General features: G+C 35.1%; 1 protein-coding gene across 1 annotated transcript; it reads right to left on the reverse strand.

Moving 5' to 3' along the window:
- Positions 1–27,748: 27,748 nt before the first annotated feature.
- On the reverse strand, positions 27,749–40,316 carry LOC131155645 (uncharacterized). The gene is made up of 2 exons (XM_058108907.1): positions 40,061–40,316; positions 27,749–28,068 (listed from the first exon to the last, which is right to left on the reverse strand). The coding sequence occupies exons 1-2, from the start codon at positions 40,097–40,099 to the stop codon at positions 27,778–27,780; spliced, it is 330 nt and encodes a 109-aa protein (XP_057964890.1). The 5' UTR covers positions 40,100–40,316; the 3' UTR covers positions 27,749–27,777.
- Positions 40,317–72,089: the final 31,773 nt, after the last annotated feature.

Genomic DNA, 72,089 nt, shown 5'->3' on the forward strand with positions numbered 1-72,089 from the left:
TGGTCGTAGCCTTAACTTCCCAAATAGGAGGCAAGCCTCTAAGGATCTTCCTAATCATCTCATATGTTGGATAGGTCTTACCTAATGCATGTAGTGAGTTTATAATATATGTGAATCTAGTGTACATGCTTTAAATGGACTCACCTACATTCATCCTAAAGGCCTCAAATTCACTAGTCAGCATATCTATCCTACAATCTTTAACATCCCTAGTACCTTCATATGTGACTTCTAATTTATCACAGAATTTTTTTGCAGCAGCACATGCCATTACTTTATTAAACTCATTCACATCAAGACCACAATACAAATTATTCATAGCAGTGGCATTCAAACTAACAGCTTTCATATCATCATCATCATCATTATATTCTTCCTTAGTTTTAGGAACTCTGGTCTCACCCTCTATTTTCATGGGAACATAATTTCCTTTAGAAACAATCCTCCACACCTTCTAATCTATATTTTGAAGGTAGATGTGCATCCTCTATTTCCAGAAGGTGTAATTAACACCACTGAAAATCGGAGGTTGTGTAGAAGATGGTTCCTTAAGGAAAGAGGTCACGGTGCTATGAGCCATCTAAGATCTTTTTCAAAATAACTATTGAGTCTATGCTACGTGGCTCCGATACCAATTGTTAGCTTTAGCGTGATCCTAAGAGGGGGGTGAATTGGTATTTTAAAAAATTTATATCCTAGGTCAATCCTCTAACAGTAGTATTACACCACCTTAAGGTCAATCTAGTGCAAATAAATTAACTCAATTTAAATGTACAACGGAATTTAAATAGCACAATCAAATTAACCAATCATGCATGAGAAAGCTGTAAATAAAGATGACACCCAGAAATATTATCGAGGTTCGTCAAACTGCCTACGTCCTCGCCTTGGCTAACAAACATAAGGATTACCGCTATAATGCTCACTTAAGTGGGTGGAGCGACACCTAAACAATCAAGTTAATTAGCACAGGGCTGACATCAACCTTTGCAGACAATCCTTACCGGACTGAATTACCACCCCCTTAGGCTACGCCTAGAATGCAATAGTATGTTCACAAGAAGACTGGTATAGTGATTATGCTTTCATGCAAAGTAGATAGTTGTGCAAACAACACTCAATAGGGTATGCTTAATGGAATGTTTAAGAGTGTTCAATACAAGCTATATCTTTGAAATTAGGTAAACAAATTTTAATAGCAAGTCAAGAATCCAAAGATATCAATCAGATATTCAAACTAGCTCAAGAAATTTTTATTCAATGAGATAAGCACACTACTAGTTTGAAAAATATTTTTCCTTTTTGAAAATATTTTTGCACAAAAAAAATCAAAGCTATGGAAGTCTTGAAAAAACTATGCAAAGACCCCTAAGCTTGCTAGTTTATCCCAACAAAAGATTTATAATATGTGTTGGCCTTACAAGGCTTAAAATCTTGTTATTTGTTTTGATGTTAACAAACAAGTGAAATTTAATGTATTTGTGAGAGTGATGATATTTCAGAGCTCATATATGAGAAATTAAGGTCAAAGTGCTCACAAGGATCAAGTGAAGCTTAAAAGAGTTAAAACATGGATTTAAAGATCAAAGCATGGATTTAAAGATGATATATTAAAACTTGAAGAATACGAGGACATGAATGATTTGTTGAAAGTCAAGGAATGTTAAAGTCAAAAGAGCCAAATAAAAGTAAAGTGAGGAGTCTCAAAGAATATGAAAGCTTGAAGAAAATATGGACTCAATCCAAGGATAAAGTATGAAGACTCAAGAATCTAAAATATTAAAATCTTAGAAGTTTTCATGTAAGTACCTTAATGTTTAAAATATTGTTTGAAAAATTTTGAAGCTCTTAAGTTAACTTCTTAGACCTAGATACCTTTTAAAATACTAGGAAAATATTTTTATAACGTCAAAAATTATTTTTAAAAAGGTTAGAATCATTTTTGGAATGAAAAGCACCAAAAAGAGTCTTTCCAAATGCTGTCAGTTTTTATACAGCCGCATTGAGGTGAATTTTTCTCTATCAAGATCTCATTATTTTAAAATATGTTCAACATTAAAGTTGTAGGATTTTATCTTAGATTTCTTTTGAAACCAAGACAACCTAATTTGGTACTACACAAAAAAAGTTATGACCAAAACACTAAAGTAGAGTCACTACTGTCAAACATCTGAACATTGTTCACGGGAGGGACTTCAGATGACTGAACAGATGACCTCAAATGTCTGAAGATTAAGTTCAGACGTTTGAAGATTTTCTAGATAGAATATAAAGAATGTAGTAGTAGTTCAGATGTCTAAACTAGCGACTTCAGACGTCTGAACACTATTCAACGGGCAAAAATTTTACAACCCTTATTTTTAAATTATAGCCGTTTGGACTCCTAACTTTCTAAAAATTTAGGAAACTCTCAAAGGAAACTTTTGCAACATGGAAACAAGTTTGAAAGCCTATAAATACATCATTTTTCAAATCAAAATACATCTAAGAATTGAAAAATCTACTTGTAAAGCTGAAAGCACTCTTATTCTTCCAAAGCTCTCTTGTTCACTCATTGCAAAACTCTTTTGCTGAGATCATCTGAAGTGCTAATCCTTCCTCTTCCTAATTTCTACTTCTAATCTTCATCTGAGAAGGATATTGGTGGATTCTGCACTTGAGCTTCATTCTATTTTTTATTGATATTTTACATTGAAGTATATAGTGCTGAATTTGTACTAACTTGCTATTTTTGAGAGTATACTTGTACGCAGATTATATCTTATTTTTTCTTGTAGTTCTTTGACGTTCCAAGGATTTTTTGGATCATCGTCTAAGCAAGGGGATATTGCTTAGAGAGGCAGGCTCTAGCCTAAAGGAGTGACTGAACAAGGGGACATCGTTTGGAGAGGCGGGCTCTAGCCTAAGTAAAGGAGTGTTTGAGCGTGGGGTATCGCTTGTAATCAGGTTTTGTTCCACTGGTCGATGGAACAGGTTTAGTGAATCCTTTTGTGGTTTGCCAAGGGCGAGGACGTAGGCTGGGTATAAGTCGAACCTCATAAAAATCCTCGTCTCACTCTCTCTTTCCCTATTCTTTAATTTCAGTGCATATTTAAATTGTGTGGATTGTTTAAATTTGAAAATCATATAAACTACGTATATTTGGAAATCAAACAAACTTAAGGTTTAATTTTGATTTGGCTTGTGGAAACTAAAAGGGAGTACGTTGGTTACACCATATCTTGCGGAAACCATACGGGAGTACGTTACTTGATTAACATCCCAAAGATAAATTTACAAAGAGTTTATTTGAGTTCTAAATATTTGGAAAGAGTGATTGGATTCATCTATACAAGGCTTTACATTAGCAAACATAAATTCTCATTCAACTACAGGGCTTACAAATTCATAATCACAGGGCTTATATAAACAAACAAACTATCTCAAGATCTTATATTACCAAAATGCTGAATACTTTATATCTTGGTTTGGTTGTTTGTTGTTTGACTCGTACTTGGCAAATAAATTGATTGTTTAGTTTGAAGATTGTGTTTAATTGATTAGTGAAATTAAACAAACAAGTTAAAGAATTGGTTAAGTGTTTGAAGAAGTTAAGGATTCTTAAAAGAAGTTAAAAGAAAGTTTTAAAAGCCAATTCACCCCCCTCTTGGGAAGCTATTCCTAATTTCAATATGAAATCAATGGGATAAAACTTAGCCAAACTCCCCAAAAATAATATCAATAATCAATCAAGCAAATGGGAGTTTTAGCACTATATAACAATTACAAGCACACTCACTAAGCTCTTAGAATACCAAGATGTATCAAATGAATGAGTATTTGAGGGTATTTGAGCAAAATATGATTTTAGAGTAGAGAGGATTCTTGGCTAATGATTTTTGCTAATTGCTATCTAATCCTCACAAATGAGCCTATATTTATAGACAAGGTAAAAAATATAACAGTTTGGGACCTTCAGGGTATTATTAGAAAAGTTCTAAAATTCTTAGGAAATATTAATCCCAAATTAACCCATGCTTACTTCGGGTAAAATAATTTTAACCCGAGAAGGTTTGGGTGGCTGAACTGAGGTTCAATCGCCCGGACAGACTCATTTTTAAAAACTCTTTAAAATAGTTCGGCAGCTCAAGTCTTGGTATGGTAGCCCAAACAAAAGGCTATAACATTTGTTCGTAGGTTCGGGTGCTCGGTCAATGAGTCGGTAGCCCGAACTCATAGGTTCGGTTGCTCGGGCCGATTTTTGAATAGTTTTCCTCAGTAGCCCGAGTTGGTGAGGTGTCCCTTTGAGAGGTTCGAGTGCCCAGGGAAGATATGTTCAAAATGTATTTGTTTGCCTAAAGCATGGTCAAACTGTTGACTTCTCAACAGTTCGAGCGCCTAAGGTGTTTTGAACTCCTGGGGTTTGGTCGCTCGAGGTCTCTCAAATTTCCCTAAGATGTTCAATTCATTTAATATTTAACACTCCTGAATTCAATATGATATATGTGCATGAGTGTTGGGACTTAGAGTCATACTAGGGTCTTACTCAGCTTACCATGTATCCAGTATTCATGACAAGCAGGTGATTATCACAGTCCATATACCTAGTTACTATTACAGACTCATATTACATTAATTGAATTTACAATGTGAAAGAAAATCGTCAGGGTCTTTATTTCTTACTTCAAGTGCCGTTCCTTGAAATGCTTATATAAACTTGCACATACACTTGAAAACCATCAAATACCTAAGTATTTGTCATTATCAAAACTAGGTGTGACCTATAAAGCCAACATCTAATTATTGTCTAATCCAAGCAAATGAACCCCTATACATAGAATAGGCTAAAATTATAATTGTTGGGGGTATATAGGGTATTATAAAATTTGTTTTAAAAAATGTTTAGAAATATTAACCCTATTTAACCCTTCTCAACCGCGATAAGAATTAAAACAACCTGAGAGTTTCGGGGGCCTAACCTATGGTTCGGTCTCCCGAATAGAAACAATAGAAAAAGTTGAATTTTGAAGTTCGGGTGCCTGATTGTGGGTTCGGTTTGCTGATTGAAGGTGATTTCTATTATGTCCAAGGTTTGGTCACCTGGTCCAGAATTCGGTAGCCCGAGGCATTTTTGAACGTGAAGTTCGGGCTGCCGAGTTGGTGGGAAAAGTCAGAATTGTGGATCGATTGACTGAGGACATTACGTTCCTTTTGGTCTAGTAGCCTGAAACTAAGTCAACACTCTGACTTCTTAATGGTTTGGACACCCGAAGTGTTTTGAACACAACTATTCAGTCACCCAAAGCCTCACTGATTTTACCCTATAAGTCCAGTTTTACTTCAATTGATTCCCCTGATAATATATGTCTTTTTGGGGACATCTTATGTGTATGTGTAAGGACCTAAGGTCTTTCTAAGGTATTTTGAGCTTATTGCATCTACATGCATGATATGTAGTGATTATTACAGACATTTTCCTATATTACTATTACAGACCCGAATGAGCATAAAATAAATTACAACAAGAATAAATCTTCTGGATCTTTAGACTTTAAGTCTCCTCATGCCATCAAGTGATCTTGCAAATATGAATCTGCACACAAACTTGATAAACATTAAATACCTGAATATTTGTCATTATCAAAATTGAGTATGACCAATAAGGTCAACATTCTCCCCCTTTTTGATGATGAAAAATACATCATGCAAAATTAGGTATAGCCTTGAAAGGCTCCCACTGACAATATGCACAATTGAGAATTTTTAAAGATTTAAAAGTGCAAATATTTCTCAAAAATATACCCAATTTGAAAATATACTCAATTTTGTCTCTTCTCCCCCTTTTGGCAACAACAAAAAGGGCTATAGGAAACATAAAGCACATAGGCATAGGCATTGAGCATGAATCATTTGAATACAAGATATGTTTGGGAAAGTTTCTAGAAATTTCGGCAGCATGCTGTTTCAAAATAGAGCATTTTCCCCCCAAAAAAAAAATACCTGTATAGAAATGACCCGATTGAGTTTTAAATTAACAGTTTATCCACAACTACTAACTCACCATGACTACCAACATAAACAGATATGATACAATATGATCAAGATATAAATATAACTATCAACATGCAAGAGATATGATACTCATGCATTTCAAACTACAAACAGATTAATAAAGTATAAATCAATGATATATTTAACGTGATACCAATTGTTAGAAAGCTCCCCCTAAGTTTGTGCACTTAATAAAAATCTAGGAGGCATCTCTACTTTGCATTAGACCTGACTCACGTCTAATTTGTATGAATCTATCTTCCGGAAGTGATTTGGTGAAAATTTCAACCCACTGCTCATTTGTGCACATAAATTCAAGTGCCACATCCCCTTTCTGCATATGATCACGAAGGAAATGATGTTTAATCTCAATATGTTTGGTTCATGAATGTGAGATAGGATTTCTAGAAATATTAATTGCACTAGTATTATCATATTTAATGGGAACCATATCTTAGTGCAATCCAAAATCCATAAGTTGTTGTTTCATGTAGAGCATTTGAGCATAACAACTTCCAGCTGCAATATATTCTGCTTCGACTGTGGATAAGGCAACTGAGTCCTGTTTCTTGGAGAACCAAGAATCTAGAGATTGTCCTAAATAGTGACAAGTGCCACTAGTACTCTTCCTATCAACCTTACTACCGGTAAAGTCAGCATCAGTATAACTAATAATCTCAAATGTCGTATGCTTAGGGTACCATAAGCCTAATTCTACAATTCCAACTAGGTACCTAAGAATATGCTTGACTGCCAATAGATGAGACTCCTTCGGAGCGGCTTGAAACCTAGCACACATGCACACACTAAACATGATATCAGGTCTACTAACTGTGAGGTATAGGAGACTACCAATCATGCCATGATATAATTTCACATCTACATGGACTTCTTGCTCATTTTTATCAAGTTTGATAGAAGAACTCATATGAGTGCCAAGAATTTAACCATCTTCCATATTAAATCTCTTTAGCAAGTCTCTAACATATTTAGATTGGCTAATGAAAATCCCATATTTAGCCTATTTAATTTGTAGTCCTAAGAAGAAACTCAGTTCACCCATCATGCTCATTTTGAATGCACTTTGCATACATTTGGCAAACTCATTACACAAATCATCATTAGTTGCTCCAAAAATAATATCATCAACATAAATTTTAGTAATGAGTATATCATCATTTTTAGATTTGATGAAAAGTGTAGCGTCAATTTTGTCACAGGTAAACCCATTTTCTAATAGAAAACTGCTAAACCTCTCATACCAAGCTCTAGGAGTTTGTTTCAATCCGCACAAGGCTTTGGACAAACGGTATACATGATCAGGATATTTAAAATTTTTAAAATAGGGTGGTTGTTCTGCATACACTTCTTCATTAATGTTAGCTATTAAGAAATGCGCTTTTAACATCCGTTTGATACAATTTATAGTTCTTAAAAGCAGCATAAGCAAGCAACATATGAATGACTTCCATTCTAGCTACAGGAGCAAAGGTTTCATCAAAATATATCCCCTCTTCCTGATTATATCCCTGGGCAACTAGTCTAACTTAACTTCTAGTTACTACCCCATTCTCATCCTTCTTATTTCTATATACCCACTTAGTTCCAATAATTGTATGATCATTAGGCCTAGGAACTAGGGTCTAGACTTTGCTTCTTTCAAATTGGTTAAGCTCTTCCTACATATACATCACCCAAGACTTATCTTCTATGGCTTCCTTAATATTTTTGGGTTCTTCTTGAGATAAGAAAACAAGATGGCTAACTAGGTTTCTTAAGGAAGACCGTGTGGCTACACCACATGAAGGTTTACATATAATTTGATCTAATGGATGGTTCCTAATGTATTTCAAATCCCTAGGTAGTTCTTGAGCCTCACTTTCAACTTTTTCATTTTCAATTGATTTATCATTTGCTTCTGAATTGATGTCCACATTATTTTTAATAGATAGCTTATATACCTTTTCTAATATCAATATCATCTTCATCATCTCTTTTAGAAAATGGATTATATTCATCAAACACAACATGAATGGATTCAATAATAGTTAGTGTTCATTTATTGAAAACTCTATATGCTTTACTATTAAGTGAATAGCCTAGGAAAATACCTTCATCAAATCTTGAGTCAAATTTCCCTATATGTTCATTATCTCTAAGTACAAAGTATTTACAACTAAAAACATGAAAATACGAAATATTAGGTATATGGTTGTTCCACAATTTATATGGAGTCTTATTAAGTGAAGGCCTTATTAATACTCTATTCATGACATAACATGCAGTGCTTACAGCCTCAGCCCAGAAATATTTGGGTAATTTATGTTCATTCAACATAGTCCTGCTATTTCCTGCAGTGACCTATTCTTTCTTTCTACAATACCATTTTGTTGTGGGGTCCTAGGTGCAGAAAAATTATGTGAAATGCCCTCTAGGTCACAATAGTTTTCTATCCCATCATTTTTGAATTTAGTTCTCCTATCACTTTTTACGTGTGTGATTTTGTAACCTCTTTCATTCTGATTTTTTCTACATAATTTAGTGAATTGTTCATATGATTCATCTTTATGAGAAAGAAATAGCACCCATGTGAACCTAGAAAAATCATCCACAATAACAAAGGCATACAATTTTCCACCTAGACTTTGAACTTGATTAGGACCAAATAAATCTAAATGTAGCATTTCAAGCGGTCTAGTGGTAGATATGAATTTCCTTTTTTTTTTAAACTTGATTTTGTTAGCTTACTCATTTGACATGCATTACAAGTTTTATCTTTTACAAAAAGTGTTTTAGGTAAGCCTTTAACCAAATCTTTTTTCACAAGTTTTGATAACAAATCCATACTAGCATGTCCTAAACGTCTATGCTATAACCAGCTAGCTTCATTTATTGTAGAAAAACATGTGACCTATTGAGATGCTAAGTTATCAAAGCTAGTTGTATACACATTTTCATGACGTTCAGCGATAAAAAGTACTTTGTTATTAGATTTACTCTCAACAATGCATTTATCATTTTCAAAAGACACTTTATACCCTTTATCACATAATTGGCTAATACTCAACAAATTATGTTTCAAACCATCAACAAGTAGTACATTATCAATAACCAGGGAAGATTCCTTACCAGCCTTACCTACGCCAATGATTCACCACTTTGCACTATTGTTGAATGTCACATATCCTCCATCCTTGGGAGTGATGGATGTGAACTTAGCCTTGTCGCTGGTCATATGTCGTGAGTACCCGCTATTGAGGTACCACTTGTCCTTGGAGGAGGACGATCTCAAGCACACCTGTAAGAAAAACTAAGTAACTGGCGCTAGTCCCCAAATTCTGTTGGGTTGACAAGGGTTAGTGCCTGGATCACCTTTGACTCTCCACACCCTTTTAATTCTTACATGCTTATTTCTAAGTAGATAGTCAAACTGGATATGACCACTTTGTTTACATTTGAAGCATATCATTCGACACTGAGGATCTTTAGGTGGAATTTGGGATTTTGATTCTCATGTAAAATGTCCCAAATAAAGATTAGGTCGTCTCACATTTTCAATACCATTAAATCCAAGACCTTCTTTGCTAAGAGAGTTTCTTTGGGCCCCAAGGAGTTTTTCAAAATTTCATTGGCCCTTAGTAAATTTAAAAACAATTTTGGAGCTACCCTCCAATTTTCTTTCAAGTTCTTTAATTTTCAAATCTTTTTCTTTAAGAATCGATACATGAGAATTCTTTACAATTTCAAATAGTTTTGACCAATTTTCACACTTCTTTTTCAAGACATCATTTTCCTTGGTCATTTTGTTCAACAATTTAGATGCACAAATATATTCATATTGCAATTTTTTAAAAGTAGGTATGCTATCTGAATCACAATCATCATCAGAATAATATGTGGATAAGGAACAAGAAGATAATACCTCATCATCTCGTGCCATCAAGTACAAGTTTGCAATCTCAGAGTCGCTACAATCTAAATCTGAATCACTGCTGTTTTGTTTATCCCACGAGGTACCTACTTTCATAGCTTTCTTTTTTTTCCTAGATTCATTTTTCAGCAATGGGCAATCAAGTTTGATATGCCTGACTTTGTTGCACATATAGCACGTGGGAGCATTCGATTTTTTTTCCTTCTACTAGGCTCTTGCTTCTCAGATATAGAATCCCTAGACTTTTAGTATGGCCTACTATTCTTCTTGAAGAACCTACTGAATTTCCTAGTAAGCATAGCCATGTCATCTCCAGATTCAGGTTCATTGCACTCACTAGAAGTATTAGTAGATGTTTTTAAAGCAGTCACTTTTTTCATCCTATTTTTCTCATTCAGTCTCTCATTAATAGCTAACTTATAGGTGATAAGTGAACCTATCAATTCATCTAATGACATAGCCTTGAGGTCCCTACCCTCAGATATGGTCGTAGCCTTTGGTTCCCAAAAAGGAGGCAAACCCTTAAGGACTTTCCTAATCATCTCATACGTTGGACAGGTCTTACCTAATGCATGTAGTGAATTAATGATGTGTATGAATCTAGTGTACATGCTCTGAATGGACTCACCAGTGTTCATCCTAAATGCTTCATGCTCACTGGTCAACATATCAATCCTACTATCTTTTACATCTCTAGTACCCTCATATGTGACCTCTAACTTATCTCATATCTCCTTAGAAGATGAGCATGCCACAACTCTATTAAATTCATTAACATCAAGACCACAGTACAGATTATTCATGCCACAACTCTATTAAAATTCATTAACATCATCAGTATATGCCACTTCAGACTTATGAACTCTAGTTGTACCTTTAATTTTCATAGGAACATAGTTTCCCTTAGACACAATGCTCCACACCTTTGAGTCAATATTCTAAATACAAATATGCATCCTCTGTTTCCAAAAGGTGTAATTGACACCACTAAAAATCGGAGGGCGTGTGGAAGAGGGTCCCTTGGGGAAAGGGGTTACAGTATTATGAGCCATCTAAATCTTTTGCAAAATAACTATTAAGTCTAAGCTACTAGGCTCTGATACCAACTGTTAGCTATACTGTAATCCTAAGAGGGGTGTGAATTGGTATTTTAAAAATTAATCCCCTAGGTCAAACCACTATGTTAGAATTGGTGTATTCCCAAGAGGGGGGGGGGGTGAATTGGAATTTTAAAATTTATCTCCTACGTCAAACGAGATAGTCGTATAACACAACCTAAGGTCTTTCTAATCATATACCAATTGCGCAGATAATGATATGCGAAAATTAAATCATGCGCATCATTCACAATATAACATGCATGTGCGGTAAATATAAAGTTTGGAAATATAAATAGACACAGGATATGTTATCAGGGTTTGGCCAATACTACTCATGTCCTCGTCTCTAGCTTGCAAGCTCGAGGATTCCACTCATGCTCACTTAACGGGTGGAGCGGTATCGGTTACAACCAAGTCAATTCACGAGGTTGACCTCAACTTACACCTTACCAGGATGGTGCACCTAACTTTCTTAACTGAGTCTACGCCAATCCGGGACTATTCAAGAGGGCTAGTCTCCTTCTTCAGGCCCGTGCTTGGAATACAACCAATGATATAAAATTTACATACAAACAAATGCTTCTTACACAAGCTGATATGTACCACTACACACAATATAATTAGTGTACCTCAATGATGTATGAACTATAAGCTCGGTGCTCTACGTGTGCAATCAATACTCAAAGTTATCTCTATAAACAATCTAGCACAAGAGTGTTCTAACAAGCTATTTCTTTGAAACTAGATATAAAAAATCTCAATTCTTGATTAGGGTTTCAAAGATGCTGATCAAATATTCAAACTAACTCAATATTTTCCTTAAATGAAATAAGCATAAGAGTAGTTTGAAGTATATAGCATGTAAAAATATTTTGCATACAAAATATTATTGCTATATGAATCTTTGCAATGACAATGGAAAGATCCTTAAGCTAATGAGTTTTTCCCAAGACTTGATTTATCAAATAAAAATTTGTGGGAAAACGCTTGCTTGACTCCTAAAAACAATAACAACCAATCAAGAAAAACAATGGGAGTATAAGCAATCTATTCTAATTAATAACCCAATATAGAACTCTCACAAAGTTAAGATATATCAAGGGAATGAAGATTTGAGAGTGTTTTCAAGTAAAATGGGCAATATGAACTTTTGGAAATAGAGAGGATTTTTTATAATGATTTTTGCTAATCTCTAGCTAATCCTCACAAATGAACTCATATTTATAGACCAAGGCCAAATTATGACCGTTTAGGACATGTAGGGTATTATTAGGAAAGTTTTAAAACAATTTAGCAAAGTTAACCCCATTTAAAAACTTTTAACCTCAGTAAAAAATTTCCAACCCGAGAGCACCGTTCGATCGGGCTTGAGGTTCAGTTGACCAAGTGAGAATGTTCAGTTGACTGAGAGAATTTTGAGCTGAAAGTTCGATCGACCAGGCTAAGGGTCCCAAGGGCGATTTTTTCATTTCCACACGGTTCGGTCGACCAAGTGATTTTGAACTATAAAGTTTGGTCGTCCGAGAAATTGGATTCTCCCACGTGGGGGTTCGATCGGCCAAGACGTTGCCCATATATTTTTGGTCGATCGATCGAGGAGTCAAACGTTGACTCGGTGGGAGTTCGGTTGACCAAGTTATATGAACCTGGCACAATACGGTCGATCGAGCTATGGTTGAACTATTGACCGCTGACCTGTTCGGTCGACAAAAAAATTTACACTTGTGAAAGTACGATCGACCAAACAAGCATTTTTAATACATTTCGGTTCTAATCCCTTTTTATATAAACCTTATTCATATGATGATTAAATTTAAGAAGATAGGGCATATTTTTATAAATTATAGGAAGTCTTAAGGTCAGTCTAGGTCATCTTTAGGACACTGAAAAAATTTGGCGTGTAGGGACCTAGAGTCATTCTAAGGCCTTTAAGCTTTGTTGTTCCTACATGCATGATATGCATTAAATATTGCAGACCTTTTTCTCCTAATTACTATTACAAAACCAAATTCACTAATAATGAAATATAATAAAAATGATCTTCAGGGTCTTCATGCTTTACTCCATTTGCCATCAGTGTATTTGCTAATATAAACCTGCACATGAACTATATAGCCATTAAATACTTGAGCATTTGTCATTATCAAAACCAAGATATGACCCATAGGGTCAACACACTAGCAGCAGTATTACACAAGCCAAAGGTCAATTTAGTGTAGATAAAATAAATCAATATATATTTAGTGAAAATTAAACTTCACGCGTAATCTAATTAAGCGTGCAAGGGAAAGTGGTAAAGCGAGACAACACCATAAATGTTATCGAGATTCGGCAAACTGCCTACGTCCCCCCCTTGGCTTACCAGTAGAAGGATTACACTATAGGCTCACTTAACGAGTGGAGCGGCACCTAAATACAACCAAGTCAATCAGCACAAAACTGATCTCAACCTTTACAACCAATCCTTCCGGGTTAGATTACTGCCCCCTCAAGCTATGCCTAGAATACAAAAGTATTTCAATACAAGATGCGTACAAATATAATGCTTCTTAATCAAGTGGATTTGTACCAGTAATAATCAAAACGCACCGATCATGTAAGAACAATAAGCTCAAAGGTGTATACGTGCAATCAACACTCAGAATAATGATTATCTCAAATCAAGCACAAGAGTGTATGTACAAGCAAATCTTTGAAACGAAGTAATGATAAAATCTCTTTCTCAGTTTAGGGTTTCACAGATTCAAAACAATGGAAATTTAGAATATCTCAAAAATAGTTTTCTCAATATCAAAGCACAAGGAGATATTCAGATCTAAGCTTGTAAAAATATTTTTGCACACAAAAAATACAAGCCCTAATAAGTCTTGCAATAATAATGTAAAGACCCACAAAGCTATAAGATTTTTCCCAACCAAAGATTTATTAAATAAAATCAAGGGAAAAAATCAAGCTGAACCCTCAATCCAAAAATCAAGTGAACACTACACAAATGAGCGTTTCTAGTAATATAGAACAATGAATAAAACACTCACAAAGCTAGATTTCTCAAGGGAATGGAAGTATATGAGTGTACGGACTTAGTATGAGAGAATGGGGTTTGGAAATTTTCAGAGAGTTTTTTGCTAATCAATTTGCTAATTATTGTCTAATCCTAGCAAATGAACCCCTATATATATATATATAATAAGCTAAAATTATAGCTGTTGGGGTTATGTAGTGTAGAGACCCAAAGAATTATAGTATTAGCTAATAAAAGAAAAACGAAATTTTAAAAGGGGGAAAAGTAGGGTTCATCGATGAACCCATCAGCTTCGTCGACGAAATCCCTTTTGGATTCGTCGCATGCCATGTGACCCGTCGACGAAAGATTACCAAGAAGGGTAATTTTAGGGCCTAAAATTCATTGACGAAGGTTATGAGTTCGTCGATGAACTTCTTTCTTGACTTTGTCGACGAAGTGAGGTGTCTCGTCGATGAAGGCAAGTGTATAAGTATGCCAAACTCAGATTTTCGCAAAAAATTTGCATGCAGCCCTCTCTCTCTCTCTCTCTCTCTCTCTAACTTCATCCTCATCTTCCTTCTCTCTAACTTTATGGCCTGGCTTTTTGTTGGTTTGACGATTGTAAGCCGCCACGTTACTCCTGGGAAGATTTTTTTCAAATCTGCTAGAGTAATTAGTTGGTTAGGCCAACTTGGGCACCATCCCAATTTTAGGGTAAGTAGATTATTTGGGTATTTTTAGTATTAGAAGGCTTATTTGAGTTGAGATTTTGTATTATATGAGAATATATTGGAGTTTTTTGAAGTAAAATCAGGGTATTATATTTTCAAGAATAAGGTTTTTTGGGACCCTGCAAGCAAGGATTGAGGACCCCAGTGGGTGGTATTTCAGGAGTCCAGGTAAAATGATATATGGATTATAGTTTAGGAATTGTGCATATGTGCATTTGGGGAAATATGTATGCAATAATTATTTAGGTGAATTCAGTTGTTTGATTGGAAAATTATATGTATATTGTCTCAGGATGTTGAAATTATAAATGCCGCACGTGTGCGACTATAAATAGCAACTAGTGTTCAAATAGTCAGGTAAGGAAAATATGCTATGCTAGGAGAATTTAGTATGATTTTCAGTATAAAATATACGTTTTACCATATTATTATTTAGATTATAAAATATTAGTATAATAGAAAATACAGATTTCAGAGCATGTGAATCCTATTTATTTAATTGTGTGGCATGAGCTAGTAACAGAGTAGCACAATAATTATACAGTATAATAGCAGCAAACATCATGGGATATACATGTTTTATAGAACGATCACTTTTCAGTATACATATAGATAGAAATTATACAGTATATTCGGAAACATGATTTATAATATTTCGAAAATATCATGATTTACAATACATGTACAGAAACATATATTTTCATCAATTTTAGAATATCATGATTTCATAACCATAACACCCAGATACTCAAAAATTTAGATAGACATTTAGTTATTCAGATATTAAATATTCAGTCAGCTATTCTGATTTTTCAAATTATTCAGATCAGTTTTATAGTTTTATGGTTATTTCAAAATCATGGTAAAACAGTAATATAGAAATATCAGTTATATATATAGTATCAGACCCTGATGGACCAGATTCAGTCAGCAGAGCATGGTACCGTAGCTATTTTCAATTCAAAGTGCAACCACATAACTTAGATAGTATGTGGATATCAGCAGTTGATTGTGCTTATGTTGTGGACAAGCTCCCCGTTAGTTAGGGTTGAGGAGGCCAATCTGACTTTCGGAGTTCAGTTGACTTATCTTGGTCAGCCAGCCAGTGATAGGCCTCACCTTCAGGTAGCACAACCCTGTCATGAGGGGTTAAATCATGATTTTTAGTTATCCATCCAGGGAATTTTCTTAATTATATATATATATATTCAGATTCATAGAAATCGTAGACATACATATGAATATTAGAAGTATTATGAATAGAAAATTTAGAAAAAAAAATAGTTTATGCTAAATAACATAGATATGAGCTATACTGCACATTATTTAAACGTGTTTTCTTAGATTCAGTTATTTATAGTATTTCTAAATCAAATTTTACAAATATGTAAACTCACCTGCCACACACTAGTAAGAGCATATTTCATCTTACTGAGTGTTGTCTCATCTTAGTGATTTAACATTTTTCAAGTGATCCGTCCAGGCGAGCAAATTAGACTCGCAGATAGAGGGGACTACAATACTGCCCTCTCTGTAGGGTGAGTATTTTGGGTGGTCATTTTTGAGTATTCCCTAGGTTCAGATGAGGGTATTTTGGAAATAATTATTTTTGGGAAGAATTTTGACACTCTGGTATTGTATATATTGATGTGGTTATATGTATTTCACTTTCCGTTGCATAGGTAATTTATGGTTATATAGGTTCCACAGTCCTTACCTTGTCCGTGATGATGGTTTGATTTAAATTAGAAGGTATCAAAGCAGTGAAAATTTACAGTGTATTTATGTGGGAAAAAATAGCATGTAAAATCAGGTTGTTACATGTAGGGTATTATTAAATTTGTTTTAAAAATGTTTAGAAAAATTAACCTTGTTTAACCCTTCGTAATCGCGGTAAAAATTAAAACAACTTGAGAGTTTTGGGCGCCTGACCTATGGTTCGGTTGCTCAAATAGACACAATATAAAAAATTGATTTTTGAAGTTCGAGTGCCTAATTGTGGGTTCGATTTGCTGACCGAAGGCGATTTCTATTATGTCTGAGGTTTGTTGCCTGGTCTAGAGTTCGATTTACCGAACTCATATGTTTGGTAGCCCGAGACATTTTTGAACGTGAAATTTAGGCTGCCGAGTTGGTGGGAAAAGTCAAAATTATGGTTCAATTGACCGGGGATGTTACGTTCCTTTTGGTTCGGTCGCTCGAAGTGTTTTGAACACAACTATTTGGTCACCCGAAGCGTCACTGATTTTACCCCATAAGTCCAGTTTTACTTTAATTAATTCTCCTAATAATATATGTGTTTTTGGGGACATCTTATGTGTATGTGTAAGGACTTAAGGTCTTTCTAAGGTCTTTTGAGCTTATTGCATCTACATGCATGATATGTAGTGATTATTACAGACCTTTTCCTATATTACTATTACATACCCGAATGAGCATAAAATAAATTACAACAAAAATAAATCTTCTAGGTCTTAAGACTTTAAGTCTTCTCATGTCATCAAATAATCTTACAGATATGAACTTGCACACAAACTTGATAGACATTAAATACCTTAGTATTTGTCATAATCAAAACTGAGTATGACCAATAAGGTCAACACTTTCTTTCTCTAGTTCTAACAAGCTTAAATATGTCTTTTTCCTTTCTTTTTTTCGGTATTTAATCTAGCATATAAATTACTAAATAATTCGTGTTTAACTTCACTAGCAGTCTTTCTTCCATATTTCTTGTCTCTTTATCTTTTTCGAAAATTTCCACATTTCTATAGTTTTTTCATATTTTTATACTAATTTTTTTTCTTGTCTTTACAACCTTTTGGACATATTGATTCCACCACCAAGTTTCTTTGGTATTTGGATTTTTTCCTCTTGATTCACCTAAAATCTTTTTTTAATCTTTTTAATAGAGCCAATTGTCCAACTCCAAAGAAAGTTTGCGTCTACACGGTCCTATATTGTCCAATCATCATTTTTTTATCATTTTATCTTTAAATTTTTTTAAATTTTCTCCCCTTAACTTCCACCACCAAGTTCTCGTGCACTAATTTATTTTATCCTCTCTATTTTATTTTTAATGCATAAATCTAACACAAAAAACTCTATGTAGTGTTGGTTAAACTTTCACCTAAGATAACTTTACATTTCATTTCACGATAAACGATATACTCGATCTCCTAGTTAAAGAAAATATATATTTGACTTTTGTTTTGTCCACTTTTGAAAGTTATTAAGTATCATTCTCTCTTCTCAAAGTAAGTATTCATTGTAATAAATCATATGACACTATGAAATATAAGATCATCTCCCCAGAGTCGTTGTTGTTTCCATATCCATATTCTCCATGTATTCTCTCATAAACTTTTTTATCCCTTCCAATGTGTCCATTTAGATATGCTCCTATGAATATTTTCTAAATCCTTGATATTTCTTATATAAAACTATACATACCCTCCCCAAATTGTCTATTAAGGTTTTCTATTAAGCTTGAGGAGTATAAATGCTAATGTTGTTTATTATCTCTTGACCGGTGTTAGGCTATCTAAATTTTTATAATTCTATCTAACCTTTACTCTTTTGACATCTACAATACTATCTTTTAAATTTTTATCTACAAAAATCCTACCCTTTTTATGTTTTTTTTTTTTTTCCAATGTACCGAAGTTTGAATCTTGATTTTTCAATTTCTCTACATCTTTCTCCCTTAACCACTTAGTTTCTTGAAAGCATATTAGATCAATTTTTCTTCTAATTATTGTGTCCACAATTTCCACGCTTTTACTTGTAAGTGTCTCTATATTCCAAGTTGTTAATCTAATCTTAGTCTTTTGAACTAGCTTCTTTACTTGTCTATGCCCATAATGATGTGGGAACCCTTGTATATTTGACACCATAATAGGGAGCCAACACAACTTGTCACTTCGGAGCGATAACCTAACCCACTCTCGCCCACTTTTCACTACATCGGGGTGTTATAAGTGCAACACATCGCTCGTAGGGGACGCTACAATGAGTAATTGGTAAGGATTCATATCATAGTGATTTGGCATGTTTTACGCTAACTGGCAAACTTTGTGTGAAAGATTAGTACATTGAGTGCATCATAGGTGAAGTTTATATTTTTATAGGCATTACAAAAAAAATAGTTTTTAGTGACGAAAGTATTAGTGATAAATTCAATTTTGTCACTAATGGTACCGTATTTGTGATGGTTTAAGAACCGTTACTAATAGTGTAAGCATTAGTGATGGTTGTAGCAACTGTCACTAATACTGTCGCATTAGTGACAAAATTGAATTCGTCACTAATAATTTCATCACTAAAAATAGATTTTCCCACTTAATCTATTGCGGGAAACCATTTTTTGCGTATAAATTATCCCGGAAAAATATTAGTGACGACTCTTAGGGCATTAATGACGAATTATATTCGTCACTAGAAGTCAATTATTAGTCACGATTAAGTAACCGTTACTACTATTATTGTATTAATAGATAAAAATAATTTATTTAATACTATTAGTGACGGTTTAGAGGATTCGTGACTAATAGCCAATTATTAGTGACAGTTTTAGGAAGTGTCACTAAAAGTTCTCTTATTTAAACAATATAAAAATAATTTATTTAACACTATTAGTGATGGTTCATAGGAGTCGTTACTAATAGCCAATTATTAGTAACGGTTTTAAGAACCGTCACTAATAGTTTTTTTATTTAAAAAATATATAAATAATTAACACTATTAGTGATGGTGTAGAGGATTCGTCATTAATAGCCTATTATTAGTGATGTTTTTTTTTTTTTAATATCGTCACTAATTGTTTTTATTTAAAAAATATGAAAATAATTTATTTAATTATATTAGTGATGGTTCCCAAGATTCGTTACTATTAGTCTATTATTAGTGACGGTTTATGAAACTTTTACTAATATTGTTTTGATTTTAAAAATATAAAAAATAATTTAGTTAATAATATTAGTGACGATTTAGAGCATTTGTTAGAGGATTCTTCACTAATAATCTAGTATTAGTGACGATTTTGTAAATCGTCACTAATACCCTAGCCTATTAAATTTACCTTCTCCATGCGATTTCCCAATCTGTCTCCATTTTCCCTCGCATTTCTCCCTCCTTTCCCAATCTCCCATTTTCCCCAATCTCCCGGGTCAAACCCCCCCTGCGCACGTGCAACCATTTCCGCCCCTGCCATTGTTTCCCACCGCCGTTGCTTCCCGCCGCTCGCCTGAGGTCATTCCGTTAGGTTCTTCTTCTTCTTCTTCTTCTTCTTCTTCTTCTTCTTGTCATTGCTGAAATTTTTTCGGCAATTCCTTTAGAGAAGTTTTTCATTCCCTGTTATGGATTTCGTTACTTTTTTGGGGTTCTTATGTTTCACTTACCATGATCTCTATTTGTCCTTCACAAAACCAAGAAAATATTGAATTAGTGAATTTAATTGAATGGTCTTGTCCTCCCTTTGTTGGAGGTTTTAGTTGAAGTAGAGAGGTGGAAAGGATGGAGATGATGAAGCACTTGAAGTCATTTACTATTATTTTTTTAATTATTGTCACAGAATTGTGGTATTCAGCAGATCTTCAGTGTATTAATGTAGGGAAGCCAAAGCGACCCACATTCATTCCTCTTGAGGTGAATTGTTGTGGTTTTTTATTTTTTTTTATTTGAGAGATTTGCCTAATGATTGTTGTATATATGGTTTAAACATATCGACACTTTTCTTTTAATAGCTTTGTTCATTGCTTATTGCAACGGTATACAAAAGCTCTAAGCACCCTACACATTAGGCTTCACTAGTGGAGAAATCAAGTCAAAAGCCCCAAGAAAGGATCAAAGCTTTTTGGTGATGTAGGTGCCTCGACTGAAATTGTAACTTATGATGTAATACTCGGCATGATTTGCATAGATTGTTGTTCAGTACTTCATAGGTTTCTTGTAGGCTTTGAAAATCAACAATTATGATACTGAACCATGCTACGTTCTTGCGGGGTCTTAATTAGTTCCCAGTTTACTCAAGTAGAAGGTCAGGTTCCATCGGCACCTATGGTGCGTATGTTTTTTATTTAAATGAAATACGGAAATAGGTTGTAAAATTGTTTTAGTTGTACGTACAAATTGAATTTTAACTTGACCTTCCCTTGCATGGAATGCTGAGCTTGGTTTTGTATCTTATTTGATCTTATTTTGTTTTATTGCAGTTGAAAGTAGGAAATGGAGAGGATTTTTTCCCTCAAAATGGGAGATGGAATTTCAACAATAAGTGGTGCTTCTCCTTATGTCCTGTCATATTAGGATCTTAGTTCAACTGATCTCACAATATTCCTTGTGCTTTGTTTAAGAAACTAGTAGAGCAAGAAAAGATTGAACGTTGGGCTGTTGTAAATTTCTCAGCTCGATGTGATATCCATGGTCTTGTGAGAGATCTAATAAAATATGGAGAAATGAAAGGAATTGTAAGTTTTATTATTATGTTTTCTGCAATATAAGAGTTGAGATTAATGGAAGTTCTTCGTCATGTGTTCCATAGGTCATTGAACCTCCATTCGATGTATTTGAAGAGAACCCTCAGTCAAGACGGGCTCCACCTATTGCTAGAGTGGAGAAAATGTTTGAAGATATACAATCTAAACTTTCCAGAGCTCCAAAATTCCTTCTTTGCCTTCTTTCGGAGATTAGAAGAACTCCGATCTTTATGGTTGTTGCTAGTTTGTTTTGTATTTATAAAGTTAATTTTTGGTTGGTGCTAATGAATCTATCTAATGTTTAAGGTCCTTGGAAGTGAAAGAATCTTATTGATTTTGGAATTGTCACTCAATGCATTGCTCCTGCTAGAGTTAACGATCAGTATCTTACAAATGTTCTGCTCAAGATCAATGCCAAGGTGTATACTTCATTAATTTGTGATTTTTAATTATGCAATTGAGTTAGTTTGAGAGATCTTTTGAAACTGTTCATGGAATTAAGATGATAACAATTCAGAGCTTGCCCTGGGTTTTATGGGACCAGAGCCCGTACACATCATATTAATTATATAACTTGGGGGTCCCCCAATGAAGTTCCAGTACTTTCACCATCTGATGAAGATTTTTCCAGCTTTTTTGAGACAGACTTTGTAGTATTGTGCAAAGGTTTCACGGAAGCATTACTCATTTTTAGTTTTAACTTCTTGTATGAATCAGGTCGATTAAGATGATAATATTTTCTCACTTTTCCTAGCTAATAGAAGTAACCTCTTTCAAATCTAAAGGAATGATCTATATGTCTGGCCATGGACTAAGATTATTGTTCTTAACACAGTGGACGGAAAAAATTTGGGATAGATGTCATTGATAGTGAACTAGTTGTATATGTGGATTACCAAGAGCTAGCTATTTGAGCGGAAGAATTCAAGGTCGCTATCAACAGCAGTTAAGCCGAATTATTCTGCAACAGTCATGTCGGTGCACGCATGGGTGGGTTGGTCGTGAAGATGATTACAATTCAGATGGGCTAGTATGAGACTATTTTCGTAGTATGTGGACAGATAGGAACTGTTGCTGATATATATATTGTCCAAGAAGAAAGACCGTCAGTAATAGTCTTTATATTTGTGTACGGTTTTCATCAACTATAACTAATCATTTAGCTTAGTTAAGCGGCCAATTAATCTATTAATTTTATTATTAATAAAATTAATAAAATATAAATTAGTGACTAAATGGTTATCAAAACACTCCAGAGTAGCTTTAAGCATTAATTTATATTTAAATTTGTAATTAATTATTAATTTGGTTAACCGAACCGATAATCGATGAACCAAAAATTGGTAAAATCGTAACCAATGAATTGAACTGGCCCTATTTATTAATTGAACCGAATTGACCAAAATTGGTCGCTTAATTCGGTGAATTTGGGTTTCCCAAAATTATACATGCTTACTCCTAATTGGTACAACATTTTTAATTTTAGTTTAAAATGACAGGCTATTAGTGACAGTTTTCATAAACTGTCACTAATAACAAACTATTAGTGATGGTTTTAAGAGTTTTAGTGATAGTTTTAAAATTGTCACTAATAGTCTAGTTAAAATCCCAAATCCCTAAGCTCTCCCTCCTTTCTTTCCCTCACTCCTTTCTTTCCCTCCCTCAGTTGCTCGTCGTTGTTCGCCAAACCTCCTCCCACCGCCGCCACTCGCCAAATCTCTCCGTCGTTGCTCGTCGAACCTCCAGGTATGTATGATTCTTCCTTGTCTTTTTCTTCTTCTTATTCTTCTGCTTCTTCTTCCTCGTTCTTCTGTGGGTTGATCATGTGTGCGTGCATGGTGCCTGCGTCTGTCCATGTGTAGGGGTGTGTCTTTGCGTGTGGGTGTGTGATCGTGTGTGTGTGTGTGGGTTTGACTATGTGTGGGTGCGTCTGCGTGGGGGTGTGTGTGTGCGTGCGTGTGCGTGTGTGGTTGTGAGTGTGTATGGATGTGTCTGCGTGGGTGTGTGTGTGTGTGTGTGGGTGTGAGTGTGTGTGGGTTTGAGTACTGTGGTTTCCAACTACAGTCTGATTCCTAATCCCCTTAAATTGTTACATATAGTTTTTATGTTGTCTGAATGTGTTGTATAATTCTGTTATAAATTCAAGATTAAATGATAGAATTAAATTAATTATTTTGTAAGTAGTTTAAATTGCAGTTTTATTTGATTCTTATTTATGGTGTATTTGTTTATGTAAATTTTTTATTTATTTGATTCTTGTTTTGGGTATTATTATTTGTCACCGTATTTGTATACTTTTATAGTTATTGTATATTCATTATAATTGTATTATTATTGTTAGATCGATTATTGTTATTGTAAATTTCAGTATTATTTAGTATTCCTTGTGAGTTTCGAAACAATTATAAATGGTGAGAGGCAATTTTGTTATTGTCCTCTTAATACATGCCTCCTTCCATAAGGGGATACAAGAACAAAGAAACCAAAATCCAACTAATGATGTTGCATGCTAGTTAATTGAACAAATTGAGAACTGTGTTTCATGTGTTCAATGAAGCTTAGACCCTTTCAAGAATGATTACTATACATTCATATCTCATCGTACATGTGAGACAAATCAATTAATGAAGTTCAATTGATTATTAATCATACTATGTAGACTAATAATCAATTGACCCTGTTCATTATTTATTTCATTTACGATTAGTGATGTTTGTATTTCAACCATTCTTGAATTATCCAATGTGGACAATTTAGGAAGTTGTATTTACATTATTATCATCATTCACGCTTTGTTCATTGTCATTAAATATTTCGAGCGCGTCTCTACTTGTGTTCTCTGGGTGCATAGTGGGGTGTCATGACAATTTTTTAGTGATGGAACACTAGCAACATGGTCACTTCTCCCATCTCATGTACTTGGAGAGCAATGGGGAGATGCTGTCGAAATTTAGAATGACTATGATGACGGAATTTGAGCGATTGACTGCAATGCAAATGCAACATTCCTGAATGGGATAAGATCCGTACCCTTTAGAAGAAAGGTGGTTGATTTTAGGATTCACGATGCATACGATATAAACATTATTTTGATAATGTAATCAACAACATTTACTTGAACATGTTATAGGGTAGTTAATGAACATGGATAAGAGGAATACGTGAAAGGGGTACATGATTTCATTGAGTTCACAAGTCCTCGTATAGACAAAGTCAGTAGAATACGGCGTCCTTGCAAGAAATGCCAAAACATAACATTCAAACACATTGATTTTGTTCATATACATCTATTATGCTTGAAAATGGAGAAAAGTTACACAACATGGGTTTTCCAAGATGAAGATTACGAAGTTCAGAGCAATGATGAAGAAGATGAAGCTGAGGGGGCAAATATAGTAGGTGGTGATACACGTTCGGAATGGTTGATTGAAATATTAGGTGACTTGCAAAGGGGAATTGTAGTGGACACAAACGATGTCAATGTCTCGCATAATGGAGATGAATCTACTTCAGCGGGTACTATACCTTGCGATCCTAGTACGTTAAATCGACTAGGTAAACTATTTGCTAATCTTATAAGGGATGCACGCGTGCTCCTATATCCAAACTATACAAAGTTCTCAAAATTAGAGTTTCTGATTAAATTGTTTCATGCAAGAACAATGCATAGATTATCTCATAGCGCATTCAACATGCATTTAAATCTCATTAAGGAGGCATTGCTTGATGGTGAAACACTTTCGAAGTCTTTTTATGAGTTGAAGACATACATGCGTGAATTGGGTTTCAGTTGCACTCCAATATATGCTTGTAGGTATGATTGTGCAGTCTTTTATGGTAAACTTGAAAATGCGAACGAGTGCCCAAAATGTGGTGAATCGAGGTATAAAAACTAATCAAAAGAAGGGTAAAAAGATCCCCTAAAAATTTTTGCGATATTGTCCATTAATACCACATCTACAACGATTGTACATGTGAAAAAAGACTGCTGCAAATATGAGATGACATAATGAGAAACATCTTCAAAATGAAAACACCTTTAGCCATCCAGCAGACTAGGAAGCTTGGGCCAAGTTTAATAAAATGCATTTGTGGTTTGCTAGTGATCCTCACAACATCAGAATTGGCCTTGCTTTAGATGGGTTCAATCCATTAAGTAACATGAACAACCTGTATAGCATGTGACCAGTTATGATGATGCCATAAAATATGCCGCCATGGCGATGTATGAAAGAACCCTTCATACATGTCTCTGCTTATTCCTGGACCGAAGGCACTTGGTAATGATATTGATGTTTACCTGCGTCCGTTAATTGATGAGTTGAAAGAACTATGGGAAAAAGGAGTGGAGACATTCTATGTGGAAACCCAAACAACATTTTGGATGCATGTTGCACTATTGTGGACAATTAATGATTTCCCCACTTATGGCAACCTATCAGGTTGGAGCACAAAAGGTTAGGATGCAGGGTCCTTATCCATGAAGCATGGATGCAAGTATGCTTTATGTGTCATCGTCGTTTTCTACGACCTAGAAATCCTTGGAGGACTTGTGGTGTCAAACGCTTTAATGGAAAACCTGAATGAAGGTTGCAGCCAAACCGACTAAGTAGGGAAGAGATATTAAACCAGCTCAGGTTGATCGAAGATGTGAAATTTGGGAAACCACCGAGCAATAGAAAAACGAAACATGCTGAGTGGGAGTTGAATTGGAAAAATATAAGCATCTTCTTCGAGTTTCTATACTAGAAAGATCTTCCACTTTGCCATAACTTGGATGTCATGCACATTGAGAAGAATATTTGTGAGAATGTCATTTGTACATTACTGGATATAAATGGGAAAACAAAGGACATTGCAAATGCTTACTGATATATGGAAGATATGGGAATACGGCCTGAGTTGCATCTGTTTTGTGATAGGGACAAACTTCTGATGCCATCAACCTGTTACATATTTTCAAAGGATGAGAAGAATAATTTCTTCGAATGATTGAAATTAGTGAAGTTCCCTCATGTGTATGCATCGAACATAGTTTGATGCATAAGCATGAAGGAATGGGAAGATGTTAGGAATGAAAATTCATGACTGTCACGTCCTTCTACAATGAGTTGTACCCATTTTCCTTCGTGGATACTTGATTGAAGATGTTCGTTCAGTGCTAATTGAGCTGATGATCTTCTTCCGACAGTTGTGCTCCAAAAAATTGAGCGTCAACGTACTAACACAATTAGAGAAAGACATTGTGATCATACTATGCAAGGTGAAGAAAATATTTCTGCTAGCATTCTTCCACCTAGTCGTCCATTTACCAAGAGAGACCATAATTGGAGGACCTGTGCAATATCATTGGATGTATCCTATTGAGAGGTAAATTATAAAGTCCTTCTACAATATTCACGTGATTTCCTCATTTTTTATTTTTATTTTTTGGTGTACATGTCACTAATGCTATGTAAAATGCATAGGTTCTTATCTACTTTGAAGGGGTATGTGCGCAATAAGGTACAACCGGAAGGTTCAATCATTAAGGCATACATTGACAGTGAATGTATTGCATTTTGCTCAATGTATCTACATGATATTGATAGAAGGATCACTTGTGAGAAGCGAAATGTAGACGTTCATGCTATTAATGTCGAAGATGAAGAACAGAGGAGCTTTATATTTCTAGGAAATGTTCAGACATTTGGTACTTGAGTTTACGATTGCATTGATATCGACGACCTATAAAAGGCTTATTTTTACGTCCTCAATAATTGTGATGAAACTGTTCCATATATTGAGTACATGGTTCCAAACTCCTTACTTCGCATTGTATTTACATATATATATATATATATATATATATATATATATATATATATATATACACACACGCACACACACACACATTAATATTTACTATTGTTGTGTATAGTGAACATAAAGCTGACCCAACATGAAAGGAATGTTGATGAAAGACCCAAGAAGGAATTTGTAAATTGGTTTGGGAGCCATGTAAGTAACAAAATTTATGTGAGTTCGAAGCAATGTACATTTTCAATATTAATGGTTTGTGAAATCTAAGCTCCTTTTTAATTAATAGATGGAAGTCATGTATTACAATAAAGAACCAACGAAAAGTAAACATTTGTACACATTGGCATGTGGCCTTGATCAACAAGTTGCATTGTCAACGGTTTACGATTTCATACGAAGTCCCTCGAAGTGGATAGAAGAACCCAAAATTGTGGGGTTGCGCTGCTAGACGCAAAAGATGTTGAGGAAATTGACTACTTTGGTGTATTGGATGACATTATAGAGCTTCATTATAAAGCCAATAGAATCGTCCACATGTTCAAGTGTACCTGGTGGGACATTAGCAATAAAAAGACTGGGATAAACACATATGCCTACTTTATTAGTGTCAATTTTAGCAAGACATGGTATCAAATGACCCTTATGTGCTAGCGATGTAAGCAGAACAAGTGTTTTACCTTAAGGACTCAAAATTAAAGGGTAAATGTCATGTGACCCAAAAAATTTCTCCCTGAAGTTTGTATGCTATTACAAAAGTTGTAGATACGAAGAAGTGTGTCAATGAGGATGCTTTCCAGGACAACGAACCATCTATCCGTGTAGCAACGCAATCTGTTGTCAATGTTGTCGAGGAAGGAGTCGATCCTATACCATTGAGTATGGTTAGTGCAATGGCAGAACTCGTACAGACTGCTGACATTGGAATTGAACCTGATGAAGACATTGACTTCATGGACAATGATAAAACTGATGGGGAAGACGAAACTCTAGCCAAGTACTGTAGTGAAGATGAAGACATATTAGAAAGTGAGGATGATACCGATATTGAGGATGTATAGGGGGTAAGCAAGTTATGTTGTCACCATGTATGTGACATGTGTAAATAACTGAAAATAGATTTACTATGCATCCATCTAATATCCAATCTTGTTGTATTTTTCTATGTATTATTTTGCAGACATGGCACCAGGAAGTCACCCTCGCCGACTTACATCTAGGCTCTCAACTTGATCGTCCCTCGAGGATGCTCTGACGTCCTCAAGACCGGCGGAGGACGTTGGTCCTCATTCGTCACCATTTGAGCCATCCAGACCCTTGACCGAGGATGTTGATCCATCATATGGGCATCACACTTAGGGTGAGTTGCCCACCAAGATGAGCAGCATTGGTAAGGTTACGAGTATTTGATTTAGAATAATATATTTATGGTGGTACACGTTAATGATAACAGTATTGTTTGAAACTAACTCTTCTTGCAGCATTGACATCATCGAGGACACAGATGACGAGGTTAGGCCATGGTGCAGCAAAGAACACAGTCATGAAAAAACACCCGGAGAGGAATGGGGGGTAGCGGATCTGAATCGATATTCATCCAGGATTCACGGCCCCGTTAAACGATTGGTGCATGAGTTAGACATGGGAGATCGGCATTATATGCCGACAATATGCTCTAGTCATTTGCTTCAGATGGCTAGATGTGATAGAGGTGCAGCGCTTGGTTCTATATGAGCATATCTTGGTAAGTAACTATAAACCATTTCTTTCACTTTTAATATACTACACAATTAACTATCGAACATTCTATATCTATTTCATATGCAAGTAAAGTTTGATATGGACATTTTTAGCGCTGACCATGTCAAAAAGGTGGTGAACACTTAGTTGTGCATTTGGTTCAAGAGTTTTTGCACTGAAATGCGCAAATATTTTAAGGCGATGAGAGATCAGGTAAAGGCTCACCTATTCGATATGATCTCCTTTGATGATTAGGAGGTGGTGTGTCGCCATTTCCGTGACCTGTCCTATCAGGTGATATGTTTGTATTGTTATAACTACTTTGTTGTATTGATGTCGCTAAGTAATGAAAAGTCTTTTTTTTCTTTTTCGTAGGCTATTTAGAAGAAAAATGCTCAAAACCGCAACAAACTAAAGACGACGCATTGCGGTGGGTCGAAGCTGTTCGTAACACATTAAAAGGTCATTTCTATATTTATATGTCTAATTATTACCTAACAAGTGTTATTTATATTTACACCAAACCTAATTAATATTAATTATGTTTTACATGATAATGTAGCGTGATCTCGATACTGGCGACCTGGAGCCGACGACAGATCTTTATCAGAGGATACATCAGAGGCCGTCGGGGAGTGGTGCCTGGGTGCAAAGAGGAAACATGTACATCAAATATATTATTTAGTTCATTATTTTATTCAAAATTTCAAAATTGTATTCTTATTTATTAATTTTCTACATTTTCATGACTAAAAAATGGTAAGGATGGTTGAGCTGAAGAATGCACCTACTCCATAGGGGATTGAGCCAATTTCAGATGATGACATTTGCAGGCAGGTGCTTGGGGAACACGTGGGGGGGCTGGTTGAATGGTATTGGTAGTGGATACATCGCCCCAACATCAACATTTACTTTGACGAGGCGTCTCGTGCCGAGCTTGATCGAGTGCGTAGGGAAGCCTAATTTCAAAAGAAGGATATGGTTCTCCGGGGGCAAACAGTGAAAATGGAGAACTAGTAGCTTAAAGAAGAGGTGTCCACTTGGCAAGTGAAGGTGTCCATCATCCAAGTGGAGATGGAAGCAATGAAGAACTGGGAAGCATAGATGGAACAAATGTTGCGCCAATCTCGTCCAGATGCTGCAGGTGCCTTATCCTCTCATTAGATCAGGTATACTCAGTATGCGTTAGGAAAATTTGTGTTGCGAGTTTTGAAATTGAGTTGTTGTAAATTACACAATGTAATTATACGGTTATATTTTCATATTTTATTATATGTATTGTGTATGCAATGAATTGATAGAAGTTTTTGCCCTACTTAGAGGTAAAGTTAGAATAGAAACAAACAACTTAGTAAACTTAGTGGAATTTAATCACCCATGTGTCCAATTCGGGAATTTGAGGTCCAAACTGAGTTCGATCAATCCCAACACATCCGTCACATTGAACTAGATGTGCCAGATTTGACGGTCCCCATAAACTCTATACCAATGGAAAATTATACACTTAAAGGCAAACTCACTACACTTAGTTCATTTTTAAGCACTTGGGTGTCCAAATCGAGCATATGAGGTCCAAACCGAGCGTGGTTAGTCCTGAATGGTTCATCACATCAAACTGGATGTGCTAGATCTGACGATCCCCAAAAACTCTATGCCAATTGAAAATTATATGCTTAGAGACGAACTTAGTATACTTAGTTGAATTTAAACACCCATGTGTCCAAATTAAGCATTCGAGGTCCAAACTGAGTTCGGCCAGTCCCGAAACGTCTGTCACATCGAACTGGATGTGTTGGATTTTATGGTCCCCATAAACTCCATGCTAATTGAAATTTATACACTTAGAGGCGAACTTAGTACACTTAGTTCATTTTTAAGCACTCAACTATCCAAATCTGGCATACAAGGTCCAAACTAAGCGTGGCCTATGTGTCCAAATCGAGCATTCGAGGTCCAAACTGACTTCGGTCAATCCTGACACGTCCATCACATCAAACTAGATGTGCTGGATCTAATGGTCCCCATAAACTCTATGCTAATTGAAAATTATACGCTTAGAATCGAACTTAGTACACTTTATTCATTTTTAAGCACTTAGCTATCCAAATCAGGGATACAAGGTCCAAACCAAGCATGGTCAATCTTGACATGTTCATCACATCGAACTGGACGTGCCAGACTTGACAATCCCCAAAAACTCCTCTGCAAAATCTTTTTACCTACTTAGAAGTAAAGTTAAAATAGAAACAAATTATTTAGTAAACTTACTTAATTTTAAGCACTCAATTGTCCAAATCAGGCATACAGGTCCAAACCCCAATACATCCATCACATCGAACTGGACATGTTGGATCAAATGGTCCCCAAAAACTCCATGCCAATTGAAAATTATATGCTTAAAGGCAAACTTACTACACTTGATTCATTTTTAAGCACTCGAGTGTCCAAATCAAGCATACGAGGTCCAAATAGAGCGAGGTCAGTGCTGACACATCCGTTACATCGAACTAGACATGTTGGATTTGACGGTCGTCAAAAACTCCTCCTCGAAAGCCTTTTCCCCACTTAGAAGCAAAGGTAGGATAGAAACAAACTACTTAATAAACTTAGTTCATTTTAAGCACTCAGGTGTCCAAATTGGGCATACGAGGTCTAAACCAAGCGTGGTCAGTCGCGACACGTCCATCACATCAAACTGGACATGTCAGATCTGACGGTCTCAAAAAACTCCATGCCAATTTAAAATTATATGCTCAAAGGCGAACTTACTACACTTAATTCATTTTTAAGCACTTAGGTGTTCAAATCAAGCATGCAAGGTCCAAACCAAGTGTGGTCAATCCTGACACGTTTGTCACATCGAACTGGACCTTCTGGATCTAACGGTCCCCAAAAACTCTTCCTTGAGAGCTTTTTCCCTACTTAAAAGTAAAGTTATAATACAAACAAACTACTTGGTAAACTTAGCTTACAATTCAACCATACAAGGTCCGAGCCGAGTGGGCTGACTTTCGACTGATCAAATTTAGTTATTTTACAATTGTATCATTTTTTTTAACTATGTCTGATTGTCCGATTATTTTACTATCAAATCATATTTAATTATAGTATACACATATATGTTCAAATATTATATACTAATTTCTTGTATAATTATGATTTTGTAGGGTTTGCGGCTGTCAGACCACTATGACGATGACAGGCACTATAGTCGGATCGATGCACTACAACTTTTATTTTGACTTTTCTTGTTGTTAGTTTTCGTGTATTGCCTGGAGGAAAAGGGGCGGGGGGGGGGGGGGGGTGAATTGAAATTTTAAACTTTTCTCCTAGGTTAAGTCAGAAGTCAATGTGATTTGGTAACCTAGGGTCTTTCTATACAATCCTAAATGCACAGATAATATAAGATGCTGAAATTTAAATCATGCACATCATTCACATCATAACATATAGGTGCGGTAAATATAAAGTGTGGAAATATAAAAGGAAAGTATTAGTGACTGTTCTCAAATCCGTCACTAATAAGAGGTCAATCGTGACAAATTTACAAACTCATCACTAATACTCTAAACTAAAAATGTTTTTATTTTTATTTTTTAAATGAAAATATTAGTGACAGTTCCCAAATCTATCACTAATAAGGGGTCAATAGTGACGAATTTTTAAATTCGTCACTAATACTTTGAACTAAAAAATTTTTACTTTTATTTTAAAAAGGAAGTATTAGTGACGGTCCTCAGATCCGTCACTAATAAGTAGCCAATAGTGACGAATTTACAGATTCTTCACTAATACTCCAAATTAAAAATTTTTTAATTTTTTTTAAAAGGGAAGTATTAGTGATGGTTTTCAAATCCGTTACTAATAAGGGACCAATAGTGACGAATTTACAAATTCGTCACTAATACTCTGAATTAAAATTTTTTTATTTTTTTTAAAAAATGGAAGTATTAGTGACGATTCTCAAATCCATCACTAATAATGGGTCAATAGTGACAATTTTACAAATTCATCACTAATACTCTGAACTAAAATTTTTTATTTTTTATTTAAAAATGAAGTATTAGTGACGGTTCTCAAATCCATCACTAATAATGGGCCAATAGTGACAAATTTGTAAATTCATCACTAATACTCCGAATATATATATATATATATATATATAAAATAGTGATGGATTTTTAAATTCGTCACTAATACTCTGAACTAAAAAAATTTTATTTTATTTTAAATAATAGTAGTGACAGTTATTTAATCATCACTAATGTTTATCTTTTAGTTACGGATTTAATTCGTCTCTAACACTACAAAAATCATCGCTAATATTTTTCCAGGATAATTTCTGCGCGAAAAATATTTTCGCACGATATTTTTCGATTTTTAGTGACGATATTATTAGTGACAATTTCAATTTCGTCACTAATATTGTCGTATTAGTAACAGTTACTAAAACCGTCACAAATACCCTACTATTAGTGAAGAATTTGAATCATTCACTAATAATTTCATCACTAAAAACTAGTTTTTTGTGTAGTGCCTTAACCTGTACCTTAACAGGATGGTACACCTAGTTTTTCTAACCGGGCAGGATGGTACACCTAGTTTTTCTAACTGGGTCTAAGCCAATCCGGGACTATTTCAAAGGGCTAGTCTCCCTCTTCAGACCCGTGCCTAGAAATACAACAGATTTTCTGACAATGAAATGGTACAGTGATTATGCTTTCGTGTAAAGCAAATGTGTACCCAATTATGTGCAATCACATACACCACCAATAAGATATAATGAGTAAGCTCAAGGTGGTTTAATATATTAACTCTCAAATATATTTGCAGTCGATGTAATCAGTGCGTGAGAGTGTAAACTAGTATGATCTTTGTATCACAAAATATTCAATCTAAATGCTCAAACAATAATTTCAGTCAAACTTCATATATTTCAACCAGTAGATTTTCTCAATCATGTCAAGCTCAAGCAATGTATAAGTTTGGTTTGCAAAAAGATATTCAATTTTTGCGTTCAACAGAAGATATGACTCAAAGAATATTGTAGCAAAGATTTTCACCTCATAAACAAATATCTTTCTGAATATTTTTCAAGATAAGACACAATAGGTATTTGCAAATGATTTTGACAAGATTTTGCAACCAAAATATTATACGAGCTTCTCAATATGTTGCAATGAATATGCAATCTCAGAAGATCAAATGAATTCTTATTAGGAGAGACTTATTAACAAAGTCCCCTAAGAATACTTAAGGTTTTGCTCTTAAGAAAAATCGAATTAATCAAGCACAACACAAAGGAGAGCAAACCTATAGAGCAATCAAACACTCAAATCCAACTTACAAAAGATTTTTGGCAATGAAAGAAGGTAAGTATGAGTGTATGGAGCTTAGAAATGAGTATTATGGATTTTGGGAATTTCAAAAAATTTCTCCTAATCAAGATTGCTAATATCATGTTAATTATTCCAAATGAGGGAGTATTTATAGACTTCCCCTAAATTACAACCGTTAAGGACATAGTTGGAATAATTTGAAAAGTTTTAATATTATTTAATTAAATTAACCCTGTTTAAACGAGTTAACCATGGTAAAAAATTCAGACCACCCTGAGAGCACCGGTTGACAAGGACAAGTTCGGTCAACCCAAGTTCTTGGGGTTCAGTCAATTGGGCTACAAATGAACTGCGGTCTCGGTTGACTGGACTTATATGTCCAAAGGTGATTTTGCAATTTTCGCAAGGTTCGGTCAACTAAGGTCAATTTGAACTGAGCCAGTCGGTCGACCAGATCGTTGAGTTCTCACACGTGGGACTCGGTCGACCAAGTTGACACAATGCAATATGGGCACGGTCGACCAGGAAGTCAATAAAGTTGACTTTAGGGGGGTTCGGTCGATCGAGATCAAATGAACTGTAATAGTTCGATCGACCGAGCTGTGGTCAACAAGTTGACCTAGTCCTTGGTCGGTCAACCAGGGGCCAAATGAACATGAAGTACCGGTCGACCGAGTGTGCACATTTTGTGCATTTGGGTCCTATTTCAGCCAACAACCACCCTATTCAAATGACTAACACATACAAGTGAGTGAGTGAGTGTCCTAGGGTCATTTCTAGGTCCTGTTTCAGTTATGTTTGGTTTGAGCTTACTTATTAGATCATGCATGTGATGTGTGTGTGATTATTACAAACCATAGACCTTAATTACTATTACAAACCCTTTACATAAAAAAGAAATACAATACAACAAAAATTGGGTCTTTAACTTCAATCTCTCTTTGTGCATTATGATCTGTCAATTAGAGTTCTTGCACATAACCTCAAACACGCATTAGATATAACAGGTATTTGTCATTATCAAAACCGGGTGTGACCTTTAAGGTCAACATTCTCCCCTTTTTTGATGATGACAAATACATCAAGCAAAAATATGGGTATAGCCTCAGAAGGCGTCCCCTATCAATATGCATTAAATAAAAACCATTTTTAACCCAAATATTTTTGCCTCTTCATTCTCTCCCTTTTGCAACAGTAAAAATGGCCATAAGAGTTAAGAGCTCTAGGCAATGGGTAAACATTATATTTATACATTATAAGTTTTGGAAAGTTTTTTAAAAATTTCGGTAGAGTGCCGTTTGAAAATGAAACTTTCCAAAATAGATCTTGTATAAATAATAACTTGTTTTAGTTTATAAATCCTAACAGTTTATCCACAACTACTCAAATAGTTCCAATATGATCAATGTAATAAGACATAAGTACCATCAATATGCAGTAGGTATGAAAGTTATGCATCACAAACAATAGTCAAGTTTTACAAAGTTTAAGCCAATAAAAGATATCAACAGTTATAGTAGTTGTTAGACTTGCAAACCTATTTGAAAGCTTCCCCTAAATTTGTGTAAGCTATGAACTATCTAGGAAGCATCTCTACTGTACATTAGACCTGTTAGCTACTTATATTGATATTAATTATGAGAGTTCATTAAATTTTTAACACAGTATAAGTAATGGAACAAATCAGACTCAAAAAGTAAAACCAATTAATAGTATGAGTCCACGGAGCTTGGTGAGTTATAATTCTTTTCTCAAGGATGGGTCTTAAACTCCCAGTATAGTCTCGGGCATACATAAGTGTGTTTACGCTCAAGAATGAATTTAATTTAAGCACATCCATCATATGTTCAATATTCTTAGTATTACTTAGCATGCAAGAGATTTTAGGCATTAAGTTCTTATTAATTTAACCTAAGAATGAGACTTAAATTCTCCTGTATATTTGCATGCACGCTTACTTGAATTGAGCTCAAGGTTGATGTTCACTTAAGTGCATTTCTTATATACTCATCCTATCAATGAATTCAACATGTAGCAAATACTAATCATTCAGTGCATATGCATGACATATTGCATTTCATTTTTAAATGCACGATAGTCAATCAAGACTATACTCAAAAGTATGCAATAGGGGTTCAAAAAGGATGACACAACTCAAAACACAATGAGTGTGTGCAAAATGAAAAACTCCCCCTAAATCGTGCAATTTCCTTATTCAATAGACCATCATCAATATATGGGACATTCAATTTAAAAGGGATGATGCTCTACCATTTGGGTCTAGAGTGAAATTTCATAACCCAAAGAATTTGACCAAATTGTGTCCATGAACCAAGTTTATCCTAAGACGCAAACTAAATGTGTACATGTCTTCATAATACATAAAGGTTTGGATCTCACATGTACTATCCTATGTAATTACTGTGCATCCTAGGAAAGGAAATGTGTTGCTTATACTAATCAAAAATTGATTTTACTAGGTATACCAGATAGTATAAGCGGTCCTTTTAATGCAGCTATACTGGTTATCTATTAAGAGATTTTATCATATGTTCAATATAGTCTTCCCTATAAGCCATAGATGCATAAGAGAGTGTATATTAAGGCATACTTTGGAATTAATGACCCATGAACATTCCATATCAAATTATAAATCTTTAAGCACTGGATATAATGTTTAGGGTATTCTTAAGAGCCTCAATATTCAGTAGACAAAAATGATTCATATGAATCATTTATGCACTTCCTATAGGGATGGATCTGAGCCTTTCTAAAAGGTTGATGATTATGTTAGGATGAAGTTTAATTATCTATTAGGTTTCACTCATCCTTTAAAAAATGTTTTAACTTTAATTTTATCATAATCATCTTTAATACAAGGTTTTATATGGAAAAATCCTGGCAGAATTTCGGTAGCATGTCGTTTGTATATAGGACAATTTTCCATAAAACCTGTATCTGATAGTGGGTTGTTTTCAACAGATAAGTCATATAAAGCAAGCAACAACCTAATATCCACAACTAGCATATAAATTATATCATTGCATCCGCCATGCAGGAGGCTTTCAATACAAGCATGCTTTTCAGTAGTTCAATCAATAACTCATAAAAGAAATGAACTATCCAATAGATGATATGAGCAATAACTAACAATGGATAGTTATGAGATTAGTGCAGAAATGTTCTCACAAGAGCATACAAACATATAACCATAAATAAGAATTGAGAGCATTTTAATGTATATAATCATGAAAGAATATATGCTCCCCTTGAGTTGTGCGCTTATTCATTTTATGTCTTTTCTTATTTTTTAGGTTCTTTAGCCAAGTGTATTAAGATTTAAAATGATATATATCTTGGCTTTAGATGCTTTCAACTTAGAGGACCAAAAGGTCACAATAGATATTTCTTTGAGAGTTCTAAACCAATATTTGCCTCTTTTCTTATGATTTACAATAAGTGAGAGGCCTAAGTTCAAATGGCTTTTAATGTTAAGGTTCATGCATAGGTTTCTTTGAATGTTCTATCAACTAGATTGAAACCTATATAAATCATTTTAGCTATTTAACTTAATTCACAAAGTTGAAGCTTTAAAAGATTTGATTTAATGTTTGAGAGCTATGCGTGTGAAGTAGATTAAATACTCTTAAGGATTATAATTTATGTTAAGTTCGAAGAGTATTCAATATAAGTGGACATGACTCAAGATATTTTCATGGAAGTGGATATGTCCAATCGCTTAGGCAAAGAGCATTTATGAGTATTTGAATTTTCTTGAACAATGCTCTTCGGAGAATGGAAAGTATCCTATAAATATTATCACAATTTAGAACAAGCATACAAACCAAGGAAATGATGAATCTGTACCTGATATGATCGTGGTTTGGTAAAGATTTCTTATGGAGTGATTAAACCAAAATTAAAGGATTTACAATTTGAGCTCAAGGGGACCAATCCCCTAGTGGATGCCTCTAATTTGGTTATAGCTATGAGAAGCACTCAATATATATTAGTCATTTATGATCAATAGTACTTTAGGCCTAGAATGATGACTTGATTTTGATTTACGCTTTGCATATTCAAAAGTGGGTTTACGGTATATAAGATAGAACCCTAACACTTAATTTTGTGCAAAGGACAACAGTTGCTTAACTTTGTGATTTTCATGTTAGCATGGGTTAAGCATTTAGAAATAAGTACAAGGCATAGATGTCATGTCCATTTGTAAGTGGTTAAAAAGCCTTAGTATAACAAGATAGTTTAGTGAGTGTGTATACTAAAATTTTCATTTTCTACAGGAATTTGCAAAAAAAAAAAAAAAAATTATTTTAAAGTATTAGTTACGGTTTACAAAACCGTTACTAATAATAGCAGGATGAACTTTTAGTGACGTTTTATTTATCGTCACTAAAAGTCTAAAATCATCACTATAGAATCACCATTTTCTGCTTTTAATTTCGTCACAAAGGCAAAATATTAGTAACAGTTTTATAATCGTTACTAATATTATATTATTAGTTAAAAGTGTAACATTAATGACGGTTTATTGAACATCACTAATAGTGTCATATTAGTGACGGTTATTAAATTCGTCACTAATACTTGCCCTTTAGTGACGAATTTGATCTGACAATATGTATGATTTATAGTGACGGTCGTAGTCTAATAGTGACGGTTGTTTTCCATCACTAATACTCTACTATTAATGACGATTTGAATATTTCGCCACTAATAAGTATTAGTATCCGCAGATATGGTGACAAAGTTGGAATTGTCACTAATACCGAAAAAACCATGACTAATACTATTAGTGACGTTTTTTGATTATTAGTGATGGCTTAAAACCATCACTAATAACCTTTTTTCTTGTAGTGAGGACAAAATTCAAAATTTTTCTTACATTTATTTTTTGAGAAAATTTTTTTTTAAAAAAGGAGTTTATATGAAGTGCAATGTCTTCCCTAATGTTTTGGATTGAGCTACAATCCCTTCACATCAATATTCTTATACTAAGGTTAATTTAAATTTTTTTTTATCAATGTTCTTCCCCAGTCTTCCTCCACCCTTTAATATAATCAGTTAATTATTAGTATTTGTTAATCAAATTGATTCGAATGTGAAATTTTAAAGAAAAATTAATTTGACTTAAATATGTATATATAAGATTTAATCACAGAACATTTAAAGAACAATTGACTTGACTTGGGTATATATATATGTAAGATTTAATCATAGAACATTATGTCTTATTTTTGTTGGAATGTGTGTACTCTACAAAATATTTCTTTTCAAGTGCTCTTATCCCTTTAATTAGAGAAATAGTCTCTCCCACATTAAGTTATATACAACTAATTTTTCAAAGGAAGATGTTTATATATATATATAGATAGATAGATAGGTTGTCTTTTTCTATTGCAAGTGGTTTGAATTATAGGATTCAATTGGACTTTTGTGGCAAATTGTATTAATATTAATATCGTACCAGTTATATTCAAATATCAATTTGATTGATCTGTGTTAACAAAATCAATTGATACCATATTAACATTTTAATCCAAGTTGTATGGTTGTTTACAAAGAGAGGGGGAGGAAGAATCATTCATCACATAGCTGTGAAGTAGAGGTCAAAATCATGTGAGGTGGGATGGGAAAACTACTAATCAAGAAAATTAAAGAAGAATAAAAATGAAAGAAACAGGAAAGAATGTTGACTTAATTAATGGACTATATGTATTTGAAACCCCAAGTAGCAAGCAGATCTGATATGATGGTGTGCCGACAGGACAGATACCCGTCCAGTAGTCAAAACAAAACCCAATCAAAAGGGGCATATAAGAAAGGAAAGGAAGAGGAAAGCTGCGAGGAGGGCCGCATAAGCCCACAAGTGAAGCAAAGTAAGCATGTAAAACTCACCAACCAAGTTGAAAAGTCAGTCTGCCGAAGAGATCGCATTTCCCAATCTTGAGTTCTCTGAGTTCAACCACTGCAGATCTCAGAAAAGGAGAGTTGGACGCAGCTCTCTGGTTCTACCTTCCGTCTATCTAGCTGCCTGTGGTTCTTTCTGCACATTCTTCCTCGAATTTAGGGTTTAAGAGTCAAAGTAGGATCTCCTTGAATCAGCTAGCTCCACATTCCACAAGGAGCCACGCGAGAGTGGTCACCATAAGATAAGAGCACAAAATGTTGACTCTTGATATAGGTTTCAGGTTGAGTAGATGAGTGGGTGAATTGAATGCTCTCGTAAGTATTTAGAAAATGAATTAACAGCTCATGAATGTTCACATATTGAGTCAATGAATGAAGAAATAATTTAAAAAGACAAATATTTGAGTTCGAAGAAAATGTTTATACTTGCACTTTAATTTAGGCAGTCGTCATCGAGTTCTTTTGTTATGATATTCGGGAAAAAAGTCTTTTGTGGTTGGTAAAACTAGTTGGTGCGCATATTCGTGAATATTTTGATTTTTTAAAAAAAATTAACTTTTTAGTGTAAAGATATATTTTTTTTTCAATTTGACATATTAATTAATATACATATCACTTTTGAAATATTTTATGAAAATAACTAGTCCACAGCCCAAATATATAGTAATGAACAAATAAATTTTAAATGACAATAAAACTTCGACTCAGGTTTAAAAATGAGCAATTACCCCTTTTCATACATATCAAATTTGTGACGTGAATTTTTATTTTTATTTTTATGTCCGTCTTGTTGGGTGGGATTTTTGAAATAAATCTTATGGGCTACTTTATAGTGAGAGCTTCAAATGCATATTTTAGGAAAAGAAAAACAAAATCGCTCCATATTACAAGGAATTAAGAACTACTTGAAGTATCAAGCCAATTAGAAGGGAGATTAGAAACACAGACTCAATGTCTATAGCTCTTTGTTCAACTGGGAAGGTTCCTTTTTTTTATATACTAATTAGTATATTGACTCGGTAGGAAACACTCCTATTACATAAGAATGCAAAGGTAGCTAAGTGGTTAATTCAAAAGTTTCCTATTAGATAAGAAAGGGTAATGAAATACCATTTTATCAATACAGAAATATAAAATTTGAGACTCACCATTCTAACTTTGAAGAAAAGGTTTTTTCATAATTGGATGTCCAAATACTCTTAAAGTTGTTTCACAATCCATGAGTTAGAAAGTTTGGTAGTAATATCTCCTCTTTTTTTCTTTTTCCACCTCAAATGGAGATGTTTTAGCAACCAATGCCCCTATCCATATACTTACTTCTTAAACCTAGTACTTGCAACAAAATTAATGAAACTTTAAAAATTAAAAAAAAAAGGTTAAAATAAAATATATATATTGAAATAGTATTTTTTATAAAATATAAAATATAATTTATTCAATTTTAGTATACTATGCAATAATAATAATAATAATAATAATAATAATAATAATAATAATAATAATAATAATAAGACTTTTAAATTCGATTCTCATAATCTTTTAAACATAATAACACTTGAGTAAGTAAATTTGAAGTGTCAACCCAATCTAAAAAATGTCATTGAAGCCCATTACTAACTAATGTGATGTACTTAAAGTTAATATAGAAAAAAGAAAAAAAAAAAAGGTCTCATTTTGCAATAACATAAGAGAAAAATGAATAAATAAAGTTAATATCCAAAATAAAATATATAAAATGATGTTTTTTAAGATCATCTTTTAATATAATAAAAAAATTTATAAGCAGTGGACTTGCCACCATACATGTGCTAATACCTGAAATTACAAAAAATGAAAAGATAATCACTAAATTTTGAATGTATTCCTCCCAAACATTATTTCTATGGGTTAAAAAAAATCTTTTGTTTAATTTTAATTTTCAAAGAACACATTTCACATAGAAATGCTAAAATACAAAAACATCAAAACTACAATAGTTTGAGATAAACCAAAACCAACCCATTTGACAATGAGTAAGAAAAACTGACTCCATCAAAAGAGACATATTGTTCGTCGTTCACCAGATACGCAGCAAAAGCACACAATCACACACGAATGAATCAACAAACGCTAATGCAATCACTTGATGATGAAATATACTCAAGAAGCAAACACTCAGTAATGAGAAGAATCAAAATACAACCAAAAGACACAAGATTTACGTGGTTCGACAATTTACCTATGTCCACAAGAGCAGCTACTTCATTTTCACTATAAAAAATGTTAAAGCTTATAACAGCATTACAAATCATTGATTATATGTGAACCCTAAACATACAGGAACCTTAGATCCTATATAAACAATCCCTAGAACATTTCTCGAAGGAAATCCCTCTTATTAACCCAATCTATTGGCCCCCAATTTGAAAATATGTAACTTGCGTTGATTGAAACCGTCGACGATTTGACCAAATCGTCGATGGTTTGGAGCAGAAATAAAAACCTCTGCATTCTTGCTTGAAACCTTCAACGGTTAGAGCGCAAACCGTCGACGATTATCCCCCTGCCTGCAGACTCCTTTCATGCTCTTACTCCTTGCTTCATGTAACATTCCCCGGTGCATGCGCTTACGCTCAAAATATGAGCTACATCCCCAACAATCTCCACCTTGGAGAATATTCACCACTTAGAAAATTCAAAAGCATAACCGCTCCTCCACCCAGGACAATAGATTTGGGCCCATCTCCCATCTAGCACTTGGAGAAGTTGATCAAGTCCAAGCAATTCTTAAACTAGCTCATTGTGACCGGTTTTGTCAGCATATATATATATTAGCCACAATGTTAGACGTATGAACCTTCTCAAGAAAAAGTTCCCCTAAAGCAATCAATTCCCTGACCTTGTGATACCGCACGTCAATGTGCTTCGTCCTCACATGGTACACCTAATTCTTCGTGAAAAGTCCCAAAAATGCACTATTTTAGGCCCCCATTTACCTTTTTTTTTTATCCTCATTTATTTTGTATGTAACCCTTTGTTAACATAGTTCAGAGTTATGCAAGGTTGTTGGCCTAACATAGCTTCCGAATATTATTTTGATGATAACAAATAAAGGTAAATTTAACATGTTGTGGTTTAAGTGATGATGTTTTAGGAAATCAAGTATATGAAGTTCAAAAGTTCAAGTATCATGAGTTCAAGATCACAAGTGTCATTAGATGTTCATACTCCAAACTGTTAATTCAGGTGTAATCCCAAGAGGGGGGTGAATTGGGTATTTTAAAAATCTTTACGATTATTTACCACTTAATCCCTATTTCTATATTTAACAAATTAATTGCGAGGGTTTGAAATTGATTCAAATTATTATCTTAATAAATTCTATTTTACCCAATTAATTATCAAGTGCGTATGGGATTATTCAACATAAATATATGCAAGATAGGTAATGAAATGCATTGCAAAAATTAAAAGGAGTAAAGGAAGAGAGAAGACAAATACAGTTTTTACGAGGTTCAGCCAACCCAGCCTATGTCCTCGCCTTAAGAAACCCACTCAAGGATTCCACTAAATCCCTGCTCCTTTAACTAGGACAGAGCTTCCCTTACATCCGCTACTTACAAGAGACACAACTTCCTCCTCACCTGGTTCACAACCCGAACCGTGATTACAATATAAAATTTCAAATCTGCAAAAAAAAAAAAAAAAAAAAAAACTCAATATTGCTTCTAACAAAGTTAGTGAGTATAATAGAAAACCTAACACATATCCATATGATAAAACTTGAAACTCAGTATGTATGTAACAATGTAATCGTTATATGAATGATATGCTTCACAAAATTTCCCTTTGATCAAATCTCCCAAAATAATTATATAAGTAAGTGCTTTGAAGAACTTAGGGTTTTAGTTCAACTTTTTAGATGCAAGAATACCGAATGTGATCTTATAAAAAATTGGTCTTGAATATTATGAAGATCTAAGTTCTTGCTATCAAATAATTTGTAAAGTTGAATCTTTAAATAATCTTTGGTTAAAAAGAATATGACTATTCCGCTTCAAATATTGATTGCTACCAAATGAGCTCAATACAAATATGTAATTTAGTTTTTCTCCAAAACTCTAGATCAATAAGTTTTATTCCAAATATCCAAAACACAATATGATCTTTGTATATGAATATGTATATATATATATATATATATATATATATATATTTGTGTGTGTGTGTGTGTGTTCCAAAGATCAAAAACCTAATATAATATATTTCAAAAAATATCCCTTAATAATATATATAGTTATGGGCTCTAAGGATATTTAATCAAGTGGTTTTTTAATATCAAAAATATCGAGTCTTTAAATGAATACACACTTGAATAAAAAATATTAAACCATTGGAAAAACTTTTCTCAAGTAGTGATCTTTTCAAAAACAATCTATATGTATATAAGTACACTCAAGATCAATCTCTCAAATAATATTCAATAATATATTTTGAGATGAAAAACTCTTTGAGAATAAGTAGTAACAAACAGGTTGATTTACCAAACCTCAATACCAAGTTGAATGCACAAAAATCACTAGAATGCCTTTTGAAGATCAATGTAGCCTTAGCTCAGATTTGACGTATAAGCTTTGAAATCCCAAGCAAGAATTCAGCAATGTGTTCAATGCTCTCCCAAGTTGTGCTAAACGTTCAATACACTCAACCTTATGCCAAAAGTTGAGGCACTAGGGTTTAGAGGTTGATTATATATGTAATATTGGCCTTAGGATAAGTTTTAGCCGTTGGATCAAATTGATCAAGTGTATAACCCGCGTGTTCTCTCGCTAAAAATCAAAATTTTAAACTTCCTACAAGTTCAGACGTTTGAGGTCTCAGGTTTAGACGACTGAAGTTCCTTAAAGCTTTGAAAAAATTGAACTGGACACAGGGTCAGACATCTGAAGTTGGGATTCAGAATTCTGAAGTTGCGGGTTCAGACGACTGAAGTCAATGTTCCGTATTCTGATGTGCTTTTTCTTGTTTCTATGTTTCTCCAATAAATCTTCAGACGACTAAACTTAATCTTTGGTCTTCTGAAGAAATTCTTCAAGCAACTAAACTTAAACTTCAGTCTTCTGAAGTTGAATCTCCAGACGTCTGAGCGTAGACTTTAGTCTTCTGAAGTTGACCCTTCAGACTTCTGGGCAAGGACTTCGATCTTCTGAACAATACACTTTCTAGTTTTTTCATTTTAGTTTCAAAAATCTGTTTTGCTCTCTTTCATTACTCTTTTGTAACATATTTTCCAGGGTTTTAAAAAAGTCTCTAAGTTTATAAATATCCCCTAAAGATTTTCATGAGATGCATGAGTCTTAAGGTCAGTTTAGGGTATATTTTGAATTTCGAATTAAATCATATGAAATATGTAAATTCATTCAGTTCTAAATACCTATTCCCATGACGATCTTGAACTTTCCACTTGCATCTTCATTCTTCTACTCTTTTGATTTCATGGATTGTGCCAAGATGTATATACTTTAATCTTCATGGCTTCCATGACTTTCTAGCCTTTCGTGCATGCTAAATATTGTTCCCGTTCACAATCTCAATGCACAGATCAAATACCAAGTGATTTGTCATTATCAAAATAGGATTGGACTCATAGAGTCAACACAAACAACAAGTGATCAAAAGGAAGCTTAAAGGGACAAAGATAGACAAACCTTATGAAAGCTTAAAGGATATTGAAGCTCAAGACAAAATGTTCTCAAAGCAAAGATATACAAGAAGACTTCAAGTTTAGAAAGTTTTAAACTCTTAAGGAAGTCTTGTGTAAGTACTTCATTTAAATATCAAAATGAATTCTTTGAAACTCACTATGGTTATTCATGGACTTAGAGACCTTATTTTGAAAACCCTTGAAAATATCTTTGTAAAGTATCAAAACAAGTTGGCAAGAGTTTTTGGAAATAAAGTTTAAAAATAGTGTTTTAACTGTTCAGGCGACTGACCTTTGTCTGATCAGGCGACTGACAATTTTGCTAAATTAAATTTGGGAGAAAGTATAGGCTCGGGTGACTAACCCTTGTGAGATTTGGCGACTGACCCTGTTTTGACCTCGAAATTACACTGTATTTAAAGATCAGACGACTGACCTTGATAAGTTCAGGCGACTGACCTTCGTAATGGCTAGTTTAAAACAACATTTAAATGTTTCCAAAATGAGTTGCTTGTGCCTCAAACTTTGTTAAAACTTGGGAAACACTCCAAGTAACTTGGGCAACATGAAAATATGACTTTTTAGCTCTATAAATACATGATTTCTTAAATAAAATAACAAAGAATTGAAAATCTGATTTCAAGCCTATATTGCTCATACTCTTTCAAAGCCTTCTTACACACATCTACTTGCTGAGATCTTCTGAGAATTATTGAGTTATTGTTCACCGATCTCTAAGCACAACTTCTGAGTTTTGAATCAATCAAAGAAAGATCCTCATGATATACTCTTTAAACTTCAATTCTATTCTTCATTGATATTTACATTGAAGTATTGATTAGTTATGCTAAATCTTGTACTAATCTGCTCTGTTTGAGAGTAATTCTTGTACACAAGAAATTGTTCTTGTTTTCTTGTATTCTTGAGGGTTCAGGGTTATTGAATCGTTGTACCAAGCGTGGGGTATCGCCTGGAGAGGAGGGCTCCAACCTATTGAAGGAGTTTTGTAACGATTTGCTCTGCTCGAAAAATTAGTGTTATAGTGGAATCCTTAGCTGGTGTGCCTAAGGCGAGGACGTAGGCAGGTATAGCCGAACCTTGTAAAAACTCGGTCTCACTCTCTTCCCTTACCCTTTAATTTTCTACATATATAAATTGTGTGGTTGTTTATTTAAGTACAGGAAACTAAATTGATATTGAGATTGAGGAAATTTTAATTAGAGGGAGTACGTTGATTAACTTTTTTTGCGGAAAACTTAAAGGGAGTACATTGATTAATTGTTTGCAGAAACCTTGAATAAAGGAAGTGCATTGATCAAGGAACCTATGTAATGACCCGAAGAATCTTTATTTAAATAATAAAGAGAAAGGAAAATGGAAATTGTAAAAAAGGGCGGCAGCAAACTTCGTCGACAATGTTGCATTTTGGGCTTGGCAACGAGGGTGCATCTCATTGATGAGAAGATACCGAAAGGATGTTTAGGGCGACTTTGAATTTCATTGACGAGGGGTGAGATGTCATCGACGAATTGCCTTTTTCACCTTGTCGACGAGGTGACGTGGCTCGTCGATGAAGGCTAGTGTATAAATAGCCTAAACCTCATTTTTTGGCTGAAATTCAATGCACCAAACCCTCCTTTCATTTTCCCTCCATTCTCTCTAAGTTTCTAAGCCGGATTTACCCAGGTTCGACGATATGAAGCCACCACGACACTCCTGGAAAAATTCTCTGCATATTTGCTGGAGTGGATCGTCGGTGGGCTTAGTTTGAAATTCATCCTAAAGTTGAGGTAAAACTTTTTATTCAATATTTGGTCTTCCCATAGTTATAGGAAATATGATTCACGAAGAAATACTGAAGTTTAGTTCTGAGAGTTGTCGTTTTCAGGGTGTTGAACGGGTAACCCTGCGAGAGCAAGAATTGTACATTTTAGGAGGTTTTTCAGAAATCAGGTAAGAGAATAAACTAAAGAAGTCATTTTCCATGAAAATTATTATTATTTATCAGCAAATGAATTTTCAAGAAGCATGTATTATATATAAATGAGTAGATTGATAAAAATGCATATTTGGGAAAATACTACTATTATGTTGAAATATATATATATATATATATATATTATGAAATGTCAAAAAATATGATTTTAGAATGGAATATATGGTTTTATTTAGCATTGTGTGACATGAATATTATTTAACATGGAAACTATTATGTTATGGCAATTATATGAATAAGGTATGTTTTCAGAAATTATGAAATAATGCAGTACATTATGATTTCAAAATACATGATAAATGAATTATTTGTTCAGAATGATAAGTGTGAAATGTTCAGCGCAAGCCCATGATTGATAGTCGGTGCAAGGCCATGTATTATCTATGATTTCGGTGTAAGGCCGTATTTATGAATGTTCGGCACAAGGCCGCAAATATGAAAGAATTTGGTGTAAGGCCATGTGTATGTATGTATGTTATTACAGAAAATGCTATCAATATATTTATGTTAGACAAGTATATTATCATGTATTATATGTTATCAGAACCCGAATGATAGTTCAGTTCAGTTTCAAGAGCACGGTACCATAGCTATACAGATCAGATTATTACGTTCAGACTTATGCTAACCACCCCTGCAAGTAGAGGGGATGGGAGATGGATAGTTGATGTGACTTTCAGTATAGAGTTGTAGACATCCACTTGACAGTTCGGACTAGGGTGTGGTGGACCCATCGTACTTACAGACATTTTTGACTCGACAGTGGTCGGCCAGCCATTGTCAGGTCCAGTATTTAGGCTGCAAAACTCATCATGGGGGGTAATACATGACATCAGCTAGTTATACATCCTGGGTAAATTACAGTATTATCAATTATATCAGACATTTCATGATCAGTATGAATTATTAGAAATTATGAAAGTATATGATTGTCCAGTATGTTATGAATGTTTTCTAGTAAGCAAAAAAGTACTGTATATGTATTATAACACTAAATGTTCATGTTGCCATACAACTGTATTTAGTTTATTTTCCCTTACTGAGAGGTGTCTCACCCCCAACATTAAATCACTTTTAGGAAACCCACAAAGACCTGCGGATCGAGGCCGTTGTTGAGATAGTGTTATATTACCCTACTAGGAGGGTAAATTTTGATATTGGGACAGGAAATTTATGTTGTGGGTTCCTAGATATGTAAATATTTTTGTATTTTTTGGAGATTGTATATAAACATAGTATTCTGGGAATGTAGTTGACTCTATATTATGCATTTTATGGTTATGAGAATGTGATTTATAATTACTGCTGCTTAGGTTTCCGCTGTGAATGTTAGATGTGTCCCCATTACCCATGGGTTCGGGTGGACTTTATTATTAAATATGTTTTATTATATGATAAGATAAGCAGGTCATTACTGTAATGACCCGAAGAATAATGGTATTTTAATAATAATATAGAGAGAGGAAAATAGAAATAGTAAAAGAGGCAGAAGCGGACAAGGGTGCGCTTCGTCGATCTGAAAAATATCGAGAGGATGTTTTGGGCATCTCTGAATTTCTTCGACGAGGGAAGAGTTCATCGACGAATTGTCTTCCTAACCTCGTCAACGAGATGACGTGGCTCGTCGATGAAGGCCAGTGTATAAATAGGTCAAACCTTCATTTTATGGCCACAACCCTGCGAAAATCGCTCTCTCACTCCTCATTTCATCTCCCCTTACTTCTCTCTAAGATCTCGAGCCGATCTTTCACCGGTTCGACGATCTAATGCCACCATGACACTCCTGAGGAAGTTCTCTGCATATCTACTGGAGTGAATCGTTGGTGGGGCTAGTTTGGAATCCATCCCAGATTCAGCGTAAGGCTTTATACTCACTATTTGACTTTTCAACAGTTGTAGAAAGCGTAGTACGCGTAGAAATACTGAAATTTAGTTATGGGGAATGACATTTTCAGGGTGTTCAACGGAGAACCCTGCGGGCACGGGACTGTTTATTTTAAGGGCTTCTCAGGAGTCAGATAAGGGGATAAACTAAGCTAGTTGATTATGAAAATTATAAGTATGATTTTATAGCATTTGATTTCAAGGAAACATATTTATTTATATATATTTATGTATTTGGTTGGAAAATACTGTTAAAAATGATGATATGTTAGAAATATATGAAATACCCATTTTGTGTGGTATGAGTAGAATTTGTTATGGATAACTATTTTCTGGGAATATGATAATGATATGGATTTTTATAATGAAAAACTGGTGTATGGACCGAGAATTTTATATGTTTTTTTGGCATACGGGCCGAGTTATGTATATAATTTGCTGTCGTATAGGCCGGGCTATGGTAAAAAGATGAAATGATGACGTACGAATCGATGATTTTCATGATGTATATATATATATATATGCAAAATGATGTGATGATATTAACTTAGCAAATATTAGTATGAAATATCCATATATCACAGTTTGATTATATGCTATATGTTATCAGAACCTGGTTGGCTTGGTTTAGGATAACACTTGCACAGTCCCGCTGCTATGTGTTCATGATTGTCATAATATTATGTTAACGTTGCTGTACGGAGTAGTGTGAATACGGATAATCGATAAGGTTTTAAGAAGTGTGGATGCCCCTGGTGTACGGACCAGGTCTGGCAGACCCATAAGATTTACAGACTGTACTTTTAACTTGGCAGTGATCAGACAACCATTGTCAGGTCCCGCCTTCGGGCCACACAACCCAGTCATGTGGGTGTAATACATGACAATAGTCAGTTAACCTACTAGGGTTGTTTTCTTATTATTATTATTATATGAGATGAATAATGTTTATGATAATGCAGTATATTCTGCCATGCTATGATAATATATTCTTTCCCAAATATGATACAACAGTTACTATATTTATTTACGCATGATTGATGTATAACACGGATAAACTCATGTTGCCAAAAACTAGTATTAGTATATTTCTCTTACGGAGAGGTGTCTCACCCCAAATTTTATAAACATTTTAGGAGTCCCGGATAGGAGAGCGGATAAAGCCCCACTAAGATAGTTACGATTGATCTGCCCTCTTTGAAGGGTATGTATTATATGATAGGGTCAGATGGATTTTTGTGGGAAATGACCGTAGGACTCTTTAGGGTGGTTTTTATATGTAAATATAATGGATAAAGTAACTCTGGTATTGTGATGGATGGTATAGTAGATGGTTTTATGCGTTATTTACGATTTTATGTTTCCTACTGCTTAGGCTTCCACATTGTCTTACTGATATATCCCTGGTATCCACGGGTTCAAGTTGATTATGATATGCTGGATTTACTATATTGGTTTTATTATAAAAGGGGAAAAAAGTATGAAAATTAAGCAAGTTGTTACATTTTGGTATCAGAGCCTAGGTTGCTAGGTTCTGTAAACCCTAGAGTGCAGCGGAAACGATACCAGAGTATAGGAAAGTTACTTATGGTTTTGTTCTACAGTATAGTAGCAAGACTTCTGTGGTGGTTCCTGTGTTTTTCCTAGGGTGACGATTTTAAGAAAAATATAGTAAACTATTGTCGGGTTATGTTCCTAGAATGTAGGACTGAGGTTAGAAATAAGCTGAGAGTGTTAAGATAAGAGGCTAAGTTAAGCGGGTAAATTATAAGGATAAGATTTCTAAGTTGTGTTTTTTGTTTTTCAGGATGTATCCAGGAGGAGGTAGTGCCCATGCGAGTGGCAGTGATAGGGCAGGGCCCTCAGGTGCAGGCGGAACGGACTCTAACACAGTATTATGTAGCGTGGCTCAGCAGGTTATGGTTGAGATCGCTAGGTGCTCCAGGGAGTAGGGTGGTCCGCCAATAGGTCATGGGTGCACTGTAGAAAAGTTTACTAAGATGAATTATTTGGCATTCTCAGGAGGAGCCGTTCCTACAGTCGCTAAGAACTGGATGTAGGAGACCTAGAAAGTCTTGACCGTGTTATAGTGTACTGAAGAACAGAGGGTCCTTTTCGCCACCTATAAACTAACAGGAGATGCTGAGAGGTGGTGGGCTGCTGTGAGGCTTTTGGAGCAGCAGAGGACTACGATGATAGCCATGACTTGGGATCGGTTTAAGGAATTGTTCTTCGATAGATATTTTCCATCTATTGTCAGGGAGGCTAAAGTGGAAAAGTTCCTGAGTCTAAAGTAGGGACAGTTATCAGTCCAGCAGTATGCAACGCAATTTATAAAGCTTTCTTGCTTTGCTCTGTATATTGTGCCAAATGAGGTGAAGAAAGTGAGGCAGGTTGAAAAAGGCTTGAGGCGGAGTATATTCAAGCAGGTGGTAGTTCTACAGATCTAGTATTTTGCTGAGTTAGTTGATAAAGCAGCTTTAGCAAAGGTTGGTGAGCATCTAGATGTAGAGGAGCAAGGACAAAGGAAGAGATCTGCATCTTCAAGCTATCAGTAGGGTCCTAGACAGAATCAGTGGAGGAGAGGAAACCATGGCAGAGAACAGAGGCAGGAGATTGGAGGACGCGAGGTTCAAGCAGTACAGGGTCCTCTTGTCTATCAAACTTATGGGAGGAGACACTGGGAGAGTGTCGAGCAGGTGAAGTGGTCTGTTATCACTACGGTAGGCCGAGGCATATGGTGCGAGACTGTACTACACCACCAGATGCAGCTCCTGCTCCTAGACCGTACCGGGAAGGTTACCAGGTGCCACGTGGGGGCCAGTAGAAGAATGTGGCTCCAGCCAGAGTATTCACTTTAACGTTGGGTCATGCTGAGCCAGCCGGTGACATGGTGACAGGTATGGTTAGTATGCTTTCTTTTAAAGTTATTGTATTGTTTGATTTAGGAGCCACGCATTCGTTTGTATCTACGGGGTGTGTTAAAATGTGTGGGGCAGAAACACAGTTATTGAATACTGAATTATTAGTGTTTACACCGACTGGGTCAATAGTGAGGTGTAGAAGGGTACTACGGGATTGCTCAGTTGATATTCAAGGGGAAATTTTGTTTGCCGATTTAATAGTATTGGATATGCATAGGTTCGATGTGATCTTCGGCATGAACTGGCTAGCAGCTAATTTTGCCAGCATAGATTGCCATTCACGAGAAGTATTATTCAGACATTCAAGAAGAGTAGAATTCAAGTTTGCAGGGTTATGAGTGCAATCCCCGCCTCAGCTAGTTTCAGCTATTCAGGCGAGGAGACTACTATTGAGTGGTTGTTAGGGATTTGTGGCTGTTGTGAAAGAGATGACAGGAAATGAATTGAAACTCACTAGCACACCTGTGGTAAAGGAGTTCACAGATGTTTTTCCAAATAAATTACTAGGGTTGCCACCTGATCGTGAGGTAGATTTTCCTATTGATCTACTTCCAAGTTCAGCGCCAATTTCTAAAGTACCTTATCGAATGGTGCCAGCGGAGTTGCAGAATTGAAGAATTAGCTGCAAGATTTGCTTGATAAAGGCTTTATACGACCTAGTGTATCTCTGTGGGGAGCTCTAGTTCTATTTGTGAAGAAGAAAGATGGGTCTATAAGGATGTATATAGATTATAGGGAGATTAATAAAGTGACAATAAAGAACAAATATCTACTACCCCGTATAGATGATTTGTTTGACCAGCTCCAGCGTACACAAGTGTATTCGAAGATTGACCTCAGATTCGACTATCACCAAGTGAAAGTGATAGCAGAAGACGTTTCGAAGACAGACTTCAGGACTAGGTATGAGCATTATGAGTTCCTTGTTATGCCATTTGGTCTGACAAATGCTCCTGCTATATTTATAGATTTTATGAATAGGATTTGTCATCCATATTTAGATCATTTTGTTGTTATTTTTATTGATGATGTACTAGTCTATTTGAGGAACTATGAGGAGCATGAAACGCACTTAAGGCAGGTTCTACAAATGCTACGAGAAAAGCAGTTATACGCTACGTTCAGTAAATGTGACTTCTGGCTTGAGAATGCCATGTTTTTAGGGCATGTTATCTCTGGAGATGGTATTTCTCGTGGATCCTAGTAAAATTAAGGCGATTCTGAATTGGGCTAGACCGAGGAATGTCCTGGAGATCAGAAGTTTCTTGGGGCTAGCTGGGTACTACTATTGTTCCGTAGAGGGATTCCCAGCATTATCAGGGCCTCTAACACGACTGACTAGGAAAAATATCAGATTTAAATGGGATGACAGTTATGAGTAGAGTTTTGAGGAATTGAAGTAACGGCTAGTCACAACACCAGTATTGATCATCCCGTTAGGGGGTGAGAGTTATGTCATTTATAGTGATGCATCCGTGAAAGGACTTGGCTGTGTATTAATGCAACATGGCAGGGCGGTGGCATATGCTTCTAGGCAGTTGAAAGAATATGAAAAGAACTACCCTACCCATGATCTTGAATTTGCTGTAGTAGTACACGCATTGAATATTTGGAGGCATTACCTGTATGATGAGCGGTGTGAGATTTTCTATGATCGCAAGAGTTTGAAATACTTTTCACTCAGAAGGAATTGAACATGAGGCAGAGAAGATGGTTGGTGTTAACTAAGGATTTCGATTGCACCATCAATTATCACCTAGGGAAAGCTAACGTGGTAGTTGATGCATTGAGCAGGAAGTCTAGGGAACCAGCGTTGGCAGCTATGGAGATCTAGTACCCGATTATGATGGATCTGGAGAGACTCGGCATCGAATTACTTGAGAGTGATTCTCAAGTATGTATTGCTAGTTTAGTAGTGCAACCTACTCTACAAGAAAGGACTAAAGCTGCTCAGAAGGAAGACCCATAATTAACATAGGTGATGAACAGAGATTAGAGTGGTCAGAGGGGAGGAATTCAGTGTTGCAGATGACAGAGGTTTATGGTTCCGTTCTAGATTATGTGTTCTTGTCGATGTAGATATCAAGAAGAGGCTCACATATATTTATATACAGTTCATCTCGGTAGTACGAAAATGTATAGGGATCTACGAGAGTCGTACTGGTGGAGTGGTATGAAGAAAGAGATTGCCGAGTATGTAGCCCAGAGTTTGACGTGCCAGCAAGTAAAAGCTAAGCAACAGAGGTCGGTTGGGTAATTTCAGCCATTATTTATCCCAAGTGGGATCATATATCTATAAATTTTGTGTCAGGATTACCGATAGTGTTGTACGACCAGAATGCCATTTGGGTGATTGTTGACTGTTTGACTAAGACCGCCCATTTCTTACCTATCAAGATTAGCTACTCCCCCAACTGTTTGGTAGAGATTTTCATTCAGGAGATAATTCATTCTCACGGGATGCCAGTATCTATTGACTAAGACCTGCATTTCACATCACGTTTTTGGAAGAGTTTATAAGAAGCACTAGGGTCTCAGTTATCGTTTAGCACAACATTCCATCCTCAGTCTAATGGGCAAACTGAGAGGACGATAAAAATATTAGAGGATATGCTCCGAGCATGCGTATTAGATTTTAGGGATAGTTAGACTCAGTTCAAGCCGCTGGTAGAGTTTGCATATAATAACAGTTATCAGACCAGCATTAGCATGACATCGTTTGAAGCATTGTATGGCAGGAGATGTCATTCTTCTTTAGCTTGGGATGAAGTGGGTGAGCAGAGAATTGTAGGACCAGAGCTTATTCAGCAAGCACGTGATAAGGTTTGGCTTATCTAAGACAGAATCAGTGCAGCTCAAAGTCGACAGAAATGTTATGCTAATACTTGCCACAAGAAACTGGAGTTTGACTTCGGTGATTATGTATTTCAGAAGATAGTTCCATTGAAAGGGGTTATGAGATTCGGAAGGAAAGGTAAACTTAGCCCTAGATTTATCGGTCCATTCAAGATTTTAAATAAAGTGGGGCTGGTTGCCTACAGGTTAGCTTTGCCACCTATATTATCCAGGATGCACGACGTATTCCATGTTTCCATGTTGAGGAAGTACGTCCTAGACCCTTCTCATATTATCAGTTATGGTGAATTAGAGTTCAGTGATTCATTGATTTATGAGGAGGTACCAATATAGATTCAAGATAGGAAAGTGTAGGAGTTATGTAACAAAAATATTCCTCTGATAAAAGTTTTTTGGAGAAATCACGCAATAAAAAAGGCTTCTTGGGAGCTCAAGGAACAAAAAAGACCGAAATACCTGTAGTTGTTCCTCAGGGTTCAGTTTTGATCAAGAAAATGTAAGTGATTGTATAATGTTTCTTTTGCAGGTACATGTAATAATTTAGTTAGTAAGTAATATTTTAGTTTTGGGGGAGTTTTTCTTTCACTTATGTAATCTCCCAAGACTTGAAATGTAACCACAGTATTCCTCCGCCATAAGTGAGGGTAAGCAATAAAATAAGTAGACTATTTTGCTTTTAAGGGATGATGAGTTATATGAATAGTAAATTTCGAGGGTGAAATTTTATAAGGAGGGGAGAATGTAATGACCCGAAGAATAATGGTATTTTAATAATAATAATAAAGAGAAAAGAAAAATAGAAATAGTAAAAGAGGTGGCAGCGGACTTCGTCAATGAACGCTTCGTGTTCTTCAACGACGTGCCACTTTTGACTCATCAATGAGGGTGCGCTTCGTTGACGAGAAAATATCGAGAGGATGTTTTGGGCATCTCTGAATTTTGCCGACAAGGGAAGAGTTTGTCGACGAATTGTCTTCTTGACCTCGTCAATGAGATGACGTGGCTCATCGATGAAGGCAAGTGTATAAATAGGCCAAAGCTTCATTTTATGGCCGAAACCCTGCAGAAATCTCTCTCTCACTCCTCATTTCGTCTCCCCTTACTTCTCTCTAAGATATCGGGTCGATCTTTTGCCGGTTCGACGATCTGAAGCCACCACGATACTCCTGGGGAAGTTCTCTGCATATCTACTGGAGTGGATCATTGGTGGGGCTAGTTCGGAATCCATCCCAGATTCAGTGTAAGGATTTCTACTCACTATTTGACTTTTTGACAGTTGTAGAAAGCGTAGTACGCGTAAAAATACTAAAATTTAGTTCTAGGGAATGACATTTTCAGGGTGTTGAACGAGGAACCCTGTGAGTATGGGACTATTTATTTTAGGAGCTTCTCAAGAGTCAAGTAAGGGGATAAACTAAGCTAGTTGATTATGAAAATTATTAGTATGATTTATAGCATTTGATTTCAAGGAAACATATGTATTTATATATATTTATGTATTTGATTGGAAAATACTATTAAAAATGACGATATGTTTGAAATATACGAAATACCCATTTTGTGTGGCATGAGTAGAATTTGTTATGAATAACTATTTTTTGGGAATATGATAATGATATGGATTTTTATAATGAAAAATCGGTGTACGGGATGAGAATTTTATTATTTTTGCCGGCATACGGGCCGAGCTATGGATATATTTGCCGGCGTACGGGCCGAGCTATGGATATGATTTGCCGACATACGGGCTGGGCTATGGTAAAAAGATGAAATACCGGCATACGGGCCGATGATTTTCATGATGTATATATATATATATGCAAAATTATGTGATGATATTAATTTAGTAAATATAAGTATGAAATATCCATGTATCACAGTTTGATTATATGCTATATGTTAACAAAACCTGGTTGGCTTGGTTTAGGCTAGCACTTGTACGGTACTGCTGCTATGTGTTCTTGATCATTATGATATTGTGTTAACGTCGTTGAACGAAGTAGCATGAGGACGGATAGTCGATGTGGTTTTAAGAAGTATGGATGCCCCTGGTGTACGGACCAGGTCTGGTAGACCCATCGGACTTAAAGACTGTACTTTTGACTTGGAAGTGGTCGGCCAACCATTATCAGGTCCCGCCTTCGAGCCACATAACCCAGTCATGTGGGGCTAATACATGATAATAGTCAGCTAACCTACCAGGGTTGTGTTCGTATTATTATTATTATATGAGATGAATAATGTTTATGCTAAAGCGGTATGTTCTACCATGCTATGATAATATATGTTTTCCTGGATATAATACAATAGTTACTATATTTGTCTACGCATGATTTATGTATAATACGGATAAACTCATGTTGCCACACACAAGTATTAGTTTATTTCCCTTACTGAGAGGTTTCTCACCCCAAATTTTATAAACATTTTAGGAGTCCTGGATAGGAGAGCGGATAAAGCCCCATTGAGATAGTTACGGTTGATCCGCCCTCTCTGAAGGGTATGTATTATGTGATAGGGTCAGATGGATTTTTTTGGGTGGTTTATATATGCAAATATAATGGATAAAGTAACTATGGTATTGTGATGAATGACATAGTAGATGGTTTTATGAGTTATTTATGATTTTATGTTTCCTGCTACTTAGGCTTCTGCATTGTGTTACTGATGTATCCTTGGTACCCACGGGTTCAGGTTGATTATGGTCTGCTGGATTTACTATATTGGTTTTATTATAAAAGGGGAAAAAAGTATGAAAATTAAGTAGGTTGTTACAGTTACAACCTAATTGACAACAAAGATTGAATCTTCGAAGTATTGTTGTAATTCATATATTATTTAAGTAACTTGTGGATTGTGTTGATTGATTGATTGATTGATTGAGTGTTGGTTTAAATTGTGACAAGATCAAGTTGATACACTTTCAAATATAAATTTAAAAGTGAATTTGTTTTTCAGCTGAATATTGTAATTGAAATTCAAAACCATCCTTGTGCGATTGCTAAGTGATTACGCGTCAAAGTTGCATAATTAGGCATTTAAATTCATGCATTAAATATTATAGTTTTAGTTAAATGTCTGATTATGTCCATTATTGAATCAATGAGCTCATTCGATAATGTTAAGATAATTATCCTATTTTTGTAAATTTATGGATATTTGTGTTTTAATATCGCAAGATAATTTTTGGAAGGTTGAAGTCTTGCATGCAAATTCATATGAGCCATGCACGAGAATGAAGTGGGCATGCGTAAGAGGAATAGAAGTCGTGTGCGTGTATGGATGAGTCGGGTGTCGTGCATACATTTAACGTGGGCTTCATCCATGCCAACCGTGAGCATCCGGATACATGGAAGCTGGACCATACAAGAATACTTGTGAATGAAGCCACATGCACACACATTAAATGAGTGAGCCGCAATCTAAGTCCAAAATTTCCTAGGAGACAACTTGGACGTATTTGGTATTTTAATCAAACTCTCTCATCTAAGCTCCGATTGAGATGATTCAAAGTGCTGTGGAAAGCCAAGAAAATGTTTTACAACTTTTGTGTTTTCAGTTTTGAGAGGAGTAATGACCCAAAATTCATACCATTTTTTTTATATGTAAAGAAAATCATAATACTCTAATACCCCTTATTTAAGCTACTATATCATACCTATGCAATGGAAAACATAAAATCACATAACCTTAATTACAATACTAGAATTCAGTACTTTCCCAAAAAATTTATACATACACATCTTCCCAAAAAATCCTCCACCAGATCTCCTAAAAACTACTGATAAATACTTTTCCCTAAAAACACTTACCTTTCTGACAGGGCAGTATTAATACCCCCTCTACCTCGGGGCTTGATATGCTTGTCTAGTTGGATCACTTGAAATATGTTAAATTACTGGGATGAGACAACTCTTAATAAGACGAAATATGTTATTACCAGTGTGTGGCAGCTGAGTTTACATGAATAACATACTATTAAACAACTGAAATTGAATTAGCATGTAAAATAATATACAGTATAACTCACACCTATGTAGCTTAAAATACAACTGCAATATCTAATTTCTCTATTTAATCATATTTTTAATAACTATAAATGTATCAGCTGTTAATCTGTAAGTCTATATATATGTATATAACTATGAAAACTTCCTTAGATGACTGTATGTCATGATTTAACCCCTCGTGACATGGTTGTGCGGCCCATAGGTGGGACTTAACACTGGTTGGCCTACCAAGTCAAATCAACTGAAACCTCTGTCGTCAGACCCGCCGCCTCAACCCAGACTATTGGGGAGCCTGCAATTTCTCCCAAGGTACGGTCAATTACTTATTAAATCCATACATTATATGAGATATGTGGTTACACTATGATCTAAATAGCTACGGTACCGTGCTTTGAAATATGAACTGATCCATCAGGGTCTGAGACTGTATAATACTAATTTATATTTATCTTACTATTTTATCATGATTCTGTTCAACTGTAATAACCATAACATTATAAAAGCTGATATGAATAAACTGAAATTATCTGAATACACTGAGATATCTGAATGTTATGGTTTTGTAATCTATATATCATGGTATACTGTAAATGCTGTAAAAAAAATCTTTTTGTTATACATAATGTAAATCATCATCCTGTAAATTCTATAAATCATCTTTTTGTGGATATATATACTGTAAATCATGATACTTTAAAAAATGTGTACAAACTGAACTAAACTGATATTTACTCATGCCACACTATTAAATAAATAAACCCATGTATTGTAACCAATAAAACTATATAATTTTTCCCTGAAAATTCATGTTCATATACTATATAATGTACTGGTAAAAATCTCTAATTTAGCTAGCATAACATATTTCCCTTACTTGACTAACTGAACTCATTAACTGATTTCTAACTCATGCCTATGGCGTTCATGATTCCAAAATCCTGAAATTATACATATATATTTCCCTGTCAATCAGTTGAATATCCATAATAATTATCATATTCACATTTTCCCGAACACACATATTCATAATTTCCTAAACTATAAACTATTTATTATTTGCCTGGATTTCTGAGAAAACACCTACTAAGATCCTTAGTCTACCTGCGGTATACGCATTAAACCCTGTATTTCACAAAATCCTAATTTCTTAATTCAACCTTAGAATTACATTTACATTTAAGCCCATACCTTCAATAAATTAATAAACCAACCATAAACACCCAAAGAACACCCTTACCTCAATTTTAGGATGGTGTCTCGGAACTCCAAATTGAAATTCCGTTCCGCCTAGGTTGCAGAGAATCTTGCCAGGAACCTCATGGTGGTTCTTGATTGTCGATTCGGGCTTAATTAGAGTGGAAATCGTAGAAGATTGATGGAAGAGCCGTAGAATTCTTGAGAGAAGAGAGGGGGGGTTTAATTTACTCAAATGAAGTCTCGGGTTTCCCTTTTATTTTTAGTACTGGCAAGAAAACCGTCGCCGATTTTCTATTTAACCAACCTAGAAATTATCGTTGACCCGTAGATTATTTTCATTGTCAGGATTTTATTTATTTTTTTTTTCAATTTAAAGTTGGGATCATTAATACTTTTAGTTTTGTTTAAAGTTTTTGTTAAATTTTTTTTTTATTCTTTTTTCATTGTTGAAGCTTAATTTTTGTTTGAGTTATTTTTTAAGTCAGTTTTCAATATCATTGTTGGAATTAGTTTTAGTTTCTTGATTGTGTTAAGTTTAAATTTAAGTTAGTAGTTAATTGATGAATTTATGGTCGAATGCTTCACTTGCGTAATAATGTTTTCGTTTTTAGGCTTTTGTCCAAAATTTCAAATGTAGGTATTCCCTGTTTGAATGGTTAGATGTGAGATTATTTTTTCGCAGTTAATTTTGTTACAATCTATTTTATTGTGCTTGTTTCCTATTTGTTGTCATTAATTTTATGCATGTTAGGTTCATAATTTAATTTTCACATTATTTTAATTTCGTCACAAAATCTCAAAAATCCCAGGAAACCGAATCTGAACTATGTTGAGTAAAACTTTCTTTTCTTATTTTCTTGTGGGTTTACACATATTTTGGACCTAAACTACATTCCTTGAGGAGACTATCTGGCACTTGAGCTTATTATTACATGACTGAACTCCTATACTTGAGATAGCTTCCGAGCTGCTCATTTTTAGAGTGAGTCAAGTTTTTGGTAGTCGTTGCGGGAGGATGTCAGTTTTAGTTTCAAAACTAGTGTTTTTCCCGTTATTTTAATTTTTTTCATGAAAAAAAAAAAGATAAACAAAGAAGGAAAAAAAAAAGAAATGAATTTTGAAGAAAATATGGCTGCACCTGCACCACACAATCTTATTGATTTTTTGCAGCCTATATGCATTATCGCACCATCTTGCACTACTTTACCTAACAACGCATTTAATTTCATGATTCAACGTGGGAGGACGTGTAACAACCCAAAACATAATGGTTTTTTTAAATAATTAAGAGGGAGGGAAATGGAAATGAAAACAAAAGGAGGCAGTAGGCTTCGTCGATGAACGCACATTGCACTTTGGATGTAATAACCTGGAAGTAATACACAGGGTCTCCTTGACGAACACAGGGAGTTCGTCAACGAGTGCATAAGGGGACCTTCTTGATGAAACCATGCCTTGTCGATGAGAAGATACCGAAAAGGGGTTTTTGGACAGTCTGAAATTCGTCGACAAGGGAGGAAGTTTGTCAACGAAATTATTAAAGGACTCGTCGACGAGGTGACGTGTCTCATCAATGAATCTGGCTCTATAAATAGTGAAAATTCGGATTTTTTAGACGAATTCTCAACGCAAACCCCCTCTTTCTCTCTCTAAAATGCATTTCCCTCATTCTCTCTTCGATTCCAGGTCCGTTTTACCCTGGATCGATGATCTAAAGCCACCACGATGCTCTTGGAGAAGTTCTTTGCAAGTCTACTAGAGTTGATCGTTGGTGGAGTTGGTTTGGATTTCGTCCTAATCTCAAGGTAAGGCATTTTATTCGGTATTTGTCTTTCCCTCAGTTATAAGAAATACAATACACGAAAAATACTGATGTTTTGTTATAGGGGATGTTGTTTTTAGGGTGTTGAGTGGAGAACCTTGCGGGTATAGGGCTAGAGTATAGTAGGGAGGTTTCAGAGATAAGGTAAGGGAAATATGCTATGTTAGGAATTTTTATAATGTTATCAAAGATTTTACACATATATATATACCAGCTTATTACCCAGTTTTATAGAATATGAGTTTTAAATGTTTGTGTGGCCTGAGTAGATATTTATGTGATGAAGAACTTATATAGTTTTTACAGTATATCATACTATACTGAATACACAGATATAAACAGTATATTATAGACATTTATCCAGAACAGTATGTTATAGTTTTATACAGATAAGTATATCACAGATATTTATCCAGAATAGTATATTATAGTTTTACTCAGATCAGTATATTACAACTTTATTCAGAATAGTATATACAGTGTTTATAGTATGTCATGTTTCCTATTTCTATAACATACAGAGTATACAAACAAAGTATATAGACAGAGAATACAGATAGATATACAGAGATAGCATCAAGATGCTACAAATACAACATACAGAGATTACAGTATTTACAGTATAAAAAGATAGCGTTATGGTAATTTTAGAAACATGATGAAAACAGTAAAAGAATGTGTGTGTGTGTGTGTGTGTGTGTGTGTGTGTGTATATATATATATATATATATATATATATATATATAGTATCAGATCCTTGAGGAATGATTACAGACAGATACAGATAAAGAATACAGAGCATGGTACCGTTGCTATATACAGATAGAGTGCAACCACATATCTCAGATAGTGTGTGGGTACCGTCAAACTATGCTCGGAGAGGATGCAGCTCCCCAATTCATTGGGTTGAGGGGGCTAGTTTGATGAGGTAGCATCCATTCCCACGCCTAGGAGAGTATACAGTTTGGCCGAGCTGAAGTAGTGTAGAGTATATTGACTTATCTAGAGGACCCACAAGATTAAGTCATGCCTACGGGCCGCACAACCCTGTCATGAAGGGTCAAATCATGACATACAAAGTTTCAAGGATAAGGCACAGTTATGTATATGTATATAGTTTTACAATATATTATGAGTATAATATGATATTAGCAGTATGAAAAGTAGAAAATACAGATGATAAAGTTATATTTTTAAATTGTGAAAATGATGGACATGCTTTACAGATTTACTATTTCATTATAATTCAGTTGTTATTTTAACAGTATGCAACTTAGTCGCCACACACTATTAATAACATATTTCCACTTACTGAGCGTCGACTCACCCGATGACTTTAACATTTTTCAGGTGAGCCAACTGGGCAAGCTAACCAGGCTTGCGGACAGAGAGTTTATTTGATTACCCTAGATTAGAGGGTAAGTTTGTGTAGGGTTTTGTGTTTTGGGACAGATATTTTGGAGAGAGATGTATTATATAGTATGGTTTGGAAATACAGATCCCTAGTATTGTATGATGTGTATAGATGTATGGATTACGTTACCGCTGCATAGGTACGATTTGATAATCAGATTTACCCCAGTGCCTTCCAAGGCTTGGGTTCCACATCAGGGGGTATCAGAACTATATATATAATGATGTAAATTTTTAGGTCATCACAGGACGTCATTGATACCTCAGTTCTACGGGATGGAATCCGAGTGTCCTTATCAGCACCTAAAGGAGTTTGAGTTGACTTGCAATACTTTTTTTTCCTAGTGCTAGAACTGATGAATTTACTAGACTTCATTTATTTACTTCTTCTTTGAAGGATAGAGCCAAGATGTGGTTTAATTCTTTGAGACCTCACTCTGTCTCTAATTGGACTGATATGGAACGTGAATTTCTGTATAAATTTTCTCCCTCACTGAGAACTCAGTTTTTGTAGGGATAGATCAGTTAATTTAAGCAAAGAGTTGGTGAGAAATTTCATGAAAGCTTTCTGCAATTTAAAGATATGGTTAATATGTGTCCCTACCATGGATTCGAATCATGGGGTCTGGTCGACTATTTCTACACTGCGTTGATTCCTGACTCAAAACTGTTCGTCCATACTATATGTTCAGAAAATTTCTTCGAAAAGGAGCCTGATGAGGCATTAAGTTTTCTGGATCATTTAACTGAAAATGCTCAGCAGTGGAGCACTAGGATTGACAGAAGACCAATTGTAGCTCAAACACTGAGAGCAAAACATGGTGGAGAGTGGCATGAATTGAAAGATGATTTTGATATTGAGGCATGTATGGTTGACCTTACCAGAAAATTTGCTGCTATGGAGATGGAAAAGGAGATTAGTATAGAGCAACTTTGGAATCAACCTTCCTGGTCCTATGCACCCCCTTATTAGCCGTCATATCATCAGGCTGCCTTTCAGCATCGATATTAGCCACAATAGATCTCTCAGAGCTATGCATCCCAAGGATTTCAATCTAATGTAGCACCTGCTCCACCGGAGAAGTCTTTTGAGGATACACTTCAGCAATATACTTAGACCATAAATGAATTGTGGAACACCATTAATGAGATGAACACACTATTGAATATCATAGAAAAAAAGGAATTTTCAACACAAACTCAGCCTAATCCTCAAGAATACCAACAACAACAGCAACAAGTACATAATGTCTTAGAGGATTCTCTTGAGACTATAGAGGCTATTATTACTTCGAGAAGTGGAAAAAAAGTTTCCCAACCTAAGATACTCATCAACAGACAAATAGTTGTCCCGACACTTGAAGTTATAACTGAGACAAATGAAGCCAAAGAAAAATCAAAGGAAGCGAGCCTAGAATTTAAGAAGTCAGTTAATATGGAGACCGAGACTTGTAAGGAATACCAACTTGTGGTACCTTATCCTCAGAAATTGACAGTCATGGAACCATCATTCCTTACTGGAGTAAATGTCAAGGAGTGCAATGCTAAAGCATATCCTTGTAGTAGTAAGATGATTGGTACACCCAATAAAGAGGATGAGCATAATGGTGAACGTTTAATTTTCAAGGAACCAGGTAAAAATTTTAATGTTGATGCTTCTGAATAACCAAAGGTAACTGCTTTGACAACTTTGCCTCAAAGACCAGTCTTTAAAGAAGTGAATTTCCTAGAAAATATATTGAATAAAGATCCTTTCTTGTTAAAACAAGGAAGGCAGTCTGCATATGTTTTGTTTGGTACCTTAGAATGTATTGATTTATTTGAGGCTAACTTTTGTGTAGGTAACAAGAAATATTCATTGTGGTGACTCAAATTTGGAGACTCACTAGGTCAATTTATAAACCTGCACCCACTAGATGAAATTCCTCTAAAGCCTCCGCTTAACAAACTGTGATGTTTTTCTTTCCTTTTTTTTTTTATCTTATTTTATTTTTAGTTAATTTTTAGGTACAATTTTCCTTAGTTTCATTTTTTCTTTTCCCTTACTTCTCCACCCAAGTACACTCTACTTCCCTCGTGCACATCTTTTCTATTTTCTCTATGTTTTCACATTGAGGACAATGTTCCACTTTAGTTAGGGAGGGGGATGAGAAAATACATTGAATTTTTTTTTTGTTTGAATATAGATAAATAGGCCATGATTAACACTGACTTATACCCTTTATATACGTGCATATAACCTAGAACTTACACACTTAAGTTGTATAGTGAGTTATTTATGTGTAGTTTCTCTTTATATGGCAAATCTAGGAATTGTAACTCTATGTAGGTTGACTAGTAGTTCATTCGTGTTAATCTGGATATATAAACTCTTGTATTTACATGACATCTCATTAGGCTGAAAATACACGTTCAAGTGACTTGTAGCACTTAGGGTTCCTTGTGAGCACTAAGAGAGCACCTGTGGCGACTTTGACACCTTATGAGGTACTGTTGAGCCATTTATTGTTCTTTTGAGTTTTTGATGTCAGTTCAGAGTTTATGAAACTCAACTTTCCTTTTTTTTTTTTTTTTTTTCTGGATACTCTTTGTACACTAGTATCTGTTTTTGACTTGCTAGCCTAGAGGTGACATCTAGTGGGGAGATAAAAACCTAGGTCTTATAGTCTACTCAAGATTTGAAGGCTGAGCATCCCAAGAAATAGACTTATTTCATGAACTCCTATTCGAGTTTAATTCACATGGGTGGTACAAAGACAACAAAAGAAGTGTAATGATTGTCCTAATTGACCATGAAAAGACATAAATTGAAGAATAAGTAAAAGAAAGAAAAATCGAAACAGAAATGTGTAAGAATGAACTGAAAGATTAATACCTGCTCCACACAAATACCACAAAAAGTCATGGACACGACACATGTTCTCCACATATGAAAACTCATCAATCGCTTAATGCCTAAAAAATATTCATGTCTGGTTTGTGAATAAGTTGATCTAGGATGGTCTTGGTTAGAATCGGAGGGTAGGTGAGAAGATGCTAAGGTGAAGGACCAAACACCTCACAAATAGGCTGTATCCTTTCTAGACTAGTCCACTCCGTACATTTAGCATTTGTTCCTCGTAATATGTGGGATGTTTGATCATGACACTCTTTTTCACATGTAACGAGTGAACCCATCCTTTTTGAGTGTTTTAGAGAGTATACCAGTTAGGATGAGTCAAAATGACCATTCTGTAGGTGTCAACTGGTATCTTGGGTGTAACGAGTTATACACATTACATATGCTCGAGATTTTGCCTATTTACACTCGAATTTATATGACTACATTAACTCTAAATTGTAATTGCTGGCTAATTTTATGCAAGTATACTGTTTTTAATGGTTATATAATGATGAAACTTGCATGCGTGACTTACTTTGGAGTTGCATGAATTGTGTATGAATGAGGTTGTGTGTAATTTGGTTATATTCCTGTATGTGAAATGGTATGGTTGTGTCGCATGTGCATTCATTTAATATTTGTTGAAATTGGTATTTGTGGGTACCACCTTAGATTTCATTCATGTTATTTGCTAGGGACTAGCAAAAAGTTAGTTGGGGGGTGTGATTACGCATTAAAATTGTATAATTAGGCATTTAAATTCATGCATTAAAATTATAATTTTAATTAAATGTTTGATTATGTCCATTATTTTAATCAGTGAGCTCATTCCATAATGTTAAGATAATTATCCTATTTTTGTAAATTTATGAATATTTGTGTTTTAATATCGTAGGATAATTTTTGGAAGGTTGAATTCTTGCATGCAAATTCATATGAGCCATGCACGAGAATGAAGTGGGTGTGCGTGAGAGGACTAGAAGTCGTGTGCATGTGTAGATGAGTCGGGTTTCGTGCGTGCATTTAACGTGGGATTCATCCATGCCAACCGTGAGCATCTAGGTACATGGAAGTTGGACCATGCAAGAATACTTGTAAATGAAGCCGCATGCACACACATTAAATGAGTGAGCCGCAATCCAAGTCTGAAATTCGCTAGGAGACAACTTGAATGTATTTCGGTATTTTAATCATAACTCTCTCATCCGAACTCCGATGGAGATGATTCAAAGTGCTATGGAAAGACAAGAAAACGCTCTACAAATTTTGTGTTTTAAATTTTGAGAGCTATGGGCTGTAGGAAGGTCAAAAGTAGGCTTGAAAGTACAAAACTAGTCATGTGTTAACAAAAGAAAAAAAAAAAAATAAAAGCCCATCAAGTTGATGTGACCACGTGAAGGGGGCTCAAGACCTATGCGCAGCAAGAGAGACGCTGGGAGCTCCTTGGGGGCAGCTAAATACTAAAACAAAGCAAGGGGGCAATTTTGAAAAGTAAAAAAGGGGGTGGGGGGCATTAAATGGAAAAGGAAGTAGGGTTTCTTGAGGTTGGGTAGCTAGGTTTTCTTTTGGGGGGTTGGAGGAGGCGTGGACAGTAGCTTGGAGACTTTCCAATCTCCATATCCTCACGGCCTTCAACTCTCTCTCTCTCTCTCTCTCTCTCTCTCTCCGCCCCTCTCTCTCTCTCTCTCTCTCTTTTTAGTTTAATGTTAGATTTATTTTCATTGTCAAGATTTTATTTTTCTTCAATTTAAAGTTGAGATTATTAATACTTTCATTTTTGTTTAAAGATTCTGTTAGAATATTTTTTATTCTTTTTTTCATTGTTGAAGCTTAAATTCTATTTGGGTTATTTTCTAAGTTAGTTTTCAATATCATAGTTGGAATTAATTTTAGTTTCTTGATTGCATTAAGTTTGAAATTAAGTTCGTAGTTAATTGATGAAGTTATGGTTGAATGCTTTACTTGTGTAATAAAGTTTTCATTTTTAGGCTTTTGTCCGGAATTTCAAACATAGGTTTTATTCTCTGTTTGAATGGTAAGCAAAGGATTATATTTATTTTATTTTCTTTTGGGTTTACACGAATTCTGGAACTAAACTATATTCCCTGAAGAGGCGATCTGGCCTTTGGGCTAATTATTATACAACTGAACTCTTATACTTGTGATAGTTTCCGAGCTGCTCATTTTTAGAGTAAGTCACTAAGAATAAAACAAGTTGGGCAATAATATATTAAAAGAATTCAAACAAATTTTAATAAACCCAGTTCGCCCCTCTTTCGGGACTACACCTTACTTTTTCAAAGGTTTATTCATGTTTTAGGAAATACAGGTTAAAACTAAGGAGTTAGGCATTATGAGAAGGCAAAGGAGTATTTGGGACAATTACAGCTCAAACCAGATGTTCAACAAAAATCCTAGATCCTCAAAACACATCAAAGGAGATAAGACTCTATTCGACCATGTGGTGCGACCAGCAACACAAGGGGTAACCAAGTCATAAGCTGCAGACTCTAAGGTTTAGACTAGGACAAAATGCTGCAAGGTTTGACCAAGTGATCGACCAAGTGACCCTCAGGGGCGACTAGGTCAAGACACTGAAGTTGACTGAACTAGAGATACCAAGAGTCTTGACCAATAGCTCGACCAGGGAGACCATGAAGAGCAACCAAGTCAAGTTTCTGAGATTTCCTATAAATTGAGATCGTGCAAGTCTTGACCATGAACTCAACCAGCAAGACCCAATGGTGCGACTAGGTCGAGAGGATCTTAAATTGAATTCCTAATTTTCCACAAACCTCGACCTGGGCACGAGCAAGGGAAAGCATAGGTGTGACTTGGTTGACAGTGACGATCTTCTATGCGAGATTTGCTACAAACTTTCCTATTTTTAAATTTAAACCTTGTATGGCCTAATGGGTATAAATATTAGCTTCGAAGATGTTCTTAGGGTTACTCTTTGGCCTCTCTTAGGTCAATGACAAACTTAGGACGTCATTGAGAGCCATTTAGAGTAGAAATTAGTTTAGATTTCAATACTTGTTATGGTTCGTGCAAGAAGTCTTCGAAGGCCCGTGACAACCTGCGAAACTCTTATGCTTCCAAGTAGATAGATGATCGTTTGTTTGTAGCTCCAATCGTTAGTGACAGACGATTTGAATGCAATGGAATGATCTTTTACATGCTTTCATCTTTACTACTACTTTCCTTTACTACTTTATTTTATATGCTTTCCTCTATTGCTTTCTTTTACATTCATGCACTTTTAATGTTTGGATTGTGATGATGTCTTAGAGTTACTACTATTGATTCAGTTAGATATACGTAGTAGGCTATAGATACTTAAAAGGTTTTTTGTGATCATTGAGATAGGGTATACTCTGGTTCCCAATCGTGCTCTGGACGATTGGTGCACCTTTGCTACCCTATGCCGTCAAACGATTCCTTTCACCGTTTAGCCTAATACGAATAACTAACCAAACGTAGTTTATGCACACGACAATCTAAGTCAGATTCATAACTAAGCACTGCTTTGTAGGAATAGGGTTTAAGTAAAATTTACATGCTTTCACTAGGTTGTTAGAAAACCCCATCGAAACCTCATCTTTTCACTGTCTTTTACACAAAGCTTTAATAAACTAGATTGGAAGTGGTTCATAACTGCACTTCAGTCCCTGTGGATCGAAACCCAACTTTCTCACTTTCTACAGATTGAACTTGGGATTAGTTAGGTTTTATAAATTTTATTTTTGGTAGTTGAGGACCCAAGTCTTGGCGAGCCTAAATTTTGGTGCCGTTGCTGGGGACTAGGTAACGGTTATTAACCAATTTCTAGTTTAGCCTCTTATTGCTTTGTTTTTCTTTGTTTTCTTTTATTTTATATACTGGAGTCTTGATTCCGTGTGCTTTAATTGTGTATGTCGAGAATGCGTTCAATGTATGTCATGGCTTGTACAAGACTAGAATTAGCACATGCGGTGAGTGTGGTAAGTAAGTTTCTCTCTAATCCAGGTGGACAACATTGGGAAACCGTCAAATGGATTTTCAAATACTTACGAGACACTTCTAGTTATGGGATCATGTTCGACAAGTAATATGATAGCCCATCACTTATGATATTTGTTGATGCTGATTATGCAGGGGATATGAATGACAGAAGGTCTACAACGGGTTATGTCTTTACCCTTATGGGAGGAGCTATATGTTGGAGGTCCATGGTAGCATTGTCTACAACTGAATCTGAATACATGACAGTTGCTGAAGCTACAAAAGAAGTCTTACGGCTTATCGATTTAGTCAAAAAACTGGGTATACAACAAGGTGGAGTTGTGCTGCATTGTGATAGTCAGAGTGTCATTTACTTGGCGAAGAATCATGTGTACCATGGTAGAACCAAGCATATTGATGTGAGGTTCCATAGGGTCTAACAATTGATTACTTCAGGTGAACTTGTATTGGAGAAGGTTTACACATTTGAAAACACAACGGACATTTTAATAAAACTGATTACTATTGAAAAGTTCAAGCATTGTAGCATTGTTTGAATTTGCTTCATGTCTCCAAGTGCTAGAAGAGAGGCGAACCCAACTTAACATTCTAATGTCAAGGTGGAGCGTCGTGTTATGTTTTTCGGGTTCTCCTAAGGGACAAAAATTCGCCAAGGTGGAGATTGTTGTGTTTAGTGGCTCATTTCATAGAATGGTTAACATACACAAGGAGGAAAACATTGTTAATATCAACATTCTAGGGAAACCGTCGATGGTTTTACTAAAATTTTAGAAATCTCAGAAATCTACTCTCGGTATTTTATTCTGTCGACGGTTTCAGGAAAATCGCCGACGGTTTTGTTTTGGGCAGGGTGGTTGAATTCACAATTTGAATTCAAACGTTAAGTTGATTGGGTTTTTTTGGGGCCGGGGGGGGGGGGATTCTCCTAAGGAAACTTTATTTATACACTTGTTTGAGTGTACTGAGAGAAGACGATCATTGTAAATTGCAATGTATTGTTTCCTTTGACATTCACTTAGTAAAACCCTTTACCGATTGCTCCTGTAGTTGTAGGCATTGCCGAACCACGTAAATTTTTCGTGTTATTATTCTTACTTTTAAATATACTGCATGTGTGTTCTATATTTGTCCTTCATTATTTGTTGTGTTTATATTTCGCCGTGCAAATAATATTTTATACACAACAAAATTTAATGTTTAAAATTCATACTCTCAAATGCAATCTAAGTATAATACAAATTTATATTTAGTTTTATTCAAGCCGAGTACAAGTTTAAATCCAAATTTTAAAACAGTGGACACAAGAGATGGTCTTTGTAGATTTGCACGAGGCACATAACTTTCCT

The sequence above is a fragment of the Malania oleifera genome, chromosome 5 (assembly GCF_029873635.1).
Source record: "Malania oleifera isolate guangnan ecotype guangnan chromosome 5, ASM2987363v1, whole genome shotgun sequence".
Taxonomy (NCBI): Eukaryota; Viridiplantae; Streptophyta; class Magnoliopsida; order Santalales; family Ximeniaceae; genus Malania; species Malania oleifera.

Excerpts from the sequence above, each read along its gene's own strand:
- LOC131155645 (XM_058108907.1), bottom strand. The coding sequence starts at position 40,099 with ATGCGATCTCTTCGGCAGACTGACTTTTCAACTTGGTTG. Across the intron at positions 28,069-40,060 it reads CTGACTTTTCAACTTGGTTG|TACTTGGCTAGAGTTTCGTC; the intron begins GTGAGTTTTACA and ends TCTTCACTACAG.